Genomic DNA, 72,089 nt, shown 5'->3' with positions numbered 1-72,089 from the left:
ATTTGGATTGTGAAATCTTTGTGTTTCACCTTTGGATAAAGAGGAATTGTCTCAGGTTAGCAACTGAGAGATTTCTAAGACTGAAAAACACTCTAGACGTGTTGGGACCCTGTCAGAGGAATGAGGGAGTCAGAGCAGTAACTTAGTCTAAGTATTTCTTTAATCTCGTTTCTCATGTAGATTTCCATTTTAGGTCTGGAAGCCTGGATGAGAAGGTAAAGGATGTGAGCCAGGATAAAATAGGGAGCTCCCCTTACTAGAACTTTAGAGGAGGCTTTCTGAGTTAAGTCTGTTCAGAGACCAAATTTGCTAAAAAGTCAATCATTATGAGTAACTGATCTATGAGGATCAGAGAATAGAGTTGCCAATGTGATTCAATGGAAAAACGATAGTTTTTTTGTTTGTTTGTTTGTTTGTTTTGTGGCTGTGCTGTGGGTCATTGCGGGATAGATCCCTGACCAGGAACCCGTGCCCACTGCAGTGGAAGCGCAGAGTCTTAACCAATGGACCACCAGGGAAGTCCCAGAAAAGGGATAGTCTTTTTAACAAATAGTGCTGAAACAATTTGACTATGGTAAAAAGAAGCAAACAATTGTTATCACAACTACCACCACCACCATATCAACAAAAGAAAAAACAGCTCTATCCCTAGCTTGCACTATATATAAAAATTAACTAGAAATGGACTAAATGCAAGACAGAGTGGACAACACCAATGTGCATACACATTCATATACACCCCTGCATGCATATACTCACACACACACAAGCTTACATATGAAAGTAGTAACTTACAGTTTTGTTGTTAGCCAGAGAGATTAAGTTTTGAGTAGAGGAATGGGATGTTATGTTGTATCTTAGAAATTTTACCTGGCTGTTATATTATTAGTAGACTAATGGGTAAAAAGGGAAATAGAGAGAGGAAGGGAAGATTATTGTAATAATCCATGTAAGACTTGATGATGGTAGCATCAAAGAGAGTAAAAAAATGGTCGGATTCTGCATATATTTTGAAGCAGAGCTTTTAGGATTTCTTGATTGATTGACTATGCCTGGTGGAAGAAAGGAAGGATTGAAAGATAAATTCCAGAGAAAATGGAAAAAGTTGACATCAACTGGGTGGAGAAAATTGGGGAAATACTAGGTTTTAAGATCAATAGTTGTTTTTTTGTTTATTTATTTATTTTTCGGTACGCGGGCCTCTCACTGCTGTAGCCTCTCCCGTTGTGGAGCACAGGCTCCCAATAGTTGTTTTTCACATGTTAGATTCTAAATGCCTATTAGAAAGCCAAGTGGAGATATTTATTTATTTTTTAACTTTATTGAGAAATAATTGACAAATTGTATGTATTTAAAGTGTACAATATGATGATTTGATATACATATACATTGTAGAATGATTACCAAGATCAAGATAATTAACACATCCATCACCACACACAGGCAACATAGTTAACTAGTGTGTGTGTGCGCATGTGTGTGCATGTTTTGAGACTGCCTAAGATCTACTCTCAGCAACTTTCAATTATAAAATACCATGTTATTAACTATGGTCAACATGCTGTATATTAGATCTTTCGAATGTTTTTTTTTGCAGGAGGGCACACCAGGCTGCTTGCGGGATCTAGTTCCCTGATAAGGGATTGAACACGGGCCCAAGAGGTGAAAGAGCTGAGTCCTAACAACTGGACCACCAGGGAATTCCCTAGAACTTCTTTTTTTTAAACATCTTTATTGGAGTATAATTGCTTAGCAATGGTGTGTTAGTTTCTGCTTCATAACAAATTGAATCAGCTATACATATACATATATCCCCATATCTCTTCCCTCTTGAGTCTCCCTCCCTCCCACCCTCCTTATCCCACCCCTCTAGGTAGTCACAAAGCACCGAGCTGATCTCCCTGTGCTATGTGGCTGCTTCCCACTAGCTATCTATTTTACACTTGGTAGTGTATATATGTCTATGCCACTCTCTCACTTCATCCAATCTTACCCTTCCCACTCCCCGTGTCCTCAAGTCCATTCTCTAGGTCTGCGTCTTTATTCCTGTCCTGCCCCTAGGTTGTTCAGAACCATTTTTCTCTTGTTTTTAGATTCCATATATATGTGTTAGCATACAGTATTTGTTTTTCTCTTTCTGACTTACTTCACTCTATATGACAGACTCTAGGTCCATCCACCTCACTACAAATAACTCAATTTCGTTTCCTTTTATGGCTGAGTCATATTCCATTGTATATATGTGCCACATGTTCTTTATCCATTCATCTGTCGATGGACACTTAGGTTGCTTCCATATCCTGGCTATTGTAAACAGAGCTGCAATGAACATTGTGGTACATGACTGTTTTTGAGTTACGGTTTTCTCAGGGTATATGCCAAGAAGTGGGATTGCTGGGTCCTATGGTAGTTCTATTTTTAGTTTTTGAGGAACCTCTATACTGTTCTCCATAGTGGCTGTATCAATTTACATTCCCACCAACAGTAGAAGAGGGTTCCCGTTTCTCCACACCCTCTCCAGCATTTATTGTTTGTAGATTTTTTGATGATGACTATTCTGACTGGTGTGAGGTGATACCTCATTGCAGTTTTGGTTTGCATTATTCTAATGATTAGTGATGTTGAACGTCCTTTCATGTGTTTGTTGGCAATATTTTCTTTGGAGAAATGTCTATTTAGGTCTTCTGACCGTTTTTGGATTGGGTTGTGTTTTTTTGATATTGAGCTTCATGAGCTGCTTGTATATTTTGGAGATTAATCCTTTGTCAGTTGCTTCATTTGCAAATATTTTCTCCCATTCTGAGGGGTGTCTTTTTGTCTTGTTTATGGTTTCCATTGCTGTGCAAAAGCTTTTAAGTTTCATTAGATCCCATTTGTTAATTTTTGTTTTTGTTTCCATTTCTTTAGGAGATGGGTCAAAAAGGATCGTGATGTGATTCATGTCATACAGTGCTCTGCCTATGTTTTCCTCTAAGAGTTTTATAGTGTCTGGACTTACATTTAGGTTTTTAATCCATTTTGAGTTTATTTTTGTATATGGTATTAGGGAGTGTTCTAATTTCATCTTTTACATGTAGCTGTCCAGTTTTCTCAGCACCACTTATTTAAGAGGCTGTCTTTCCTCCATTGTATACTCTTGCCTCCTTTATCAAAGATAAAGTGACCATTTGTGTGTGGGTTTATCTCTGGGCTTCCTATCCTGTTCCATTGATCTATATTTCTGTTTTTGTACCAGTACCATACTGCCTTGATTACTGTAGATTTGTAATATAGTCTGAAGTCTTGGAGCCTGATTCCTCCAGCTCCGTTTTTCTCTCTCAGGATTGCTTTGGCTATTCAGGGTCTTTTGTGTTTCCATACAAATTGTGAAATTTTTTGCTCTAGTTCTGTGAAAAATGCCATTGGTACTTTGATAGGCATTACATTGAATCTATAGATTGCTTTGGGTAGTAGAGTCATTTTCACAATGTTGATTCTTCCAATCCAAGAACATGGTATATCTCTCCATCTGTTTGTATCATGTTTAATTTCTTTCATCAGTGTCTTATAGTTTTCTGCAGACAGGTCTTTTGTCTCCATAGGTAGGTATACTCCTAGGTATTTTGTTCTATTTGTTGCATTGGTAAATGGGACTGTTTCCTTAATTTCTCTTTCAGATTTTTCATCATTGGTGTATAGGAATGCAAGAGATTTCTGTGCATTAATTCTCTATCCTGCTACTTTACCAAATTCATTGATTAGCTCTAGTAGTTTTCTGGTAGCATCTTTAGGATTCTCTATGTATACTATCATGTCATGTGCAAACAGTTACAGTTTTACTTCTTCTTTTCTGATTTGGATTCCTTTTATTTCTTTTTCTTCTCTGATTCCTGTGGCTAATACTTCCAAAACTAGGTTGAATAATAGTGGTGAAAGTGGGCAACCTTGTCTTGTTCCTGATCTTAGAGGAAATGGTTTCAGTTGTTCACCATTGAGAATGATGTTGGCTATGGGTTTGTCATATATGACATTTATTATGTTGAGGTAAGTTCTCTCTATGCCTACATTCTGGAGGATTTTCATCATAAATCGGTGTTGAATTTTGTTGAAAGCTTTTTCTGCATCCGTTGACATGGTCATATGGTTTTTCACCTTCAATTTTTTAATATTGTGCATCACATCGATTGGTTTGTATGTATTGAAGAATCCTTGCATTCCTGGGATAAACCCTACTTGATCATGGTGTATGATCTTTTCAATGTGCTGTTGGATTCTGTTTGCTAGTATTTTGTTGAGGATTTTTGCATCAATGTTGATCAGCGATATTAGACTGTAGTTTTCTTTTGTTGTCACATCTTTGTCTGGTTTTGGTATCAGGGTGATGGTGGCCTCGTAGAATATGTTTGGGAATGTTCCTCCCTCTGCTATACTTTGTAAGAGTTTGAGAAGGATAGGTGTTAGCTCTTCTCTAAATGTTTGATAGAATTCACCTGTGAAGCCATCTGGTCCTAGGATTTTCTTCGTTGGCAGATTTTTAATCACAGTTTCAATTTCAGTGCTTGTGATTGTTCTGTTTATGTTTTCTATTTCTTCCAGGTTCAGTCTTGGAATATTGTGCTTTTCTAAGACTTTGTCCATTTATTCCAGGTTGTCCATTTTATTGGCATATAGTTGCTTGTAGTAATTTCTCATGAGCCTTTGTATTTCTGCAGTGTCAGTTGTTACTTCTCCCTTTTCATTTCTAATTCTATGGATTTGAGTCTTCTCCCTTTTTTTCTTGAGAAGTCTGGCTAATGGTTCATCAATTTTGTTTATCTTCTCAAAGAACCAGCTTTTAGTTTTATTGATCTTTGCTATTGTTTCCTTCATTTCTTTTTCATTTATTTCTGATCTGATTTTTATGATTTCTTTCCTTCTGCTAACTTTGGGGTTTTTTTGTTCTTCTTTCTTTAATTGCTTTAGGTGCAAGGTTAGGTTGTTTATTCAAGATGTTTCCTGTTTCTTAAAGTAGGATTGTATTGCTATAAACTTCCCTCTTAGAACTGCTTTTGCTGCATCCCATAGGTTTTGGGTCGTCGTGTCTCCATTATCATTTGTTTCTAGGTATTTTTTGATTTCCTCCTTGATTTCCTCAGTAACCTCTTGGCTATTAAGTTGTGTATTGTTTAGCCTCCATGTATTTGTATTTTTTACAGATATTTTCCTGTAATTGATATCTAGTCTCATAGCATTGTGGTCAGAAAAGATACTTGATATGATTTCAATTTTCTTAAATTTACCAAGGCTTGATTTGTGAGCCAAGATATGATCTATCCTGGAGAATGTTTCATGAGCACTTGAGAAGAATGTGTATTGTGTTGTTTTTGGATGGAATGTCCTATAAATATCAATTAAGTCCATCTTATTTAATGTATCATTTAAAGTTTATGTTTCCTTATTTATTTTCATTTTGGATGATCTGTCCATTGGTAAAAGTGGGGTGTTAAAGTGCCCTATTGTGATTATGTTACTGTTGATTTCCCCTTTAATGGCTGTTAGCATTTGCCTTATATATTGAGGTGCTCCTATGTTGGGTGCATAAATATTTTCAATTGTTGTATCTTCTCCTTGGATTGATCCCTTGATCATTATGTAGTATCCTTCTTTGTCTCTTGTAGTAGTCTTTATTTTATAAAGTCTATTTTGTCTGATATGAGAATTGCTACTCCAGCTTTCTTTTGATTTACATTTGCATGGAATATCTTTTTCCATCCTCTCACTTTCAGTCTGTATGTGTCCCTAGGTCTGAAGTGGGTGTCTTGTAGACAGCATATAGATGGGTCTTGTTTTTGCATGCATTCAGCAGTCTAGGTCCTTTGGTTGGAGCATTTAATCCATTTACATTTAAGGTAGTTATTGATATGTATGTTCCTATTACCATTTTCTTAATTGTTTTGAGTTTGTTATTGTAGGTCTTTTCCTTCTCTTGTGTTTCCTGCCTAGAGGAGTTCCTTTAGCATTTGTGGTAAAGCTGGTTTGGTGGTGCTGAATTCTCTTAGCTTTTGCTTGTCTGTAAAGCTTTTAATTTCTCCATCAAATCTGAATGAGATCCTTGCTGCATAGAGTAATCTTGGTTGTAGAATTTTCCTGTTCATCTCTTTAAATATGTCCTGCCACTCCCTTCTGGCTTGCGGAGTTTCTGCTGAAAGATCAGATGTTAACCTTATGGGTATTCCCTTGTATGTTATTTGTTGTTTTTCCCTTGCTGCTTTTGATATTTTTTCCTTGTATTTAATTTTTGATAGTTTGATTAGTTTGTGTCTTGGCATGTTTCTCCTTGCTTTTATCCTGTATGGGACTTTCTGTGCTTCCTGGACTTGATTGACTCTCTCCTTTCCCATATTAGGGAAGTTTTCAACTATAATCTCTTCAGATATTTTCTCAGTCCCTTTCTTTTTCTCTTCTTCTCTGGGACTCCTATAATTCAAGTGTTGGTGTGTTTAATGTTGTCCCAGAGGTCTCTGAGACTGTCCTCAATTCTTTTCATTCTTTTGTCTTTATTCTGCTCTGCAGTAGTTATTTCCACTACTTTATCTTCCAGCTCACTTATCCCTTCTGCTGCCTCTGTTATTCAGCTATTGATTCCTTCTAGGGAATTTTTAATTTCATTTATTCTGTTGTTCATCACTGTTTGTTTGCTCTTTAGTTCTTCTAGGTCCTTGTTAAACGTTTCTTGTATTTTCTCCATCTATTTCCAAAATTTTGGATCATCCTTATTATCATCACTGAATTCTTTTTCAGGGTGACTGCCTATTTCCTCTTCATCTCTTTGTTCTGGTGGGTTTTTACCTTGCTCCTTCATCTGCTGTGTTTCTCTGTCTTTTCATTTTGCTTAACTTACTGTGTTTGGGGTCTCCTTTTCACAGGCTGCAGGTTCGTAGTTCCCATTGTTTTTGTTGTCTGCCCACAGTGGCTAAGGTTGGTTCAATGGGTTGTGTAGGCTTCCTGGTGGAGGGGACTAGTGCCTGTGTTCTGGTGGATGAGGCTGGATCTTGTCTTTCTGGTGGGCAGGACCATGTCTGGTGGTGTGTTTTGGGCTGTCTGTTACATTATGATTTTAGGCAGCCTCTCTGCTAATGGGTGGGGTTGTGTTCCTGTCTTGCTAGTTGTTTGGCATAGGGTTTCCAGCACTGTAGCTTGCTGGTCGTTGAGTGGAGCTGGGTCTTAGGGTTGACATGGAGATCTCTAGGAGAGCTTTTGCTGTTTGATATTACGTGGAACCTGGAGGACTCTGGTGTCCAATGTCCTGAACTCAGCTCCCCCGCTTCAGAGGCAAAGGCCTGACACCCGGCTGCAGCACGAAGACCCTGTCCACCACACAGCTCAGAAGAAAAGGGAGAAAGAAAGAAAGAAAGAAAGAAAGAAAGAAAGAAAGAAAGAAAGAAAGAAAGAAAGAAAGAAAGAAAGAAAGAAAGAAAGAAAGAAAGAAAGGAAGGAAGGAAGGAAGGAAGGGAGGAAGGAAGAAAAGTTATTAAAATAAAAATTAAAAGAGTTATTAAAAAATAAAAAAGTAATTAAGAAAAACTAAAGAAGGAGAGAAGAAAGCAGCCAAACCAAAAACTAAATCCACCAATGATAACAAGCACTAAAAACTATACTTAAAAAAAAAAAAAACACAGGGCTTCCCTGGTGGCGCAGTGGTTGAGAGTCCTCCTGCCGATGCAGGGGACACGGGTTCGTGCCCTGGTCTGGGAAGGTCCTACATGCCGCGAAGCACTAGGCCCGTGATCCATGGCCATTGAGTCTGCACTTCCGGAGCCTGTGCTCTGCAACGGGAGAGGCCACAACAGTGAGAGGCCCGTGCACCGCAAAAAAAAAAAAAAAAAAAAAAACAAACAAAGAAAAAATGGACAGACATAACCCTAGGACAAATGGTAAAAGCAAAGATATACAGACAAAATCACACAAAGAAGCATACACATACAAACTCACAAAAAGAGATAAACAAAAAAATATATGTATATCTATATATATAAAAAAAGGAAGAGAGCCACCAAATCAATAAACAAATCTACCAATGATTATAAACTCTAAATCCTAAACTAAGATAAACATAAAACCAGAAACAAATTAGATGCAGAAAGCAAACCCCAAGTGTACAGTTGCTCCCCATCTGGGGATGATTCATTGTCTATTCATGTATTCCAGAGAGCCAGGGTACATCAAGTTGATTGTGGGGATTTAATCCGCTGCTTCTGAGGCTGCTGGAAGAAATTTCCCTTTCTCTTTGTTTGCACAGCTCCTGGGGTTCAGCTTTGGATTCAGCCCGCCTCTGGGTGTAGGTCGCCTGAGGGCGTCTTTTCTTCGGACAGGATGGGGTTAAAGTAACAGCTAATTAGGGAGCTCTGGCTCACTCAGGCCAGGGGGAGGGAGGGGTACAGGATGCGGGACTGATCCTGCAGCGGCAGAGGCCGGTGTGACGTTGCAACAGCCTGAGGCGTGAAGAGTGTCCTCCTGGGGAAGTTGTCCCTGGATCCCGGGACCCTGGCAGTGGCGAGCTGCACAGGTTCCCGGGAGGGGAGGTGTGGAGAGTCACCTGTGCTCGCACACAGGCTTCTTGGTGGCGGCAGCAGCAGCCTTGGCGTCTCATGCCCGTCTCTGGGGTCCGCGCTGATAGCCGCGGCTCATGGACGTCTCTGGACCTTGTTTAGGCGGTGCTCTGAATCTCCTCTCCTCACGCACCCTGAAACAATGGTCTCTTGCCTCTTAGGCAGTTGCAGACTTTTTCCCGGACTCTCTCCTTGCTAGCTATGGCGTACTAGGCCCCTTCAGGCTGTGTTCACGTAGCCAACCCCAGTCCTTTCACTGGGATCCGACCTCCGAAGCCCGAGCCTCAGCTCCCAGCCCCCGCCCGCCCCGGCGGGTGAGCAGACAAGCCTCTCAGGCTGGTGAGAGCTGGTCGTCACCGATCCACTGTGCGGGAATCTCTCCGCTTTTCCCTCTGCACCCCTATTGCTGTGCTCTCCTCTGTGGCTCCGAAGCTCCCACCCCCCCGTCCCCACCAGTGAAGGGGCTTCCTAGTGTGTGGAAACTTTTCCTCCTTCACAGCTCCCTCCCAGAGGTTCAGGTCCTGTCCCTATTCTTTTGTCTCTGTGTTTTCTTTTTTCTTTTGTGCTACCCAGGTACATGGGGAGTTTCTTGCCTTTTAGGAAGTCTGAGGTCTTCTGTCAGCGTTCAGTAGGTGTTCTGTAGGAGTTGTTCCCCATGTAGATATATTTCTGATGTATTTGTGGGGAGGAAGGTGATCTCCATGTCTTACTCCTCTGCCATCTTGAAGATCTCTAGAACTTATTTTTATAACTCAGAATTTCTGCATGAAGTTATTTAATAGCAATTAGATATATAAAAGTCTGGAATTTAGAAGAGAGGTTCAGACTGAAGATGTAAATTTTTGATTCAGGTAAATGGTGTTTAAAGCCATGGAACTAAATAGAATCATCTTGAAGACAGGGTCAAAGACTAAGCACTGGGGCAATTAAACTTTTACAGGTCAAGAAGATGAATAGGAACTAACAAAGGAAATTGAGAAGGAATAGCTAATCAGAGGGAAGGATAGCAAATGGTGGAGTTTTGGAGATCAATGGGAGTGTTACGAAGAAAGAGCAACCAGCTGGATCAAATTATGCCAGGAAGTCAAGTAAGAGGAGAAAGGAGAATTGACTATTGGGTTTAGCATCATGGTCGTTGCCAATAACCTTAACAAAAGTAAGTTTGGTGGAGTGAAAGTGACAGCTTCATTAGACTTTGAGATTGGAGAGGGAAAGTAGAAACAGTGAGTAGAGACACATCAGGCAATTTTGCTGTAAAGAACATATAAATGGAATGGTAGTTGGAAATGAATGTGGGATCAAGAGGCTTTTGCTTTGTTTTTAAGTAGAAACTATTACAGCATGCTTGCAGGCTGATAGAGTGATTCATTAAGAAAGTGTTGGGGAGTGGGAAATTTCCCCGTCTACCTCTCCTGAATTCTTGTGGCAGGACTAATAATAAAACTGACACAAGACAGATTAACAGGAGAAAAAGAACCAAATGTTAATTCATGCAAATGGAAGTCTCATAGAAATAGGACCTAAGAAGTGGCCACAGCTTTTATACCTTTTAGACAAAGAAACAATAAACTGGTGAAAAATTGACAGGACAAAGAAACTTAGGTTTGGAGTACTCAGTTAGTGAAGAATCTAAACAGAATTTAGGCTTAGGCTAGTAAATTTAAGAAGTAAAAGGTTTATACTGGCTTCTTGGCCTGAATTTCCTATCTCTGGTGAGAAGGGTATCCTAATACCTCCAGATGCAGGGAGAGTGCCTTTTGCATGAGTGACTTATTTCCTGCTTTTGAGGATACAGAAAAGAGTGTCAGAGTGTCACTCTTCCATTGGCCATTTCTTAAGTAACTTAATTCAAAATAAGCAATATGCTACTGAGGCACATTTTAGGGTGGTCTACCCTGGGCCCCAACAGAAGTAAAAATTGAGAGGCAGGATTGAACAGGGACAACTTTAGAACAATGTCTGAGTAGGAAAGAAGGAATTTCTTTTCCTGTACAATCAATCTGTGCAGGAATTGGCCTTAGATAGGAACAGGGAAAACATTTTTTTATCTGAAGGGAAAGCATAGTATATGGAGCAGGGAAGTTGGTACCTTTAGGAGTGGAGCACATAGACATTCTCTTTATGATTGCCTCTACATTCTCAGTAAAATCAGAAGCTAAGCCATCCTCTGAGACTAAGGAGTGATAAGGAGTTATGGGAAGTTGGAGGTGAAATAATCATCTGGGAGAGTAAAAGAATGTTTATAAATGTAGGAGGATTGCTGGGCAGTTCTAAGGTACCATCTGAACGAGGTGCTGACAGATTTAAAGTGAGAGAGTCAGCAGGATGTGTGTGTGTGCATGTGTACGCATTGGTGTGTTTCCAGTCACATTCTGTTGTTCAGATGCAGTCATTGAGAAAGTGATGATTTGGATTTGTTCAAGGTTTGTGTTTTGCCCTGGAAAGTTCAATTCAGGGAGAGAGGAGCAAGGACCTTGGGAGTTTTGGCAGTGGAGTAATAATGACCTTGGGCTTTGAAATCTAAGCTGAGTAAGGATCAAAGTGAGGATATGTAAGGAAGCAAGAGATGGATAAATCAATGAATTGGAGGTTCTAGGCCATTTGAGGAATTGTTGGATTAAATTAATTAACCAGTAGTAGTGGCAGTAGTAGTGGTCAAAGAGGAGAGAAATTGAAATGGAGTTCATGAGTTATTAGTAATGACATAATGTAGTATATAACTCAGGAAGTCTATGTAAAAGTAGATTGAGAGACAAGATTATGGGAGGAGAGGACGTAAAGAAATTATGAGCCCATAATATTGGAAACATCATCTGTATATGTCCCAGCTATCTATTTTTGTGTAACACATCTCCTCAAAACTTAGATAAAACAATGTATTATTATTTTTTATTTTGGCTGTGTTGGGTCTTCATTGCTGAGCATGGGCTTTCTCTAGTTGCAGCGAGCGGGGGCTACTCTTTGCTGTGGTGTGCGGGCTTCTCATCTGTGGTGGCTTTTATTGTGGAGCAGGGGCTCTAGGCACACCAGCTTCAGTAGTTGTGGCACACGGGCTCAGTAGTTGTGGCACACGGGCTTAGTTGCTCCACAGCATGTGGGATCTTCCTGGACCAGGGCTCGAACCTGTGGTGGATTCTTAACCACTGTGCCAGCAGGGAAGTCCCAACAAAGTATTATCTCTCACAGTACTGTGGTTAGTTCCAGGTAATAGCTGGGATTACAGTCTTCTAAACACTCAACTGTGTGGAAATCCAAGATGGCTCATTCACATGGCTGACAGTTGACACTGGCTGCTTGCCAGGAGCTCAGCTAGGCTGTTGACCAGAGTGCCAACATATGGTCTCTCCATGTAACTTGGACTTCTTACGTCACATGTGTTGTGTTCCAAAGGCAAGTGTCCCAAGAGTGAGTGTTCCAGGAGGCAGGAAGCAGAAACTACAAAGCCAGTGAAGGGTTACACCCAAACTGGCACAGTGTTATTTCTACCATATTGTGTTAGTAGAAGCAATCTCAGGGCCCACACAAATTCAAGGGGGTGTGGGGAATAGATTCTAACTCTTGAAAGTGGTGGCAAGGTAACATTGCAGAAGAACATGTCGAATGGAAGATATTGTTGTAGCCATCTTTGGAAAATAAAATTTGCCATAGCGTGGATACTGAAATCAATAAGAATAATAATAGGACTAGTGTTGGAGGAAGAGAGAGTGAGCCAGGTGTTAAAATGCTGATTAGGAAGAACAAAGAGCTATTTTGTTGTAGATATCTGCAACAAAGAGAAATAGAAGATAATGAGTTTGTTGGTATGAGCTTTAGCAAACTTGGGGTTTGAGGAAAAAGGAAGGGATAATGGTATAAAATTGGCAAGGAGGAACAAGTAGGATATCTACCTCACTCTCAGGTCAAGTGATAAAAGAGGAAAGAACTATCTACCCTTAAAGAAGGCTACAGGAAAGAGGTATTCTCAAGGGACAGCCAATCTCAGAGAAAGAAGGTAAAGATTATGTTCAGACAAGAACGTGTATACAATGGATTTTGCTAGTGATGAATGAAGAATTCCAGAAGATGGGGAATTCCCTGGAGGCCCAGTGGTTAGGATTCCACACTTCCACTGCACGGGTTCAATCCTTGGTCAGGGAACTGGAAATTGTGGAAGGGTGTGTGGGGTTGGAGAAGGGTGGGAGACAGAGTTAGGTTAGGGTGTATACAGAGTCACGAGGGAATGAGAGTCAGGAGATGATAAATAACCTAAGAATCTTGAGATTCATTGGTGAGCAAGGAAAACAAAATTACTGAGCATGATGGAATTAAGGCATGATGGTCTCTCTAAGACAAGTTGTTACATTAAAGTTGCAAGAATTGGGGACAGTATCCTTGGAGCAAAGAGAGCATTGTAAGACTTCTTCAGTTAAAGACCACTTTGGCCCCAGGAGTATGGGGATCTCTATAAGAAATAAAATGACTTTTAATATGTCCATGGGTAAATATTATATAGCTTCTTTTCTCTTTTGTTTTTGACAAGAGTATTGAAGTATAAATGACGTTAATAAACTACAGTTCTAAAGTGTACAATTTAATAAGGGTTGTGATAGTGTGACCATCACCAAAGTCAAGATAATGAACATATCCACAACCCCAGATATTTACTCAGGTCCCTTTATAATCTCTCTCTCTAGTCCTCCCTCCCTTCATTCTTCAGGCGGTCACTAATCTGCTTTCTGTCATTCCAGATTAATTTTAAATTACAAGAATTTTATGTAAATGAAGTAATACACTATGCACTCTTATTTTGTGTGTCCTTTCACACAGCATAATTATTTTGAGATTCATCCATGTTGTTAGGTGTATCAGTAGTCCACACTATGTTTATATATTCACACGTTGATAGTTATGTGGGTGGTTTCCAGATTATAGTGATTACAAATATATCTGTTATGAACATTCATGTACAAGTCTGTATGGACATATGCTCTCATTTATTTTTGGTCAATACCCAGGAATGTATAGGCTGAATCATATGGTAGATGTTTGTTTAACATTTTAAGAATCTGCCAAACTGTTTTCCAAAGTGAGTATACTATTTACATTCCCACTAGTAAAGTATGAGTGTTCTAGATGCTCAGTATTGTTATTATTCTCTCTGATGATGTCTGCTTTTTATTGGGGGGTGTGATTATGACATTTACAGTTAATGTTTTTCTTGACGTAGTTAAAATGTATTCTCTTGCTAATTGTTTTCTCTTTGTCCCATATGTTATTTGTATCCCTTTTCTTCATTTTCTCTCTTCTTTTGGATTAAGTTTATTACAACATTTTATCTCCCTTTTCTGGTTTATTAGCTGTTTTGTAACTTTATTCCTTGCTTTACTATTCATGGTGTAAACCTTTAACTTATGACAGTTTTTGTTCTAATGATGTTATATGATACAACTTTACTTATAGCATTATAGCCTTACAATTGAATATTTTCATTTCTCCCCTCCCAGCCTCTGGACTATTGTCAACTATTTATTTCTACATATGTGATAAACCCACAATTCTTTATTGTTACTTTGGATTTAACCAGATGATTGTTTAAATACATTTAAATAACAGGAAAAAAAATCTTATTTATTTACCCAAACAGTTACAATTTCTAGTGGTCTTTATTATGTTGTGTAGATCCTTATTTCCATTTGGTACTATTTTCTTTCCACCTAAGGAATATTTAACATTTCTTTAACATTTCTTGTAGTGTGCATCTGCTGTTAATGAATTATTTTAACTTTTGTATGTCTGAAAAACTCTTTTTTCTCCACTTTTGTTTTTGAAAGACATTTTTACTGGGTATAGAATTCTAAGCAACAGGTTTTTTTCTTTGAGTACTTAAAGACGTTGTTCACTTGTATTCTCATGCATTTTTTCCAACAAGAAATATTCTTCCATCTTTATATTTCTCCCTCTGTGCATATATAATCTTTTTGCTCTAGCTGCTTTTACATTTTTCTGGGTTCTAGGTTCCATTAAATTTCTTGGATCTATGGATCTATAGTTTTCATCAGATTTGAAAATGTTCTACCATTTTTTCATTTTATATTTTTTTCTGTTCCTTAAGAACCCCTGCTTTCATTCAAAGTCACCAATTACACATATAATAGGACACTTTTGCTTTAATTTTTCGTACTTTTTACTCTCTTTTTCATTTTGTACAGTATGTCTTCCCATCCCTTAATCTTCTCTTCTGCAATGCTTAGGCTGTCATTAATTCCATCCAGTTTATTTTTCATCTCAAACATTATAGTTTTCATCCCTAGACTTTTGATTATTTAAAAGAAGCTTCCATGTTTCTATACTTAACATACTCAATCTTACCTGTAGCTCTTTGAACACATAAAATGTCATTATAACTGTTTTTTTGTTTGTTTTGTTGTTTTTTATTTTTTTGCGGTATGCATGCCTCTCACTGTTGTGGCCTTTCCCGTTGCGGAGCACAGGCTCTGGACGTGCAGGCTCAGCGGCCATGGCTCATGGGCCCAGCCGCTCCGCGGCACGTGGGATCTTCCTAGACCGGGGCACGAACCCGTGTCCCCTGCATCGGCAGGTGGACTCTCAACCACTGTGCCACCAGGGAAGCCCTATAACTGTTTTAATGTCCTAAACTATAGATTCTATCATCTGGGCTGGTTTCGATTAATTTTTTTTTTCTTTTTAGTTACGGGTCATGTTTTTCTGCCTTTTGCATTCTTGATAATTTTGATCAGGTACATTTGTGAATTTTGCCTTGGTGGATGCTTAAAATTCTTATAAATATTCTTTAGCCTTGTTCTGGGATGCAGGTTCTTAGAAACAATTTTAGCCTTTGGGTCTTGCTTTTAAGCTGTGTTGACAGGACCAGTGAAGTGTTTATTTTAGAGCTATTTTTTTGAACTACCAAGGCAAAGTCCTTTTGTGTATTCTACTTGATACCTCACTAATTATGAGGTTTTTCTAGTCTATAAATTGGAGACAGGCACTATTTTATTTCTGTGTGAACTATATAGGTACTATTTTCTCTACTCCTTTTGGATGGTTCTTTCCTGAACCTTTGGTAGTTCATTATCTCCACTCCCACACACACATATATACACAATGACCAGTACTCAGCCAAAGACTCAAGGGGAACCCTCAGCTGAACTCCAGAGTTCATTATGAAATGATAACTGTGATAAGTCTAGTAATCATCTGTTCTCATACAAAGTTACTACAATATTATTGATTGTATTCCTTAATCATTTGACACTTAAAGAGTGGAAATGAGAACAATCAGGTACAGATACTGCATTTCTGAAGTTAAGTGGGCACAGTTTGAATGCTAATAAGGTAGGTTAGAAGCTTGGGTTATCCCAGAAGTAGCTGATAAGCATACCTTATTGGATGGTGTCATTCAGATATAATAATTCTGTGTTCCAAAAGACTTTCCCTAATGAACAAAAAAGAGGCTGTGTCTAGAACATTAGTAACTAACTGTCTAAATTTCTTAAGAGGTCATTACAGATTTTATAAAACCATACTTATTTTAGTTTAAGTTAACTAGAAAAACAAAATGTATAATCCATAACACTTTTTTTTTTTTCTTTGCGGTACGCGAACCTCTCACTGTTGTGGCCTTTCCCATTGCAGAGCACAGGCTCTGGACGCACAGGCTCAACGGCCATGGCTCACGGGCCCAGCCACTCCGCGGCATGTGGGATCCTCCCAGACCGGGGCACGAACCTGTGTCCCCTGCATCGGCAGGTGGACTCTCAACCACTGCGCCACCAGGGAAGCCCAATCCATAACTCTTTAAATGAAGAACGTGTGGGCCAGGAAGTCAAACTAATTGCAAGCTATTCTGAGTCCCAGAAGGGCAATCCCTGCTCTAGAAATTGATGCAGGAGTACTAAGAAGTACTGATTGTTCTAAGAACCAATCCTTACTTAGTTACATGGATGGGCTATACGTTGTTCTTTTTCTTTTTAATTAATTTATTTATTTATTTATTTTTGGCTGTGTTGGGTCTTCATTGCCACACACGGGCTTTCTCTAGTTGCAGCAAGCGGGGGCTACTCTTTTTTGCAGTGTGCGGGCTTCGTACTGCGGTGGCTTCTCTTGTTGAGGAGGAAGGGCTCTAGGTACACGGGCTCAGTAGTTGTGGCTCGTGGGCGCTACAGTGCAGGCTCAGTAGTTGTGGTGCATGGGCTTAGTTGCTCCACGGCATGTGGGATTTTCCCAGACCAGGGTTCGAACCAATGTCCCCTGCGTTGGCAGGCAGATTCTTAAGCACTGAGCCACCAGGGAAGTCCCTTTCTTTTTTAAGTCTTTACTGAATTTTGTTACAATATTGCTTCTGTTTTATGTTTTGGTTTTTTGGCTGTGAGGCATGTGGGATCTTAGCTCCCTGACCAGGGATCAAATCCACATTCCCTGCATTGGAAGGTGAAGTCTTAACCACTGGACTACCAGGGAAGACCCTGTATGTTGTTCTTTCTCATTATCAAGACAATTCAAAGAAAAGGTCTAAAAATGCACCCTCTCATCCCAAATAATTCATTTTATTGCACAAATGCCACTGACTTTGTAGCTAATGGTCAGACCTCAGAAATAGAAACACTATTCCAGAAAATGGTGAAAGATATTTTTATATTAATCTAACATTTTACTTGTGAAAAAGTATCTGGCAGGCAAGGAAAGTTCTGTGTATTTTTTTAGGAAAAATTCTGTATCATTTTTCTCTATAATTTAAAGGATCTCTAAGACTTTGTACACATGTAAATATAAAAAAATAAAATATAATATGCACTGTAATTTTTAGAAGCTATATTTTTTACTAAACATAGGATTACTCAGTAAAAATTTGCTTAATGAATCTACCCTAAGAATAAATTTCTTTTTGGAGGGGTTTAAATGATACAAAGTAATGACTTAGTATTGTAATAAAATTTAATAAATTTTATTAAAAGCAGATTCCATTTCTTCACATAGTTAAGTAAGTTTTGTGTTTTGTTAAGCCCATTTTATTGTATTACTTCATAAGAGTAAGTTTGCTCAGTGAGACTGTCACTGATAAAGACATGTACAAAGTTAGCACCAAACAGCTATAAATGCAGATAGCCACAACGACCTTTCCAATATGTACAAACTCCCTTTACACATACACACATATATTTACAGCTAATAAATAACATTTAAAGCGAAAGCATTGCTGATATATATAGTGAAGTCTGTAGAAGCCAGAGTTCCCAGGGGCATACACTGATTTGATTCATATTTTCTAAAGTTGATGCACCCTTGCTCAAAACCCAAATCCAGAGAATTAATGAATTAACAATAAAGGGTGATGCCAACAACATGTCGCACAACATTTTATTTTTAGAGAGAATTCATTCCAAGCTGGCTGATGTCAATCACAACATTCATCCTATTTTGTACAGGCAAAACCATATTTCTCAGATGAAGGGCTTAAGTTTTGGCACCACTGGAACAATTTCTACTCCAATATGTTCCAATACATCTCTTGATCATTTACCTTCCAAGCCACGCTGAGGAATAATCATACATGTGGGGCTTCATATGTGAATATGTGTTCAGACACCCACACACATTCACAGTTTGGATTCCCAGCAATAGCCTCTGAGATATTTGACTTCTTTATCATTTTATAATAATATATAGAAAAGCATTCTGAAAATATGAGATCTAGTTTATAAATAATTGTTCACTCACTCTTGACTAGTTGTTAAAAACAACAACACTCTCATGATATTCCATGTGATTATAACAATGGAGGATCCTTTTAACTGCCCACGATGGTTTTAAGCACTGCCTATGAATATATCCTGTAACTCTTCTATTTCTTTACTTAGTAAAAACAATCCTTGTCTAAAATTTGTAAGAGTTTGCATGATGCAAAATTTGACCTTGAACACATATTTTCTTATCAAAATTAGGGAAGAAAGAGACATGCTCAAAGTCTGACTGAAGCATGGCTGAAATAAGCCTAAAATTAAATAGTAACCATCATATATTACAGGACTTCAAATCAATGAATATAATTTTGAAAATCTGATAATAAAATTATTGTTTCATTTTCTTTCTCTGTAGTTAAAATTATGTGTAAGCTGATGATAACAGGCTCATTTTAAACGCCTATCCAGGGAAATTTGTTAAAATATAATCTTGAGACAAAGCAAGAAAAGGAAGGGGAAAGACTAAGCCATAAACAGTAAAGCCTATTAAGATTTAATTGATCTCAATATTATATGTCCTTTAATTTGTAACTTTTTTATGATGCAACCAACCGCAAGGAGTATTTAAAGCTTTAGTGCTTTATCAACTCTATTCTTCTTTCCTCTCTCCAAGTCACTAGTTCCTGGTTAACTCCTGGGCTACACCCCAATGGCAAGAGGATCATTCCAAGAAAGTAGGTATTTTGACTGAGAAGTAAATGGGTCCGACTCATGCCACAAAAAATCACTTTCTATATTTAGACTTGGAGAAAACTTTGAAAAGGTTATCAGTCTAGAAAATGCAGAATTCCAATTAAAATGCGAGGTTCTAATCAATTTTAGGCTATGGCTAAACTTACTATATGAAGAGGTCTGATTATTTTACCATGAGTCCAAACAATTCTTATTTCTTTCTCAAAGGACAGAAGGCAGTGCTTTTCATATCTGCTATTTTTTAATGTTGAAAGATGTGCTATTTGGCCACTCTACTTCTCAAATTGAATTAGCCAGTTTTCAGTATTTGAGACTGTCTCCTAAAATAACTAACAAGGCTATAGAGCTGGGATTAATACTAGGAAAGTCCACCTTTAACCACCCAAAGCACTGGGCATCTTTTGTAAAAGTTACTTCATTCTTCATAGAATTCATAGGCTGTTCTTTCTTCTGTAGATTTCCCCAGTTTCTGAGAGAAAACAGAGGAAGAACGGCAATTTATTACCTGCTTAGTGTTTTATAACCCTTCCCCCCTCCCCCAATACCTTCATGGTGAAAAAGTAGTCACCTGGAAATTCAGAACAAAGGTTGTGAGAATAAACTGAATCAGAGGAAGTGGCAGGCTCATAGCAATAAAAGACACTCTAATATATACTTAGCCATGTCCTGATAAGCAGTATCATTTTCAGAAGACTGAACCAAATGATTTCAAAATTTAGGAAGATTGCTTACTTCTAAAACTTGTTAAATAAAATACCTATTTTTTCTTTTCTTGAGCATTCTAACGAGTTATATCAGCAAGTGAGAGAAAGAGAAGCTTTTATTTGATTGATTAGTCACAGAGGCGACAAACTGCAGAGGGTTATTAGTCTGATTCATAATTACCTCCTAGATAAAGATCAGATGTAAAACAAAAAAAAGCTCTCTAAATATATGTTGTTCCAGTAGTCTTATAATCAGATGAGGAATGTATCATAACTATCTCAGATAAAGTCTTATAACTTATATAAATAATATGACCAATATGACCAGAAATACTTTATAAACAGCTGGAGTTATTTCCTAATTTTTCGAGTTTTGTTTTTAAATTCATATTATATGTTTAGAGTTGTGGATGATTTGGAGAGAATGTATGCAGAGGTGTGTTTGTGTATGTTTATAGGTAACGTAAAAGCAATGTATAAAACTTCATATAGGAGTTCCTTTCAAAGAGTTAAAGCAAGTGTGAAATTGCCTCAGATTTCTGATGAGGAAAAACAAAGCAATGAAGCTCTTAGTAGAAGTCTCCACTTCGATAAATATTCAGTTATTCTCCCTGGCTCAATACCAGTAGCTACTCTCTATTTCAAGTTTATCTTGAGTGCTCTTACATTAATGTTTTCAATCCAGATGGCTTCATCTTGTCACTCAAAGTACGTATGTCATAATGCCATTATGTAAAAAAATATAAATATTACATGTGCATAGAGAAAGTCTGAAAGGATATAAATTAAAATGCTAGTTGGGGGTTGTCCCTGGGTGATAGTTACAATGATTTTATTATCTTTTTGCCTGTTTTCTCTAATCTATTCAAAATCCATAATTATCCATGGATAAACTATCTTATAAAATGGAAATTAAAAATAATAGAGATATTCCACATTAGGGTCTTTAATATACTTTTTTTGATTAGAAAATTCTTATTCTGTACTTTCGTCTATAAATGTAACTGGGAGAAGACAAACCGAAAGCAATTGGCTTTTCTATTTCCAGATGATGTTGTGACCAACTTTTCCCATTGTTTCTTATGTCACTGGCTTCTATGATATGATATGATATGATCTAAGCTTTCCCCCTTTATACCTATAAGCCATCAGCACTTGGCTTCTGGCAGTGGAATGAGTGGAGGAATGAAAGTGGCACACTTTGGGAATTCAGGAGGGGATGGGGAAGGTCACATGTTCAGTCTCTACTTAGTACTGACACTCTGGAATGATTCAGCTGACAGCTGCCGTGTGGATTAGCCTTAAAGGTCAAGTAGAAAAGAGCCAGGCAGTTGTTTTGAGATGGAAAAGAGAACCATCTCCTAAACTCTAAGTCCACTAGCTTTCCGTCTTTGGGGGTTTTGAGATGGATGCTTGGTGGCTGCCCCTTTGGCTCTCTGTCCTGGAATCTGCTGGCACTTGGAGAATCAAGGAGGACTCGGGCTGCAGCTAATGTTCTGCTCCCCTGGGTACATCCTGGGAGGAGCTGCACCCACAGCCGCAATCACGGCTACTAACTTGTGTTGTATCCACTGCACATAGGGTCTGTAAATGGGGCAGTACAGGAAAAAGCAGAAGTGGAGATTTTGTGGTAGTTCAAGATGTAAAATAAAATCTAAAAAGTGCACCTGGGGTGAAGGTCAGAGCTGGCAGAAAGAACAGAAAGAAAAAGAAAATAGAGGAAGTACTGCCAAAAGCAAATGCACTGGTCTAATGTGTATGCAGGAGGCCTGAGAAAGGCCACCCGAAGGCTCTGATCACAAGACTCAGTCCAAGCCTTTAGTGCAGGGCTGAAGGGTAATGCATGAAGCAGCATCCCTCAGAGAGCAAGTTCAAGATACCCAGACAGCCTTAGCCCAAGATGCTCACCAGCCAGACTTTCTATTCAGAGACTTGTCATGGCATTTCACAAATATCACAGGTGACTTTCCTTTCTGCAGATGAGACATCTTCTCCCTGGAACAGAAGATCACCCTGTGGAAGAAAATGGACGTGAGCACACCATATTGGAACAATAAAAATGTTCAAAAATAAATGGTTCAGTCAGGGCTGTTTCAATCCTACATAATCGTTCTGATTGTTTTGATATTTCCAATAATTACCTGTTTATACTCAGGCCATTCAGGTCAGCAACACATCTGAATCAGAGGGTTATCTGAGGGCTTAACCCACTGTCCAGCAGTAAAGCTAGGTCATCAGTACAGACAGGCACACAGACAGCACAGACAGCCTGGAACAGGCTTAAAATCACAATATTTTCACCAAAAAATGATACAAGATCAATTTTACCACTTCTTAGTGTCTGCATTAGGGAATTCACAAACTAGCCTTCAACTGGCCCTGCTGGAAAAACAAATACTCTGTATAGCCTCTCCATTCACAACCTCTTTTCCCCCCTTTTGGTTATAAGAGAAAATGACAAAAGAGAAATACATTATCAACACTTATTTATTTATTCATTGGTCATGCCTCGTGGCTTAGGGGATCTTAGTTCCCCAGCCAGGGATTGAACCCAGGCCCTCCACAGTGAAAGCACTGAGTCCTAACCACTGGACCACCAGAGAATTCCTTATCAATCCTAATTTAAAGAGTCATTTTATTTACAACAATAGTATACTAGTTTGCAAAATCCCTGTACATTTAGTATAAAATTTTAAATCTTATGGGGCTCTCTATGCAATTCATTTTATCTATGTGAAGTGGGGTTGGGAAGAGAGGATGAGATTATCTTGGAATCTTGTCCTTCTTGAAGAGGTTAGTTTTAATCTTTGAATGTCCAAGTGGCATCTCTGAGGTTCTCTGCATAACTAACTGTTTTGTGCTTGCAAGAATCAGTGCTAAATGAGAAGCTGAGATTCTTGACTTCTAATCTCAACTCTCACTCAATGACTGTGGCAATTCAGAGTTTAGGTTTTCTTTCCATAAAATGCAGAGATACCATTACTTCCCTAGTATGACAATAAAATAACACACCTAAAAAATGATAGGTGTAATTATCTAGGTAATGTAGTTTTAAAGACAAAGCTTACTAAAGTTTCACCTGAACACTGGAGGCTCCATAAATACTATTTCTAGGTAATAACATTAGAGTGAATGAAAATGAATGGAGACGGGCGGAGTCGAGAGGGGCGGAGTCAAGATGGCGTACTAGGAGGACGCGGAATTCGCGTCTCCTCACAACTAGGGCACCTACCAGGCACCGGTGGGGGACCACGGACACGTAAGGGGACTGGAGGAGCCCCCAGTGACCAGGTAGAAGCACAGAGAATGGGGGGAGTGAAGGGGGATGAGAAGTGGAGGCGGGATGGGACTGGCGCCCCTGAGGGGCGGCTGGGGGAGGGGAAGGGATCCCACGCTGGAAGGGGTAAATTGGGGAACCACTGGGGGGCAGAGGATCAAAAGGAAGCGTGGCCAGGTTTCCTCTGCCCACTTGGACCCCGAGGAACCTGCTGAGATCCTGGGCCTGATCCTCTACCCACCGAGGCCCCCTCCAGCCATGCTGGCCCTGAGGGAGTGGGAGGGTGAGAAGGGGTAGCAAAAACAAAGGCCAGACCTCCGGCACCCCTGAGGGGCGGCTGGCGGAGGGGAGAAGTTCCTACACCATAGGACCCACCCACGGTTGGGGGTCCAGTGGGGTGGGGGAGACCCTGGGGGAGACGGTGGTCGTGGGACATGAAGGAATGGAAGGGAACGCAGCCAGTGCTTTCCCTGTCCACTTAGAAAATGGGAAGCCTGTTGGGCTTGCGGGCCTAATCCTCTGCCCTTGGAGCCTCCCTCCTGCCGCGCAGAACCTGAGCCCCACCCCTACACCCCCAACCAGGGCCTCACCTCTACACTCTGAGGGCCCCTCCAATGTGCTCAGCCTAAACCCCACTCACACACGCTCACTCAGGGCCTTACCTCCAAACTCCAGAACCCCACACTCCAGAGGCCCTCCTTCCAACGTGCTGCCTCTCCCCTTCTGTGCACTTCCTAGGCAGAGGCCCCGCCCCACGCTTGAACGTCACCCCGCCTAGGTCCCTCCCCACGCTCAAGCGTCAGTCCCCCACCAGCCTAGGTACGGCCCTACCCAAAACCCCGCCCCTGCCTAAGTTCCACCCCCTGCCTAAATTCCACCCCCATAGCCAAGGATTTTTTTTTTCTGTGTGGTTTTATTTTACCTTGTTGCAGTTGTTTCAATTATAGTTTTATTTTTTCCTAATATGTTTTTTATCTTTCTAATTTTATTTTTTTTATCCTTTGATATGGTACTGCTCCTTCCTTTCTTTCTGATTTCTTTTTTTGTTTTTAACCATGCCACAAAGCTTGTGAGATCTTGATTCCCAGGCTGGAGGTCAGGCCCGAGCTCCTATGGTGGGAGCTCCGAGTCCAAACCGCTGGACTAACAAAGAACCCCAGACCCCAGGAAATATTGATTGGAATGAGGCCTCCCAGATGTCCTCATCTCAGCAACAAGACCTGGCTCTATCCAACTGCCTGCAAACTCAAGTGCTGGATGTCTCAGGCCAAACAACCAGTAAGACAGGAATACAGCACCACCCATCAAAAAGAGAAAAAAAAAAAAAAAGAAATGACAAAAACATATGTTACAGACAAAGGAGCAAGGTAAAAACCTATAAGACCAAATAAATGAAGATGAAATAGGCAATCTACCTGAAAAAGAATTCAGAGTAATGATAGTAAAGATGATCCAAAATCTTGGAAACAGAATGGAAAAAATACAAGAAACATTTAACAAGGATCTAGAAGAACTAAAGAGCAAAGAGTGATGAACCACACAATTACTGAAACTAAAAATACTCTAGAAGGAATCAATAGCAGAATAACTAAGGCAGAAGAACGGATAAGTGAGCTGGAAGATAAAATGGTGGAAATAACTGCCACAGAGCAGAATAAAGAAAAAACAATGAAAAGAATTGAGGACAGTCTCAGAGACCTCTGGGGCAACATTAAATGCACCAACATTTGAATTATAGAGGTCCCAGAAGAAGAAGAGAAAAAGAAAGGGGCTGAGAAAATATTTGAAGAGATTATACTTGAAAACTTCCTTAACATGGGAAAGGAAATAGTCAATCAAGTCCAGGAAGCACAGAGAGTACCATACAGAATAAACCCAAAGAGAAACACACTGAGACACATATTAATGAAACCATCAAAAATTAAATACAAAGAAAAAATATTAAAAGCAGCAAGGGTTTGTGTTAACATACAAGGCAATCCATATAAGGATAACAACTGATTTTTCAGCAGAAACTCTGCAAGCCAGAAGGGAGTGGCAGGACATATATAAAGTGATGAAAGGGAAAAACCTACAACCAAGATTACTCTATCCAGCAAATATATCATTCAGATTTGACGGAGAAATTAAAACTTTTACAGACAAGCACAAGTTAAGAGAATTCAGCACCACCAAACTAGCTATACGACAAATGCTAAAGGAACTTCTCTAGGCAGGAAACAGAAGAGAAGGAAAAGACCTACAAAAACAAACCCAAAACAATTAAGAAAATGGTAATAGGAACATACATATCGATAATTACCTTACATGTAAATGGATTAAATGTTACAACTAAAAGGCAAAGATTGGCTGACTGGATACAAAAACAAACCCGTATACATGCTGTTTACAAGACACCCACTTCAGACCTAGGGACACATACAGACTGAAAGTGAAAGGATGGAAAAAGATATTCCATGCAAATGGAGATCAAAAGAAAGCTGGAGTAGCAATTCTCATATCAGACAAAATAGACTTTATAACAAACACTATTACAAGAGACAAAGAAGTACACTACATAATGATCAAGGGATTAATCCAAGAAGAAGATATAACAATTATAAACATTTATGCACCCAACATAGGAGCACCTTAATACATAAAGCAAATGCTAAAAACCATGAAAGGAGAAATCGACAGTAACACGATAATAGTAGGAGATTTTAACACCCCACTTTCACCAATGGGCAGATCATCCAAAATGAAAATAAATAAGGAAACACAAGATTTAAATGACACATTAAGCAAGATATTCTTAATTGATATATATAGGACATTCCATCCAAAAACAACAGAATACACTTTCTTCTCAAGTGCTCATGGAACATTCTGCAAGATAGACCACATTTTGGGTCAAAAATCAAGCTTTGGTAAATTTAAGAAAATTGAAACCATATCAGGTATCTTTTCTGACCACAACGCTATGAGACTAGATATCAATTACAGGAAAAAAACTAAAAATTACAAACACGTGGAGGCTAAACAATATGCTACTAAATAACCAAGAGATCACTGAAGAAATCAAAGAGGAAATTAAAAAATACCTAGAAACAAATGACAATGAAAACAAGACGACCCAAAACCAATGGGATGCAGCAAAAGCAGTTCTAAGAGGGAAGTTTATAGCAATACAATCCTACCTCAAGAGACAAGAAACATCTCAAACAAGCAACCTAACCTTACACCTAAAGCAATTAGAGAAAGAAAAACAAAAAAAAAAACCCAACGTTAGCAGAAGGAAAGAAATCATAAAGATCAGATCAGAAATACATGAAAAAGAAATGAAGGAAACACTAGCAAAGATCAATAAAACTAAAAGCCAGTTCTTTGAGAAGATAAACAAAATTGTTAAACCATTAGCCAGACCTATGAAGAAAAAAAGGGAGAAGACTCAAACCAACAGAATTAGAAAGGAAAAGGGAGAAGTAACAACTGACACCGCAGAAATACAAAGGATCATGAGAGATTACTACAAGCAATGATATGCCAATAAAATGGACAACCAGAAAGAAATTGAAAATTTCTTAGAAAAGCACAACCTACCGAGATTGAACCAGGAAGAAATAGAAAATATAAACAGACCAATCACAAGCACTGAAATTGAAACTGTGATTAAAAATCTACCAACAATCAAAACCCCAGGACCAGATGGCTTCACAGGTGAATTCTATCAAACATTTAGAGAAGACCTAACACCTATCCTTCTCAAATTCTTCCAAAATATAGCTGAGGGAGGAAGACTCCCAAACTCATCCTATGAGGCCACCATCGCCCTGATACCAAAACCACACAAAGATGTCACAAAAAAAGAAAACTACAGGCCTATATCTCTGATCAACATAGATGCAAAAATCCTCAACAAAATACTAACAAACAAAATCCAATAGCACATTAAAAGGATCAAACACCATGACCAGCTGGGATTTTTCCCAGGAATGCAAGGATTCTTCAATACATGCATATCAATCAATGTGATACACCATATTAACAAACTGAAGAATAAAAACCATATGATCAACTCAATAGATGCAGAAAAAGCTTCTGACAAAATTCAACACTCATTTATGATAAAAACCCTCCAGAAAGTAGGCTTAGAGGGAACTTATCTCAACATAGTAAAGGCCATATATGACAAACCACAGCCAACATCGTTCTCAATGGTGAAAAAATGAAACCATCTCCTCTAAGATCAGGAACAAGACAAAGTTGCCCACTCTCACCACTATTATTCAACCTAGTTTTGGAAGTTTTAGCCACAGCAATCAGAGAAGAAAAAGAAATAAAAGGAATCTAAATCAGAAAAGAAGACGTGAAACTGTCACTGTTTGCAGATGACATGATACTATACATAGAGAATTCTAAAGATGCTACCAGAGTACTACTAGAGCTAATCAATGAATTTGGTAGAGTAGCAGTATACAAAATTAATGCACAGAAATCTCTTGCATTCCTATACACTAATGATGAAAAATCTGAAAGAGAAATTAAGGAAACACTCCCATTTACCATTGCAACAAAAAGAATAAAATACCTAGGAATAAACCTGCCTAAGGAGACAAAAGACCTGTCTGCAGAAAACTATAAGACACTGATGAAAGAAATTAAAGATGATACAAACAGATGGAGAGATATACCATGTTCTCGGATTGGAAGAATCAACATTATGAAAATGACTATACTACCCAAAGCAATCTACAGATTCAATGCAATGCCTATCAAATTGCCAATGGCATTTTTCACAGAACTAGAACAAGAAATTTTACAATTTGTATGGAAACACAAAAGACCCTGGATAGCCAAAGCTATCTTGAGAAAGAAAAATGGAGCTGGAGGAATCAGGCTCCCTGACTTCAGACAATGCTACAAAGCTATAGTAATCAAGACAGTATGATACTGGCACAAAAACAGAAATATAGATCAATGGAACAGGATAGAAAGCCCAGAGATAAACCTGTGCACAAATGGTCACCTTATCTTTGATAAAGGAGGCAAGAGTATACAATGGAGGAAAGACTACCTCTTCAATAAGTGGTGCTGGGAAAACTGGACAGCTACATGGAAAAGAATGAAATTAGAACATTCCCTAACACCATACACAAAAATAAACTCAAAATGGATTAGAGACCTACATGTAAGGCTACACACTATAGAACTCTTAGAGGAAAACATAGGCAGAACACTCCATGACATAAATCACAGCAAGATCCTTTTTGACCCACCTCCTAGAGAAATGGAAATAAAAACAAAAATAAACAATTGGGACCTAATGAAACTTCAAAGCTTTTGCACAGCAAAGGAAACCATAAACAAGACCAAAAGACAACCCTCAGAATGGGAGATATTTGCAAACAAAGCAACTGACAAAGGATTAATCTCCAAAATGTATAAGGAGCTCATGCAGCTCAATATCAAAAAAACACACAACCCAAGCCAAAAGTGGGCAGGGGACCTAAATAGACATTTCTCCAAAGAAGTTATACAGATTGCCAACAAACACATGAAAAGATGCTCAACATCACTAATCATTAGAGAAATGCAAATCAAAACTACAGTGAGGTTCACCTCACACCAGTCAGAATGGCCATCATCAAAAAGTCTATAAACAGTAAATGCTGGAGAGGGTGTGGAGAAAAGGGAACCCTCTTGCACAGTTGGTGAGAATGTAAGTTGATACAGCCATTATGGAGAGCAGTACGGAGTTTCCTTAAAAAACTAAAACTAGAAGTATTATATGACCCAGCAGTCCCAGTACTGGGCATATACCCTGAGAAAACCATAATTCAAAAAGAGTCATGTACCACAATGTTCATTGCTGCACTATTTACAATAGCCAGGGCATGAAAGCAATCTAAGTGTCCATTGACAGATGAATGGATAAAGAAGATGTGGTACATATGTATATTGGAATATTACTCAGCCATAAACGGAAACGAAATTGAGTTATTTGTAGTGAAGTGAATGGACCTAGAGTCTGTCATACAGAGTGAAGTATGTCAGAAAGAGAAAAACAAATACCATATGCTAGCACATATATATGGAATCTAAAAAAAAAGAAAAAAAATTGTTCTGAAGAACCTAGGGGCAGGATAGGAATAAATACACAGACGTAGAGAATGGACTTGAGGACATGCGCAGGGGGAACGGTAAGTTGGGAGAAAGTGAGAGAATAACATTAACATATATACACTACCAAATGTAAAATAGCTAGTGGGAAGCAGCCGCATAGCACAGGGAGATCAGCATAGCACAGGGAGATCAGCTTGGTGCTTTGCGACCACCTAGAGGGGTAGGATAAGGAAGGTGGGAGGGAGACACAAGAGGGAGGGGATATGGGGATATAGTATGCATATAGCTGATTCCCTTAGTTATACAGAAGAAACTAACACAACACTGTAAAGCAATTATACTCCAATAAAGATATTAAAGGAAAAAAGAAGAAAAAAACATGTGAGCTACCTTTGTAGGCTAGAGATTAAGGCAAAATAACCATTTAAAAAAAAATGAATGGAGAAAAATAAATTTAATTACTTTTTTTGAGTCTCTCCTGCCTTTACTCTGATCTTCTCAATAGCAAAGCCAGGGCTGCTCCACCAGTTGGACCAGCTGAAGTATGAATCGCTGATCCATTTGAGTTTCAACATTAGCAATTCTCCAATATCCACCTCAGTGTAAATTAGAAAGGAGTATGTTTTATTTGTGGAAACTTCAGGCCTGAATAAAAAATCAACATATTTGGTTAGTTCTGGAAAGCAGGTTTTTTTTTTTCCTTTTACTTCCTCCTAAGATATAAATAGCTTTACTGTTCGGGGAATATTTTTCAAATGCAAAAAATGTCCAACAAAATATGCAAGATGCATGTCAATGGCATTTAGTGTATTTTAAATGATATCTACACTAATGTGTACCTTTAATGTATTCCAACTTTTATCCTAACAATATGAACTATGTAATATAATTCTTAAGAGAAAAAAGTTCATAAGTCCACCATTTAGAGATATTATTTTCATTTTCATATATTCCCTTTCAATTTGTATTGATATGTGAACGTGTCCTTTGTTACAGTCATAGTGTACATAATACAATTCTCTTTTCTTTCTTTGTTCACTTCATATTTTATCTTTCACTTTTTGCCATGTTTTACCTAGTTTTCTGTAATCACAGTTTATAGAGGCTAGATTGATTTTCTTGATTTGTTAAACCACAATTCACTTAGCCATTGCCTCAGTTTTGGACACTTGCTTTGCTTCTAATTTATGCTACTATATGTACCACTGCAATGAACATCTTTTGCCATATAGCTTTTAAAAAATTTTTCTGTTAAATATGTGTTTTTCTAGGTGTCCTATGCCTCTTCTGTTCCTCAGACCAATGATTAGAACAGGAAGCAGTACCATGATAAACCCACATGCTGGAGGTCATGTTCCGTGGCTACTCACAGGGTGAAAGGGATGTTCTCACTCTCGGCCACAGTGCCATACAGAGAGATCTCGAAGGCCTGGTTGTTGTGTGTATCACTCTCAGTCCCAGAAAAATGTATCTTTACTTGGTAATGGAAGACTGTAGAGAGAAAAGCAGAACAACCTCTGATCAGTCTTTATGGAACACTACAGCCCAAATAAGCAGGCAATTCTGAACGACAGACAGTATCTTACTAATGATCAACAGGAAGTGCTCATACATGACTATAATTATGTGTGGCTTGGAAAGATTTCTTCATGTCTGTACAGTGCTCACTACTAGAAAATTCAGAATTTGAATTCTACTCCCTTGCATTAAAGTGTGATTGTAGTGGATAGGAAGAATCCAGGTGTATCTGAATTGCTAAAGCCAACCCAGAAAGTAGTCAACTTTGATGGGGTACTAGGAAGATCAAACCAAGAGGCCAAAATTCCCATGAAGCTTTCACTACGAACTCCACCTTTCCTTGGCTGTTTTGTCCCTTAGCATCTGGAACAAGCATATTTGGTATTTTTTACTGTCACTGTATGTGACCATGTTTCTTCATGTTTCTTGGGTATGTCTGACCTCCCTACGCTGTATGTAGGCTCCTTCAGTTCAGAGGGTCACACGTACCTTCTATTCTCCACTGTCTAGCACACAGTCAGTAAATAATAGGCCCACAATAACATTATTTCATTAAGTCACCAGTGAGGCTGTAAAGACAGCCAGTTCCTAAAGTGTTCTGTATTAGAGAGAGCCTCCAGAAGCAGGTACTTAAACTTCCACACCTCCTCCTGCTCTCCCCATCTCAACTAAAAACCCTGAGTAGATGGGATGCGGGAGACGTTAAGGGATAGGAAAGGCAGCAGGCTTGCAACACAGCTGTAAAGGATGAAGAGAAAGAGTTTGGGTTAAATGGAGCCCTTGCAGGCATCGCCACAGACCAGAGCAAGGGAAGTCTGACTGCCGAAGTGTCCCCGGAGAACACTGAGGCAGGATGCTGGGGATGAGTGAGCCCTGCCCAATTCTTCAGAAGATTATGGTCTCCTCTATACCTGACACACACGTCCCTACTCTGAAAAGTCAAGGAAACTAAGGATTCCCTCATTGCTTAAAATGTTTCCTTGAATTATAGATGCTCCAAACCTCTGGACCACCAAATGCACCTCTAGATTCTAACAAACCACCTTAAAAATGGGTGCCTCTATCAGATATATTTTACCCTGGGAAACTGTTCTTCAACGCCATCTCTTCCCTCATACTTCCTCCTGGACTCCACATAAACTAGCCTTTCTGATATTAGTCCCTCTCTCTAGATTTATCTGATTATCTCCTCTTCCTGTCTCCCTTCAATTCCTGCAGGTCTTGCTCTGAACAAGCTGCCAAGTTTGAAATTCAACTGTGAACAAATTCATGACAAAATGGGAATATCTTAGAAAGTTTGGTATAGACTTCCCTCCCAGGAATAGTTATATTTTCAAATACAGGTGGTTCTTGCCTTCACTGAAAGCAGACTTCAGGAGTTTGCAAACTTTTTCTATAAAGGGCCAGATAGTAAATAATTTAGGCTTTGTGGGACCAAATAGTCTCTGTCCCAACTACTCAGCTCTGCTGTGGAGGCATGAAAGCAGCCTTAGTCAGTACAGAAATGAATTAGTGTGGCTATATTCTAATAAAACTTTATTTACAAAAGCAGGTGGTGGGTTGGATTTGGCCCATGGGCCATAGTTTGCTGACCCTGGATGAATGGTTTCAGATTAACTTGGAGCCTGGTGCTAATGCAGTGGTCCATGCTAATGGTCACAAGTACAAAGGATGGTGGCAAGCAGGGCTGCTGCATAGAGCAGTGCAGTTGTGCCCTGGGTCTTACTGGCAATGGGAATTAGGAGCTTCAGTAAAATGGATTAGTACAACTCCTTCTCTACCAACAGAAACACAAGTGAGGGATCGGGGTTTAGCAACATCGTTTTATCATCTCTGTTGCAATGGACAGAATCAGTACATGTGATGCAACAAGCATGATAAGAAAAATAGGATCAAATCAATTTTCCTATTTACAACAGTCTCCAGCCTACCTTTGTAGGGCATCTGAGAACGAGTCTTCAGGTACATTTTGCTGCTTCTTTTGGCTCTGACTTTATTGACCTCATAGCCCAAGTTGTTGCAACGGTTCTTTCTGCAACTCAGGCAGAGCCCTTTTTCAAAGGCTTCCCTGGAATTGCACCGGTAGGCCTTACTTGGATTTTCTTCATTCAACAGAGAGTCAATGAAGAGATGAATGGAACGCTCGTGGGAGCACTTCACTAGCTGGTCCACATCTGGGACAAAAGAGACACAAAGAACATTTCAACTCTGTGACAGTCCACAATGAGTGTTTCGTCTTGCATGTCTAAAATAGTTGAGGTGTGGTGTTAGAATAAAATGACCCCCTTGATTGTAGGTCCTATTTAAGGAGGTACTCTTGGCGGCAGCTTCTCACCTACCCCCAAGAGTGCCAAAGTTGCAAATTTATAGGGAACTTTTGATGTTTTTGCTGTCTCCATTTGTGAGTATGTTTATGAAGCTATAATAAGAGACATCCAAGATAGAAGTTGATTTCCCCCAGTTTATCACAACTTTCTCTTATATTGAAAGCATATAATACTTCTAAATGCTTCTAGAAACATAACTCTAGAAACCACATCATAAAGGGCAGGCATAATTGTTAAATTAATAGTATTTTATCATAGATATTGATACTATGTATAATTGAGGGGTGTGTCACTGCTAATGATTTTTACATTAAATGAATTATAGAAATAATCAGCAATGTCATAAACGTGCAGCTATTACCATAAGCTTTATAACAATTGAAGTTAGTAACATTATGCTGTAAATTCTATAATATATGCCCCAAACACCTGAGCATATTGACTACAGGTAGGTCCCATTGTCCACAAGGTATGCAAAGGTCCCTTAAAACAAATCATAAAATTAACACAGCTAACATGATTATTAAAGTAAATATTAAAAATTAATATTAAATTGTATTTTCTTCTTAAAAATTTGGAATATTTATTCTTAGGGAATGGCGATTTTTTTCTGATTTGTACATCTCTTTAAAAGGCTGACAAAAGAAATTGGACTAATTAACATGTCCTTTACTTTTAGTAAAATTCAAAATAACTCTACTTGTTTTGCAGCTGTATTCAAAGTTTAGCATGTGGCCAGATAACACTTTCAAAGGCAGTGCAGTTCTCTTATCTAAATCTCACCATTTTTTTTTTCCTGTTATTACTGCAAGTGCAGTAGTTTACAATATAAGTGTAGTTTACAATATAAGATGAAATGTCTCTCTGACCACAGGAAGTACTGAGCCTCTGAGGTGGTCATGCTAAATGTGACAGACTTCTTCAAAAACATATCTTTGCTAAATGTGTGTATTCAAACTAGGTACTTGTGGAGAATGGGTAGGACACTTGGTCAGTAAGAGTTAAGGTGAAAACTTACATTTAATTAACTTCTAAATTATATTTACCTCCAAGGCCTCTCTCTGCAATCACACGGATAGCTTCTGCAATGTTACATCCTGGTTGGAAAGTGCCTCCGTTAGGATAAATGTCAACATGCCCTACTGGTTTCTGAATTCCAATACTTCGGCCAGGTGACCCTCTGGTGAAGGTGTGTAAGACATCTACAAAATCCGCATCATCTGGAGAAAGGCGACCTGGGGCTTCTGCATACTCAAAGTTGGGTCCAGCTGGATCTAGGCCTTAGTGGGAAAACAAAAAGTCCTCAGAGCTTTTTTAATTCCCATTAGTTTTAGTCTCCTCCAGTATCACCTTATCATTCCATTGTTCATCATTTGAATGTAAATGGCAGCCACATAGATTCTTATTAGCACCTCCTATTCTATAGTGACTGGATTTTTAAATTACTGAGATTCATAAAAGCAGCTTAACTCCTTCTCAAATAAAATTTGAGTTTCTCAAACTAGCCATTAAATAACAATTTTCACTCAGTATGACTTGATTCCCTTTTGTATCAATAAATTATTTCTGAGCCTGGTTAGAAGGCGTTTATATAGTGCTGGGCTCTTTCTTCCTCTCTACATAGGCCAAACAACCAATTGCTATTGGCCCAGATGACAAGACTCCTTTTTCCAAATGGCCTCTGGTGTTGGTCCTTTTTCATTTTTCCCAGTATTGATGTAAGAGGTGACATATGTGTGTGCAATAAACTATCAAAGCACAGAGCAGAGGGAGGAGGGAAATGGGTTTCTCAGAGACACCACTGGGCTCTCTGTGCTTAACTCTGCACCATTTCTCTTCTACTGCCATTAGATGGTAAGCTCATGAGAGCAAGCGTCTGTATTTTATCTTACTCCAGAAAAAGAGCCCTCCCATGAGATAACCAAATGGCCAGGTGTACCCAGAAGACTACCACTCACATATGGTTGTTTGACAAACAGTCTGATTCTCTTTCAGAAAATGACAGGCATCTCAAGTCTTTTGTTATAAGAAAACTGGCATTGCTTTCTTACCGGTAATTCTGTTGACCTTCTTATTGGTCAGACTTCCTGCAATGCCAGCAACATGGGCTCCAAGGCTATATCCCAAGAGATGCACATTGTCCAGAGGATAATTAAATTCATCCTTTGGAAGAAGAAAAGAAAAAGGTATTTGCTATTTTACAGTTCTTTGCAAAATATCACTGCTAAAAGAAATAAAAGTTTAATAGTATTCCCACCAAATAAATAAATAAATAAAATACATTGTTTTGAAAATATAGGCAATACTGAAAATTAATTCTACTTATTTTAATTTCTTGTTACAGATGAGAGGAACATATACTATAGTATTGAGATTTTCTCTTTCCTTAATAACATATTTAAATTAGAAAGTTTTCCCATACATCTGAAATAGAAATGTATGGAAACATGAATTTCCATACATCTGAAAATATATGTATATGTGTATATTTATATTTAGATATTTGTATATATATTGAATAGATACATACATATACAAATATATATTTAACTCATTATTCTCTACTCTAAATACCCTGCATCACTTTATTCTTTAAGGTTAGCCAAGCAATGACTTAAAATCAGAAAATATTACAGGGGAAAGGACCACAGACACGTTGAGTCCAGTCTCCTCATTCAACAGATGAGAAGTCTGAGGTCCAGGAAGGTGATCTGATTTGTCCAAATTCACTCTCCTGGTTAGCAAAAGAGTCAAGAAAAGAACTTTTATCTTTTAATGAGCAGCCAATAAACAGCTTATTTTTTACCTCCAAGCATCTGACTTAAATAATTTGGTCCTGTGAGAGTATTAGCTTCCTTTCAACCCCGAGATACTTTCCAAAGGTAATTTTCAGAGAATGGCCTCAGAGAGCCAGAGGGAGTAAAACTCCTGACTCTCAGCACCTCATATCCTACAGACTTTTCCTGCCATTTTTCCCTAGTTCATCTCCATCACTCCCTTAACCCTCAACAAAAATCTGGATCCTTAATCCACACTAAGGTATAAGTACTATTAATATTTTTGTCAAAGAGATTGATATTCTAACAGGTCAAACCCTGGATAAAATTTCCATGTGCCAGCCAACTGGGAGGGAAGGATTTGGGTGAACATGACATCTCCCCTCTGCCCTGAAATAACAAGCTTTTGTCCCTCCTGCCCACTTAGTTCTTGGTTTCAGCAAATCCATTCACCATGAAAATATCAAAGGACAGGGCAGGGCAGGACTACGCCTTATGGGCTTTATAGCTTTATCATTCTTATCATAATGACGCTTTTAGTCAGAAAATAATGTCCAGGCTTATTCTAAAGATATGAGTTGACCCAGAAAATATCTATATCTAAGTGAAAAAGAGCAACAACCAGTCATTAATTCAGCCGTAGCCAAGAGATCTGTTTTGGACATACAAGGCTCCTTCCCCCAGTCTTACCGCCATCCAGTTGATAAACTTGGCCACATCCTGTCCCACCAGTTTGGTGTACCCCGCAGACACAGGATAATGCTGCTGGGCCCGTGACAGCCAGTCCACCACGATAACGTTGGAGTCCGGTTCCCTCTTGTACAGGGCAGCCACGAGTTTTGGCACCCAACTCTCATACATTCCTGTCACCTGAAGAGGATGATACCAGCATCCTTAAAATATCCACCTACAACTTGTTATAGATATGTCAGCCCAATACACCTACATTAAATGGAAAAAAGAAACAAACCCATGGGAAGTCCATTGGCTCAGACACAAAACTCAAACCACAAGAGTATTCAGAGTCTTCTGCCTGACCCTTCTGAGGCAAATTTGTGTACCCCAAAGAAGGACTGTGTTGAGCTCAGGAATGGCAGACTGAGGTTTCAATTTTAAAAGCATATTTTATAAATTCAGTAAAACTTCAATAATTTATAGTATTAAAAGGAAAAATCAATCTGAATAAGTTAAAAATTTGCAGCAGAATTACAGACAATTTTAAAAGAAATTTAGTTAAAAAAAAAAAGAAATTTAGTTTAAATAATTTCAATTAGGCTAATAAGTTAATTGGGAGATGTGAATGCCCTTTATTCTTATAAAGGGTCATTTACATACAACATTTGATGTGATAATGAAAAAAATAGTTTTAAACATACTAATCTATTCCAACAGAAGATAACTTTGTTTAGCAATCTCTTCATACATAAGAAAATTATTAGTTTCAGTTCAGACTTTTTCACAATTCTCTCAAATTCTTATCACAGTGCAAATTAATGAGGCTTAATAATTGCATTTCCCAAATTATTAGATTGGTCCTGTTTTGGAGATAAGCAGATTGCCAACTGTAATTCTTTGCTTCTTGTGGATAAAAGCCCCCAAATTCAAAGTCAAAAGACTTATGCTATCAAAGAAGAGACATTGGACATCTTTGCAAAGATGCTTACTTTAAAATAATCGAAACACATTGAAAAACTACAGATGATAAAATTCCATGCCTTCCTGCCAGGAGCCTGTACACAGCAACAACCTACTTTAAATCCACAAATCTATCCACTCCTAATATTACCTGAGAGCAGATCATACTGTAGCCACAGTAAAGGTTACTCAACTATGTACTCGACAGGAAAAGATTCTGAAATCCATGTTTAAGGCAGCTTTTAAGGGGAAGCTCGTAAAACCTATATTCTTCTTAGAGTAATGCCAATAGACAAAAATAAGACTCTTGAATTCCCAAACCAAGGGACTTCATTTAAAACTTTGATCTTAGATGGTGGGTTCTTTTAAATCTATGCTTCCATTTTGTTTAGTCTATTTTCTAGGCTAAAACATTAAAACATGAGCTCTCTCTTCACTCCTGACACTAACTGCACAATTTTTAACCAAATTGTTGTGCTCTGTGGAAGGAAAAAGCAAGCCTGGGACTCAGGAGATCTTGGTTCCAATCCCAGCTCTTCCACTGATTACTTCTATGAACACAGGCACTGTGTTAACCTTACTAGGCTACCTATAAAACAAAGCGGTCAGAATCAGATGACCCGGAAGTTACTCTCCACCTCCAAAATTTCTTCTTGTGACCATTTTGGTTCCCAATCTACCTGCAGTGATCAAATGCCAGCTCTATAATCTATTTCCAGCATGAGGAGAAAACAAAAAAGAAAAAGCACATAGGTGATGTGAGCCCATTAGGAACATGTTTAAGTCTTCTTTGAACATGTCTCAGTGAGGCTGCTTCAAGCCTGAGTACAGCCTGGGTCTTTGGAGGAACCAGCTGGAATGCCCACCCAGCAAAAAAACCCTAAGGAATTGGTCCTGTCTCCCTTTCTCCTCTCTTAGAGGTTGAAGGCTGGCCACACTTTGCAGCTGCCTTTTGAGAGAGGATGATGTCATTTCTTCAGAATGCAATGTTAATCACTCCTCTCAGCCAGGGGTGAGGATATCCAACACCACAATGAGAACCCTGGACTTAAACACAAGCAGGTGGCCAAGCTCCAGGACAGCTGTGTCTGACTGCCTTCTGGCAGGTGTCCTGTGCACACTGCATGCTAAGCATTCTTTCAGGTTTGTCAGAGCTGCAGAACAAAGCTGCAGAACCTCCTCACTTCCCCTAGTCCTACGCCCTTGAGTCGCTGAGCAGCTTACCTCAGACACGGCAGGAAAATCTCATTTGCTCTCAGCCCCTGTTTTAAGTTTTTCTGTACTATCAGTGTTTCTAAATTAGGTAATCTGTCAAAGGGCAAGGAACCCAACATACTCCTACAGTGAATGATACTTTTAGTAACTGCCTAACAACCAATCTAATTCTTTCTTTTTTTAATTTAACATAAGACACTGCTATAAGTAACCCCAACAAAGGGGTGGAAAACAAGGACCCAACTTCTTCAATTCTGAAAAGGTATTATTTCCTAATTTTTTCTTCTGTGCTTCCTTAAATCAGTATCAATTTTTAAAGGCTTTGATTCTCAGGCATACAGCTGAACTTGAAGCTCTCCTTGCCACCTGCCCCAGGTGGTCCCACTGAACCAGCCAGGGAGTTGACTGAAATGGCTGAGATCGGTTATCCAGCACGGCTGGATGAGTTATAGCACATACCGACCAGCTCTGTACGATGAAACTCAGTCCCACAGCCAGTGGCCCAGCCTCTGAGCCCAGGCACTCAAAAAAGTCAGGACATATGATGTGAAGAATATAAGTGGGCTTATTGGGCAGTAGGGCTAATGATAGAAATTGGTGCTATCTACTGATACTAGGTGAGTCGTGTCATCTTAATGTGAGAAGGAAATGTTTTTCAAATATTCTTAAATTATAAAATTCTCTCAGGGATAAGATTGAGATGCCTGAGATATTCAATTTATTTCTGTCATATAAATGTTTATTAAGCTTAAACTTTTTTGAAAAGTATTAACAGCCAAGACTACATACAACTAGAATGTCTCTAAAATCACCAAAGATTATGTTTTCCTATTTAAACCTCTTAAAATATAAAAAGATCTATGTTAGGAATTTGAATATGTAATTTTATCATAAGATATGTAATTTACTGTGTTACCTCTAGTAAATAGATGTATTTTATTAAAATAAACATCCCTGTGAATTCTGTTACTAGTTGCCTTCATCTCTATAAAAGTTATAGCAATTGTCCTACACTGTCAATAACAAAGGCACTTATGTAGGAAAAGAAATCAGGACTGGAAGTATCAATCGTTAGCTAATTCATCTCATTAGAATTTAGTGTCTATTACCTTATTCACAAGCTCTGACACAATGGAAAGATATTATCTCTTTAACCATCAATTTTATATAAGTCCTTTTTAATAAACAGTAAAATATGCTCACTAAGGAATGAAAATATTGAAAACAAGCTAAAGTAGTTAAGTAAGAACTATACCATATAAAGTGACTAATTAGCATATCTATTCACATTCTTATCATGTCGCTGACAGTTCCCTGGCTAGCCCTCTTTAATCTCAAGTAAAGCTCCCAAAAGTTTACAACTGGAGAATGTTGAAAGTGGAGGGGCGTCTAGTCTAATCTCATTGTTTTACAGATTAGTAAACTGAGGCCCAGGGATGAGAGGTATCTGGATCCACATCACAGAGCTGGAGAATGGCAAAGCAGAACCAGAACCAGCACCTCCTCCCTCCACTCCAGCTCTCTCCTCCCCCTTACAGGTTATCTTCCTTAGGAAAGGACTTTGGCGAAGTGCTGGACAAATCAGGATCATGCCAGTTTTCCATTGTCTCCTCTAAATGGTAACCTATATTCTTCTCTGTACTTGAGCAAAGGCCCAGGGGAATGGCTGGTTCAAGGTCACAGCTAGGTACCGTGGTAAAATGAAGGCTGGCACTGTCCAGAGGAAGTACCTGTGAACCTTTGGCTTTAGATTCCTCAGTCCCCACCCCGAGCCAGAATTGTCTTTACTCAAGTTTTAAAGCAAAGCCATCACTGGGTTCCCATCACTGGGCTCCCAACAACTGGGGCAAGATAATCAGAATGCTTGGTTCATGCCACTCAGCTCCTTCCTAAGGAGCCTTTCTTACCGTCCAGCCGTGGAGCACCATAAAGGTTTTGCTGCTGTGGTTAAATTGACAGTTAGCCACAGATTCTGTCACTCCAGGAATGAGGTGGCAAGTGTCCTCAGCTGTGTCTTCGGGGGTCCTGAGAGCAAATTTACTTTCGATGTCTATAAAATCTTTTCCTCCTGTAATTCCTGAAAAGGAAAAATTGGATAAGAGCTTAATTAGACGGTTGTTTTACTTGCTGGACTGATATGTTTTAGATTCACAAGCAAAACACCACCAATGCTATTTTTATTTCTAAAGTTAAAAAAAAAAAACTGAATGTGGATTGAAAGAGAATGACTGATCCTCCAGCGGTGCTCAAAGTTGACAGAGACAGCCTTAAAATAACTGAGTTAAGTAATATTGACCTCTCCTGTGTCTTCCATCCTTTTCTTCAGCTCTTTTTCAGTCAAGGGGTGTGTGTGTGTGGTGTATACAGTTTCAAGTAAGACAACTTCTATTTGGGAATTCCTTAATTAACCTTCTCTCAAAATATGAATTTAAGTGAGTTAGCTGAGGTTATGCTGCCAATAGTGGGAGAGAGAGTAGGGACCAGAACCCAGGTCTCTTGGTTGTAGTTCTTCTAGAGAACACTGGCTCAGGGTGCTTCTGTTGTGTAGTTCCACTTACTTCATATATGATTTCACCCTCTTTAAATCTCTGATTACATCAAAAGATTGTCTTCCTGCAAAATATGATACAATAAGGTTTGTTTGAAGGAAGGTTGTTTCCTTTTCACTAGCATTAATTTTTTTAATTTTAGAAAGAAGAAAAGTTGGAAACATGGGGAAGTTTTTGTATGGAATCATTCCCACCAGCATGGCAAGATGCATCACTTTAAAATGTTTTTAAAAATCCTTTAGCGGGTTGTTCAGAAATATCTGTGCTATGTGTGAGTTATGGTTAATTCTTCCCCCCAGTATTTCTTTTCTCAATTTTGTCTCTACAGTCTTCCACACAAAGTCCTTGCCTAAAGTACTGTAGCAAAGGTGGTTTTGGAAAGAATCCACTTTGGTTCTTCATGGTTAATCCCAAAGTGAGTCAGTCAGGAGAGAAAGAGAACTTTGGCCTATTTTTTGACTCTCTGGACAATACTTCTGAATGTTGATAAATGTTCACAGGGTATTTGTAGGTAGTACATATAATATCACAGTGAACACTTTAAGTAAATTGTATTGCAAATAAAATCAAACTCTTTTATAAAGCAAGCACACCAAAGGGAAGTTATATTAAGAAGTTATCTAATTTCTGGTCAAGTAAAAAAGAAGTCAAAAAACCTATCCATTCACTACCAGAAGGTAGTAACTTATACATTTTAGATTTGGCTATTTAAAAGTTTCAAAAGGTAAATAACTAAGGTTGCTTAGAAATACTTCTAATTTCTTAATCTAAACCTTCTTCCTTTTCACAAAAGTTGAAAATCCATAATTTCAAATAACCTTGCAAAAGTCAGACCAAAAATTAAAATAAGAATGATATAGTACAGTGAAAGTACAGGCATTTGAATCAAACTTATCATACAACTTTCTGAGGACTGACCAGCATTCTCCTTTTTAATTATTTCCCCAAATTCCTTAAACAATAGTGTGGTTGTTTGCAAGTGATTCATTATATGTAACAAGTTGATCTCTGTCTCTCTCTCTCTCTCTCTCTCTCTCTCTCTCTCTCTCTCACACACACACACACACACACACACACACACACACCTCTAGCACCTAAACATACTAAGAAGATTTATTCAAATAAAAGACTGTGATAGACTATTGATATTTAAAGCTTTTTTTTCATTTCCATATAGTAAAATTTCACTTGAAATCCATTCATTAATCAAGAATATTCTCTGCCTCTCAACTCATTTGAAGATGTGGGTTTTCCTTTTCCTTCCTAACCAGAAAGCACTCTGGTGGCCTAATAATTTATCTGATGGTCGAAAAAAATTATAGATTTTTAATCTGATTCCACTTTCAGATTCTGCCCAAGAAGTTCTTTTACTGTTAGAAAGTGCTTTAGAAAATTGAAAACTAAATTAACTTTACCCTCTATATATTTGCTCTATATCAAATAACTCATGTTTCCTCTCATAACAGTCTTATTTTAACACGTTCGATCAGCAAGCTTTTTAAAGCAGAAATACTCTGAACAATCTGGCAGACAGATCTTGCCCACTACTTATTTGCCAAACTGATATTTAAGATTATTGCCTTGCATAACTCCAGAGGATACCAGTCACTTTTATTCTATTTTTTCCTAGAATTGTGCAACACTGTGGCTCTGGTATTGCTGGTGGTTTTGAAATCACTAAGAATATTCTTTGAAATTATTAGGGCAGGATTCCAGTTTCCCACAACCAACCTTTTCTGTTGGGTACGTCACTTGTAAAGAAAAATGATAGGAAATTCATACATTCTCAAGCAAATTTGTATTTGGAAACTTTTGTTTCACTTTTCGTGGAATTTTTTTTTTTCATTTTAAGTTACAGAAAACATAATGAAGCCTTTGACAAGAAAATAATACCACTCTATATGCCACGTGATGTTTTCAATTCTATGTTTGTTCTTTACATGAAATCATAAATGTTACTGGTGTTTAGTCAGTCTTTCCCTCTCTTTGGCGTTCTGACAGGTATTTCCACGCTACTGGTGTTTCCAACCCCTCAAGGATGTCTTGGCATTCTAAAGATGAGTGTGCTTTCCAAACATCCACCAGCCCTCACACAACTGACTTAGGCCAGGAAGAGTTAGGGAGAAGGATGGACCCTGATTTATGGGTCATCAATTCATTATGGGTCATTATGAGTATGTTTAGTTGACCTAATATATACACTGGGATTGCTCCTGGCTGGCAGATGAACTGATTTGACTCAACTGTTGCTAAAAAAATTATTGTTTTTCATACATGGAAATGATATTAGTGACTCTGCCCTTAGCCCTTTAAGGGGAGAAGGACCTTTTACCAGATCCCCTTAGAAATTAAAGCCACCTTAGAATAGTGTGTGTCAGGGGAGAGGTGCATAGGTTTAATCGTTTATAAGGGCCCCTATTCTGAATTTGGCTTCTCATATCAGTAACATCACACCATCAGACCTGTTCTTATCAAACACTAAGGGGAGAGATTTTGGGGCACCAGGAAAGTTACAAGTTAATGCATTTCTTGATATTATCTTTATCCCTAAATTCCTAAATAGATAGCTAAAAATCTATGTGTATAAACAAAGACAAGGAGTTATCTTAATATGGATAATAACTCACAGGAACGAAATTAGGCTGAGAAGTCAAAGCACTTTAAAGGTACATTTATAGAGGGTACATTATAGGAGGAACACTGAGCATCCCAGGAAAGAGACTCTAAAGGCAGTTCAGAGTTATCAGATAAATAAGATTAACATTTATGTGAAGACATGAGATACAAGAGCTCAATTATACTGCAATTCTCTTAGAAGTTTCTACTTCCTTTCTCTTTTTCTTTCCTCTCTCTCTCACACAAAAACACACACTCCTAAAGAACTTCATCAGTAATTCACCTCCTCTCTGAGGCTGATGGTCACAGTCATTGACAGCTTCTGTAGAATGCCAAAAAACAAGTGAAAAAAAACCAATGGGGGTGGGGTGGGGGGGTAATCAGTGCTGTTATCTGACTGAATTAATTGAGGTTTTCAGATATTCCAATGTAAACAATGTGCCTGACTTACCTAACAAGCTGATTTACTTTTCATTTTTATAGAAAAAAAGTGTTTGCTAAAATAGTGGTCGTAAAATGTGCAGCCCAATTTCTCTTCCCAGAATAAAGCAAAAAAGGAGGGCTGAGCTAAAAATACACTGCCTGAAAGAAAGTGAAAATTTCCCATTGTCAGTCTTCCCCAGTGCCTGACTCCCACCTTTCCATACAGCTATTCATCAGTCACTCTCTTGCTGAGCTCTGCTCCCCTTGCAGGTGGTACCTGCTACTTTGCTGTCATCACCCAACATGTTTAACTCAGATGTTAGCCTAGAAATTCACTATGGCCAGTCTAATAGAACTGCAGCTACTGAGCTCTTCAAATTTCCTAATGGGGCCACGCAGAGGCTGTAGTGCCTCCAAGAGCAAAGAGCTGAGGGCAGTGCCTGTGTCCTCATATTTTTCCTAGAAATCGAGAATGAATAAGTAAAGTCAGAGCCCAGAGGGGGTGCTGCTTGCCATTCCCTCACACTCGTACCTTTCTACTCTGAATTTCTTACATTCCTACCTAAATTCATTTGGAGGATAAAGGAGGCAGAAATCTGCTGTGTTGGGAGAGGCACAATATAAAGGGGAGGGGGGGAGGGGAGCAGTAGAGTGAGAGTGGGAGGGAAGGATGAGAAGGATTAATTTCAAGTCCACTTCAAAATGATTCCTCCCTTACAAAGCATTTACAGCCACGAAAAGCATGTGTTGATGAAAATCCAATCTAATTCATTAATCACTTGTATCCATTTACATCAAAGAGTAAAGAATTAGAGGGGTCTAAGAGAACGCTTTTTAGAATTTTTTATTTGAGTATAATTGCTTTACACTGTTGTGTTAGTTTCTGCTGTACAGCAAAGTCAATCAGTTATATGTATACATATACCCCCTTTTTTATTTTATTTTTTATTTATTTTTTTTTCATATACCCCCTTTTTTAGATTTCTCTTCCATCTAGGTCGCCACAGAGCATTGAGCAGACTTCCTTGTGCTACACAGTAGGTTCTCATCGGTTATCTATTTTATACATAGTAGTGTATATATGTCAATCCCAATCTCCCAATTCATCCCATCCCCACTTCCTCCCTTGGTATCCATAAGTTTGTTCTCTACATCTGGAGGGGTCTAAGAGAATTTTGAGTCTGGTCCAAACTCCTCATTTTAGAGTTGAGGAAGCAAAACCCAGAGAGGTGACCACTGACTAGCCCAGGAATTTAGGGTCCTGAATCTCTCAGGGAGTCTAGAAAAAACTCAATCTGTGGATGACACTTATTTGTGTGTGTTTTTTAGTCTAAGTAACATTACTCTGTAGTGTACTTTCTGAAATAAGAATTTGGAGTTTGTTCCAACCTTTTTCTTGGACCGTGTAAAACACTATCCAGCGCCACATGCTACTTCATGAGATGTTTAAGACTTTCTAATTGAACAACTTAGTGCTGAAATAAAACAAGCGTTTGGCAGCAACCAAAGTCAGAGACAAACTCGACTATAACGTGAACCACTGCAGACCGCGCCGCCTGAAAGCACAACCGAAGGACACCGCCCTAACTGCAAGTCCACCAAGGAAGAGAAAAGAAAACGTTGCCTCCTTGCATGACTTGCTTCAGTTGCCTTTTCAGTTGCTGCTGTGTGTTAACTGAACCAAGGTTCAAGTTACACAGGCTGCCTCTACTGTGGCAGGTCTCGGGCTGGGCGCTCACCTTCCCTGCAATAAAGAAATGCACATCCGGCCTCGAAGCCTCAACCCTGGTGAGAGGTAACTGGGGTTCAGCCAGTGGCCTCCCGGCGGCGCCCAAGAAACCCAAAGTGCTCGCGACCGCACCGCGGGGCAGGGCGCCCGGAGCCGAGCTCAGCTCGCAGGACGGTAAGGGTAGCCAAGTGCAAACCTGGCAACCCCCAAGTCAGCGGCCACAGACTGCTGGTCGTTCTGCCACGTTTTTCAGGAGGGTCAACCCTTCGCTAGGTTTGCTGGCCGCTAAGAAAAGCCGAGCGTACAAGAGTCGAAGTTAAACAGCTTCCCCGGCGCCCCAACTCTTGCAGGACGCTGCGTCCCCAGGACTCCGCGTCCCGCGTCCTCTCCTCCCACCTCCACGTGCAGAGCAAGAATGTCCTGTACTCCTAAGTGGCGGCCAACACCTCCCCCCGCGACCCGCGGCCACGGGCCAGCTTCTCCAGGAGAAGGGGCCACTTTCTAACCGCGCTCTCAATGACGGGGACTGAGCCGCGGCCAAGGCCAAGCCAGGGTCACCTTGGCTCCCTTGCCTTTCATTCCAGGCCCCCCCCTCACCCCGAGCGAAAAGGTTGCTGCAGGTCACCGCCATCTGAGCCCTTCCTCCCGCACCCCTGGTCCCGCCCCTCACACTCTCCCCCAGCTCCCTTCCCTGCTGAGCCCAGGCGGCCGGGAACTCAGCCTCAGCCAGAGTGGAGGGGACAGCGCGGGAACGCGGGAAAGAGAGAAAGGAGAAGTGGGAGCCGCCCCAGAGAGATCGGAGGAAAAATTCCCTCCGTGGCCCTCCCAGATCCCACCCCGGTGACCCTTTCTGGGGCAAGCGCTCGGGCTAGGAGAGTCCCCGGCGCGCATCGCAACCCCTTCCTACTTCCTCCTTCCCATCTTCACAACGTGTGCAAGTGGCCGCTGAGCAGATTCTGCAAGTGGAGGGGAGTGTGCGCGCAAAACTTACTGTCAGCGGTGGCCACCCCTCCGCGGGAGACGGTCAGACTCTGAAGCCACACGCTCAGAGCCACCAGAAGCAGGGCTTTGCTCTCCATCTCGGGGCGCGTCCCTCTGTGGGAGTTACAGGGCACCCGGCTGGAGCGGGGACAGACGGATGGACCGGCTGAGTCTGAGGCGGGAGCAGGCTGGAGCAGCAGTCTGGCGCAGGGCAAGTCACCCTTTAAAGAGGAGGCAGGACAGCTAGAAGTGGCAGGTTTCCTCGGAGGAGGAGGAGGAAGAGGAGGAGGAGAAATTGAGTCTGACACTGTTTCCACTCCACGGCTGCTTATGTGATTGGAAATATGCAAATAAACCTCATCACCTATTGGCTATAAAATCATAAGCTGGGGGGAGGGTCCTAAATTCACTTCCAAATAGTTGAGCAAATTGTAATGAGGATCAACCCTGCCAGCAAGAAGAGGGGGAAAGGGCAGAAAGGAAATTTTACTTTCTCTATGAGGCCTATTTGCTTTTCCTAAGGGGTCTGGCTCTCCTGGGTGCCTGGCACAAGCACCAAACACAGGTTTATGTGAAATAATCTGGAATCACCAGTTTTCCAAGGAAAGGAAGTTAAGTTGTTAAACTACCTTTGGTCAACACTGAAACCCACTCCTCTTTTGATGGATCCTGTTTGTAACTTGCAGTGTTTTTTGTTTGTTTGTTTGTTTTGTTTTTGGTTTATCCCCCCACCCCCCAAATTCTCCTGGACAATGTCAATCTAAGGACCCATGAACACACGTTGTTCTGCAGCTTGAACTTGCTCAATCTGGTATTTTAACATTGGCAAAATGGCAAGTGGCTGTGGAAAGTCCTCTGGCTCTAACTAGTTTCTAATTTCTGCCTCACGAAAATTATACCCAGTCCTCAAAATCATCAAGGAATGCAACGATTACATTTTATCCTCAGAGGCAGAATATTGAGGCCACATAGTCTAAAACTATATTGTTATGCTAAATGAAAGAAGTCAGTCACAAAAGACACATATCCTATGATTCCATTGATATAAAATATCCACCAGTAGGCAAATCTTAGAGAGTAGATTAGTGGTTGCCTAGTGCAGGGGAATAGGGGAGGGAGGAGAATGGAGATGTTTTCGGGGAGATGGTGATGAAAATGTCTAAAATTACATTATGGTGATGGTTATACAACTGGGTAGATAAATGAAGAAAATTGACTTGTACACTTTATTTATTTATTTTTTGCGGTGTGCGGGCCTCTCACTGCTGTGGCCTCTCCCTTTGCGGAGCACAGGCTCCGGACGCGCAGGCTCAGCGGCCATGGCTCACGGGCCCAGCTGCTCCGCGGCATGTGGGATCTTTCCGGGGCACGAACCCATATCCCCTGCATCAGCAGGCGGACTCCCAACCACTGCGCCACCAGGGAAGCCCGACTTGGACATTTTAAATGGGCAAACTTTATGGTATGTAAATTATATCTTAATAAAGCTATTAAAAAGATGTATTGAGGTATGCAAGTAAAATACTAAGAATAATAAAATCACTTTGGATATTGCATTTTTTTGCCAAAATGCTGAGAATACTTTCAAATATCTTTTTAAATGTAAAGAATTAGAATTAGCCAGGAGGGATAATTAACTCTATACTCTCCAGTTTACATCTGAGTAATGGGCTAATAAACCAAAACCTCCAATTCACTGTCTATATTGGATTATTTCTCTGAATACCTTTAATGCTTCCTTCTACTCATCCCTCCTTCCTTCCCTCTCCCTCTGCCTCTCCTCCCTCACAGACACACACACAATCTACATTTGTTTGTTAGAAAGATGAAAGGCCGTACAATTTAAATTAGGCTCATATTTTCAGTTTTTCTCAAAAACAAAATACCTGATAATGCCCAAATAATTCAGTTTGCTATTCTACAGAATAGAGTTCTATCTTTAAGCTACTGTGTTAAACGTCACAGCACAATTTGTCCTGTATTGCAAATATTAAACAATACAGCGCGCACATGCAGTCTACACTACAGTACATGTAAAGGAATGTTGAAATGTGCCAAGAATTAAACCCTCAGAAGGTTTCAGAAGTAGCAGAACAGACCAAGCAGCAGATGAATAATTATGATGTGGCAGTCCTCCAAAAATTCTATAGTAAATTCTAATTTTAAAAAATGACACAAGATGAGTACATTTGCATTGCCTGTGCTCAAGGTGTAAATAACATATAAACAAAAGTGCAAAAATGTCTACTATCTTATATAGAATACACTAGCAGTCTATTTTCACACATAAATATCATTTGTTAAGAGAACCAAACCAATCTGCACAGCTGTGCCTTTCAGTGAACTGCAAGAAGATTTTACGTAATTGCTAAAGGGAAGTGTGATGCTTATATGTTTAAAATGATTTTCCGGGTTAACAGACACAAAATCAGAGCAGTCAAGAGTTAGAGTAATTTTTATTTTAAATATGAAACAGATTTTGCAGTGGTCTGTACTGTTACACTGCATGTCCATCAGAGTTGTAGAGATTTCCAGGAAGAATTCACTTATAGCAGCTCAGCGTGGTAGAAAAGCAGACAGATTGGCTCCAATCCCGGGGACAAGCAGTGGGCAGGTGGGTGTGGCGGCAAGGCACTCTCTTGATTGGCTGCTCTCAGAGCATCAGATGCCTGTGTTCTCTTGCAGAGGCTCACATGATCTCCAAGTACAGACTTGCATGTGCGTTAGAGAAGTGCCTCGCCCAAACTTCAGCAAGGTTATTTGATCACGGATAGTGTGAGCCTTGACTTTTTCCATGATTGACACTTCCCTTGTAACAGACTTAAAAAGCTTCAGGTTAAAAGATACTAAGCTTTGTATAAACGTTTAACAAACAAGTACTCTTATGGTAGGACATTTGCCCCTGTTATAAGCTTAAAACTGTAAGTAAAAAGTTAAATGGGCATACCTGAAGAAACGACCAGAAACTCCAGAATTCCTCATGTAAGGAAGTTTCTTCCTTCCTTCCTTCCTTCCTTTCTTTCTTTCTTGTCTATCTTTTGTCATCTGCTATTTGCACAGGCTGGGCGCTTTCCATCCCTTTTTGCATTTAATCATTTCAAAACTTAATGATATTCCCACTGTACAGATGAGGGACTATGAAACTCAAGGAAGATTAAACAAAGGTAACCACAAATCATATGTTTTTTTTTTTTTTTGGAGATCCAAAGGAAGAACAAAAAATGTATTTTATGTGTGATATTTTAATGTTGTTGTAATTGCAAACCAGAAAAGGCTGGGAAGCAGATATTTTTTCTACATGCATAGTTTAGTGCAGATTTTATTTTGTGGCTGTTTTGCTAAATTAGTATGATGAAATGTCTAAGTGGGCTCTAAAAGAGCATCTGTACTGAAGTGAATATGGTCTCTATCAAAAAAATTATATTTAATGTAGAAAAAAGCATGGCTAATACAAATAAAATTTATAAATACAAAATCATAATTATAAAAAATTTAAATCTATTGACCTTAATAAAAGCAAAAACCAAGATGTTTACTAAATATTGCCACAGAAGTCTTTTCTGCTGCTACCCACCTATATCCCAGCATTAAAACGAGGGAGGAGCCCAATCTGAATCTGAACAGAGATGATATGACAGTGAGGGTGAGGATGAGGTTGAGGTTGTAGCTCTGGAATCTGGGGACTGAGGCAGTTGATAAGTGAAGATGTTGGTCTTGCAGACCTCTTCTTTTACTCATTACCCAGCAAAGCTATGTTGAAGAAATTCCAAGTAGCAGTTCAAGGGGAGATTAAACTCAGACAGAATATAGTTCTTCACTGGTAAAGTTAGGTGTTACGTTCTAAAAAAGTTAAAGTACAAATAAATGTTATATTTTGCCAATTTGCTACTGTCTCCTTCCTCCACCAGGTTTAAATAAAGGGAGCAGGTTACTTTCTTTGCTTTGGCGGCAAAGAAATTGTGGGGTAGGGGGAGAACTGCTTCAGATGACAAAAGTATGGTGTTAAATAAGCCAGATACATTTTAAGGATTTTAGTTTTCTTGAGTTGGAGGTATTCATCTCCTCCCCTCTTCCAAACACACAAGAAAACAAACCAAAAAAATGAAGAGAAATAAAAAAATCATGTGATAATATCAACATTAAAAGATTTGTCTAGGGACTTCCCTTGTGGCTCAGTGGTTAAGAATCGGCCTGCCAATGCAGCGGACACGGGTTCGAGCCCTGGTGCAGGAAGATTCCACATGCTACAGAGCAACTAAGCCTGTGCCCCACAACTACTGAGCCTGTGCTCTAGATCCCACAAGCCACAACTAGTGAGCCCGTGTGCTACAACTACTGAAGCTTGATCGCCTAGAGCCCATGCTCCACAACAAGAGAAGCCACTGCAATGAGAAGCCTACGCACCGCGATGCAGAGTAGCCCCTGCTCGCTGCAACTAGAGAAAGCCCACGCGTAGCAATGAAGACCCAATGCAGCCAAAAATAAATAAATAAATATAAATTTATTTAAAAAATAAATAAATAAATAAAAATTTATTTTAAAAATAAATAAATAAAATAAGTTTTGTCTAAATAAAGTTAATAAGAGAAATAAAAGATACGTAAGATAAATAAAAGATTGAATAAGAAAGAAAATAAAGATTACGTGAATTGTACATAAGGTGAAGGAAGGTATTGCTCTTTTCACCTCTGTGGTCCTTCCCACAGCATCAATTTTTTTAAAAAGAGAGACAAAATGAAAAAGAAAAAGACAATACCTTGCAATGACATGTCCTAGAATAAGGCTTTACAGTGAGGGGGGCACATCAGAACATGACAGAGAGACAAATTCTGTCACAGAGGAACTACAACAGGTCAGGGGAGTGCAGAGAAGGATATAGGCCTTTCCTAGAAGACAGCTCATGAAAACTAAAAAGAATGTCACATACATAACCCACAGATTTATAATCCATATTTGTTTATAAGTAGTTTTTTTTTCCCTTCTCTGAAAAAACAAAAAAATCTTAAAAACTTAAGTCCATGTAGGAAATCAAAGGAGACTTTCTATGAGACTTGAATATGGAAGACCACAAATGTTTTATGCAGAGGGCTTCACATTTACCTTCAGACAAAGCATCAAAGCCCTAGATGGAAATGAGCTGAGCTTGACTTAGCGTAGACATGTTTGAAGTGCCCCCTGCTGACTTCCTGGTGATACTGTAACGTGTCAGAAAAGCCATTTTAAGAGGTTTGACTTGGAATTGACTTGAGTTAACGTTAAGCTCTTATATTGTTATTTGGGGTTTTCTTGTTTCTTTTGTTAAATTATATGTAAGGTGCAGGAAGTTATTGCTCTTTTCACCTCTGTGGTACTTCCCACAGCGTCAAACTGTGCAGTGAAGTTAGGAAGCTCTTAGTCAATAGTTGTTGGGTGAATTAATAACACTGAGTAAAAGATTATCTAGTGCTAAATAGGGGAGAAAGCAGGATATTTTTTTATTTCGAATTTTCACTAGATTTAGTAATTAGGAAACTTGACTGTGCACGTGCACACACACACACATGCACACACACACACACACACACACACACACACACATCCTCCTTGCTATAATCTAGTTAGGCCAAATTATCTGGGTTAGAGAAATGGAGGATAACTTCATTTGACTGGAACTTTTTGCTGGCCTCATATATTTCTCTTCTTCCTTTTAATTAACTCTTTAGTTAAAAATGTAATATACTCTTGATCAAAGTAAAACCACAAAAGACAAAATTTCAAGCACTACGAAAGTGTGTGCAGTCAAACAAAAGTCTTTCTCTGACCTCAGACTTCCAAGCCTCTACTCTCTCTCCAGGAGCAACTAGTTTCCTTTTATGTGTAACTTTCTAGAAAAGACTATGTATTTGCCTGCATAAATGTGTTTGTAAACGTGTGTACATGTATGTGTATATTCATCCACACATGCACAACTTGCTTTTTTGCAGTAATGTCAACACACTGTAAGCACTATTCTACAATTTATTCTTTCACCTAATAATGTGACTTAGAGATGAAGGCCCCCCTTTTTTTTTTCTTTTTATGGCTGTGTAAGTTGTACATCATTTATTAAACCAGACATCTATTAATAGTTATTTACGTCTTTTGGTAATATAAACCAGGTTGTAATGAACAAAGACAAATTCTTTGAAAATATTGAGTCAAAAAGTATGGCTATTTATTATTTTAATAAGTAAAGATACTTGTTCTCTAATGAAATTGCACAAATTTACATTCCTACCTACAGTGTAGGAGAGTTGGGTGATTGGGGACATTCTGGCCATTGCTGTGCATTATTGAGCTATTTAATCTCTACCAACCACAAAGTGGAAAATGGTGTCTTGTTTTAATTGTCATTTAAAATAATAATCGGGAATTCCCTGGCAGTCCAGTGATTAAGATTGCACTTCCACTGCAGGGGGCATGGGTTCCATCCCAGATCCCACAAGCCATGCTGCACGCCCAAAAATAAAAAATAAAATAAAAAAATAATAATATCAGCTAACTCTCATATAGCACTTGCTGTGTATAATAGTTAATATCATATATTACAAATATATTACAGTAGCTTTTTTAAGATATGTCACATATATAATACATCCATTTAAGCTGTACAATTATATTGTGTTTAGTATGTTCAGAGTTGTGTAAACATAATCAATTTTAGAACATTTTAATCATGCTCAAAGAAGCTCTGTGCCCATTAGGTGTCACTCCCCTCCCCACTCTCACCCAGAGCCAGCCCTAGATTACTTTCTGTCTCCATACATTTACCTATTCTAAACATCTCATGTATATGGAATCATATAATATGTGGTTTTTGTGACCAGCTTTCTTCACTTAACATAATATTTTCAAGGTAAAGCCATGTTGAAGTATGAGTCAATACTTCATTCCTTTTTATTGCCAAATAATATTCCATTATATGAATGTAACCCAGTTTATCCATATATCAGTTGATGTATATTTGGGTTTTTCTCACTTTTTGTTTCTATGAATAAAGCTGCTATGAACATTTGTGTACAAGTTTTTGTGTGAACAATATGTTTTTAATTCTCTTAGATATACCTGGAAGTGTAGGATTGCTGGGTCATATGGTAACTAACTCTGTGTTTCAGTCTCTGAGGAACTGCCAGACTATTAAGTATCTCTTTCTTCATAGAGTTTCCAGATTTCTCTCTGAGGGTTTGTTGCCACTTCCTTGTGTTGCAAAATAGTGCTCATTTCTTGATTATTACATATTGTATATATTTATATATATATAATAGGATATTATTTACAGTCTGTCTATTGCATGAGATTGTGGTCTTGCATAGTTGGGGATGAAATCTTATTCATACCCTCTGTCTCCTTAATACCAAGCATAGAACTGGGTACCAGAGTAGGTACGCAAACATTCATGTAAACAAATGATTGAATAGAAGAAGAAAGGAAAAGTTTAAAAGGTGAAAATTGGCATATACTACAATGTGTTTACATTTATCTCAAAACGTATTTTCTATTTTCCTTGGCAAAACAGTTAAATAAAAAAGCCAGCATTAAAGGGATCAGTTGAAACCTTAAGTCTTAAAGAAGTTTATGTATGAATTGAATATGGTGGTGTGGGATATTCACAAATAAAAGGTAAAGGTAAATACAGGAAATCAGAATGAAATCAAGAGGATCCAGATCTCAGCTTGCGTTGTCATAACCATTTGTGGTTACACGGTCATGGTTTCTTACTATTATTATATGACTTAGATATGTCATAGAAACATATAATTTTTTTTTTTTTTTTTGCAGTACGCAGACCTCTCACTGTTGGCCCCTCCCGTTGCGGAGCACAGGCTCCGGATGCACAGGCCCAGCGGCCTTGGCTCACGGGCCCAGCCGCTCCGCGGCATGTGGGATCTTCCCGGACCGGGGCACGAACCCGAGTCACCTGCATTGGCAGGCAGACTCTCAACCACTGCGCCACCAGGGAAGCCCCAGAAACATATAATTTTATAGGTGATTTTTTTCTCCTACTTGAATGGATATTTTAGTGTAAAACTAATGGCCATTTTCATGAATATTTTGTCATCAATGATAAAGTTAGAGTACTATTTTATCAAAAAATATTTGTATGCTGTCCAATACCTTTCATTCAAGGTATTTAAATAGGCTAATAATAGTATAAAGTGTCACATATGAACAGTCTTCACAGTTGTAAAGGCTGAGGCATTATACTCAGAATTGAGAATTTGCCTGGATCTAGCCTGATTCTCAAAGAACCACCTGGGAAAACCAGCACACAAACTGATCTTCAGGATTATTTCTAAAAATACTCTGCTCTCTGCCTTCACACATCAATTACTATATTTCCTATCCCTACAGAGAAATTTGATTGAGCCTTGTGTAAATTTCTACACAGCCACCTCAAGCCTACTGCACATACCCTACCCTAGAGGCATTCTTTGGACCATTTCAGGCTATAGAAAGTCAGCCCAGTTGACTTATTACCTAAGAGCAATGCAATAAATCTGCCAAGACCTTGAGTCTACATTATTAACAGCTTTCTCTAGAGGTCTTGAAACAAATGTCTGCTTGACTGGTCAGGAAAAAATAAGCAGTCTCATCCGTTCAGTCTTGCCTGAATAAGGAAGGCTTTTCTACCTCAAACTTCAGCTCCGGCAGCCTCTCCAGGGAAAGTGAACCTCATTAGAATTTGATCCTAATCAAGATTAGAAGATTGAGAATAGGTGGCAAGATCCACACGGAAAGGGGAGGCGACCACAAAAGTTGGAGTTCTGGGCCTATTCCTGGTTGCTAGGACCCTGGCCCCAGGGATCTCATTGACATCATCCGTCTCATAGAGATGGAATACTCTGTTCACTTAAGCACTATAGATCCTTATCCGTAAAGTGCTAAAGCTGGCTTCTATCAGCTCACTAAAGCTGATGATCTTTAGAAATTTTGCAAGCAGATTGATGACATGTGTAGCTTGAAATAAGCCACTGAGGTAGTATTTACACAATGAAAATTGGCAAACAGTACAAACTAAGGCTTTTTCCTCAAGAGAGTTGGCTGTTAAATAGTTACCAGTATACCATTTATCCCTACCCTATAACAAACTACATATAAATCAGTGGTTCTCACCCAGGAGTGATTTTTGCCCACAGGTGACGTTTGGCAATGTCTGGAGACATTTTTGATTGTCGTAAGTGGGAGGAGGGGAGAGTTGCTACTGTCACCTAGTGGGTAGAAGCCAGCAATGCTGCTAAACATCTTAATAGAACCCTACATAACAGAGAATTTTCCAGCCCCAAATGTCAATAGTTTTGAGGTTGAGAAACCTTGGTGTAAACCTTGAGGAAGTAAACCTTCCTGATAGCCAATATTCATTAAGACTAAAATGGATTTCTAGTAGCAGAACTGACCAGAATATCCCTATAAGTACTCTCTTTCCCCATTAAAATGCTCACGTGATCACCTTACAACCATTGCTAATGCTCACGTATTAACAATTAATGTTACAAGCACTTGACACCTGAACTGTTGTTGCCTCTATCTACTCATATTAGAGTCCTACCCACCTTCCAATGATTGCTTTTTCTACCTATTCCAGTGACATTCTGCTACATTCAACCAACCCCTACCCACCTATCCAACTACCTTCTTTTAAAAAAACTGCTTTATTGAGATATTATTCACATGTCATACAATTCACCCATTTAAAATGTACAATTGGCTTTTAGTATACGCACAGGGTTCTGCAACCATCACCGCAATCAGTTCTAGAACATTTTCATTACCTCAAAAACAAACCCTAAACCTATAACCAGTCGACCCCAATTTCCCCTAAGCTTCCCAGCCCTAGGCAGCCACTAATTTACTTTCTGTTTGTATAGATTTGCTGTTCTGAATATTTAATAAAAATAGAATTATATAATATCCGTGGTCTTTTGTAATCATGGTGAATCATATGTCAGTATTTCATTCCTTTTAATGGCAAATAATATTCCAATGTGTGGATGTGCCACATTTTATTTATCAGTCGATGGACATTTGGGTTGTTCTCACTTTTGGGCTATTTTGGATAATTCTGCTATGAACATTCGTGGATACAGATTTTTGTGTGGATATGTTTTTACCTAGGAGTAGAATAACTGAGTCCTATGGTCACCCTATGTTTAATCATTTGAGGAACTTCCAGGCTGTTTTCCAAGCTAGCTGCACAATTTTATATTCCAATCAATAATGTATGAGGATTCCAATTTCTCCACATACTCACAAACACTTTTTTTTTTTTTTTTTTTTTTGCGGTACGCGGGCCTCTCACTGTTGTGGCCTCTCCCGTTGCGGAGCACAGGCTCCGGACGCGCAGGCTCAGCGGCCATGGCTCACGGGCCCAGCCGCTCCGCGGCACGTGGGATCTTCCCGGACCAGGGCACGAACCTGCGTCCCCTTCATTGCCAGGCGGACTCGCAACCACTGCGCCACCAGGGAAGCCCCCACAAACACTTTTTATTATCTCTCTTTCTGATTACAGGCATCCTATTTGGTGCAAAGTGATATCCCATTGTGCTTTTGATTTACATTTACCTAATAGCTGATGATATTGAGCATCCTTTTGTGTGTGTGTATGGGCCATTTGTATATCTTCTTTGGAGAAATGTGTATTTAGATCTATTATCCATTTTTTAGTTGGGTTGTTTGTCTTTTATTATTGAGTTGTAAAAGATTTTTCTGTATTCTTTTACACACTTTTTTCCCAGCTCTGTGGATTGTCTCCTCAGATTCTTGATGGTGTTTTTTGATGCACAAAGCTTTTTTAAAAAATTTTGTTGAGGTCCAATTTATGTATATTTTCTTTTATAATGTGTGCTTTCGGTAGCATATCTAAGACACCATTGCCTACTTCAAGGTCATGAAGCTTTACCCCTGTATCCTTTTAAGAGTTTTATAGTTTGTGTTTACATTTTTTTAAAATTTTTTTCTTAATATTATTTTTTTTTTTTTTCCATTTTGGCTGCGCAGCATGACATGCAGGATCTTAGTTCCTCGACGAGCGATCAAATCTATGTCCCCTCAGTGGAAGCGCTGAGTCTTAACCACTGGACCACCAGGGAAGTCCCAGAGCTTACACTTAGATCTGTAATCCATTTTGAATTTACTTTTAAGTATGCTGTGATAAACAGGGGTCCAAGTTTATTCTTCTGCCCATGGATATCCAGTGTCCCAGCACCATTTGTTGAAAAGACTGGACTTTTCCCAACCTTGTCAAAAATCAATTGACCTTAAGTGTGAAGATTTATTTCTGGATTATTGATTCTATTCCATCAATTATATCTCTATCCTTGTGCCTGTACCACATTGTCTTGATTACTATAATTTTGTAGTAAGTTTGAGATCAGGAAATGTGGGTTCTCTTTGTTCTTTTAACATTAGTTAAAAGAACATTCCAGTTCTTTTAACATTGGTTTGGTTATTCTGGATCCATTGAATCTCCACGTTATTGATTTCTAATTTCATCCCATTGTGGTCAGAGTACATATTTTGTATACTTTATATCCTTTTAAATTTACTGAGGCTTGTTTTATGGTCCGGCATATGGGCTACCTTGTAGTATCGTCCATGTGCACTTAAGAAGAATGAATATTCTTATAATCATTGGGTGAAATGTTCAGTAGATGTCTGCATCATATATATTTTTAATTTTCTACATATTATGATATTTGACATCTGAGAAAACCTTTCTGGCTGGGAAGAGACTGCCCCTCCTTGGGCTAGCCAATTCTTAGAAATAGCAATGGACACCAAAGGGAGAATGTTTTTGATAATGCAGACCAACCAATCCAAATTCATACCTCCTTGATCTGGCCTGTCCACCCCAGGACAATATTCCTTAATTGCTATAGATTTTTAATCTTTTTCCAGAGCCCGTGTAAGTTTATTTTAGCAAAGTTTTGATTATATATTGATGATTCCATGGGAGAGCAAAGAATTAGAGCTTCCTAGTCTGCCATTTTGCTGATGTCACTCCTCACCAATGAGTTTTAACCACCATAATCAAGGTATAGAATATTTCCATCACACTAGAAAGTTTCCTCATTCCTCCTTCCCAGCCCAGGGAATAAATGTTCACGTTTATATCACTATAGCTAAATTTTGCCTGTTGTAGAATTGTATATAAAGGAAATCAAACAGTATGCATTCTTTCATGCCTCTTTCAATCAACCTAATATTTTTGAGATTTATGCATGCTGTTTTGTAAATTAGTAATGTGTTCCTTGTTATTGCTGAGTAATATTTCATTGTATAAATATGAGTCCGTTTGTTTATCTAATCACCTGTTGCTAGACATTTGGATTGTTTCCAGTTTTTTTTATTACACATAAAGTTTTTATGAATATTCTTGTATAAGTCTTTTTGTGTATGTATATTTTAATTTCTCTTGGGTAAATGCCTAGAAGTAGAAGAGCTAGATCATAGGGAAGTTGTATGTTTATAAGAAAGTGCCAAACTGGTTTTGAATATGGTTGCACCGTTTTGCACTCCCAGCAGGTAGTTATGAGAATTCCAGTTCTTCTATATCCTCATCTACACTTGATATTGTCAGTCTTTTCAGCTTTAGATGATCAAGTGTCCATGGTGATACCACATAGTTGTAGTATTTTGTACTTTTTGGTGATTTATGATTTTTTTAAAACATCTTTATGGAGTATAATTGCTTTACAATGATGTCTTAGTTTCTGCTATATAACAAGGTGAATCCGCTATACATATACATATATCCCCATATCTCCTCCTTCTTGTGTCTCCCTCCCTCCCACCCTCCCTATCCCACCCCTCTAGGTGGTCACAAAGTACCGAGCTGATATCCCCGTGCTATGTGGCTGCTTCCCACTAGCTATCTACTTTACATTTGGTAGTGTATATATGTCCATGCCACTCTCTCACTTCGTCCCAGCTTACCCTTGCCCCTCCCCCTGTCCTCAAGTCCATTCTCTATGTCTGCAACTTTATTCCTGTCCAGCCCCTAGGTTCTTCAGAACCTTTTTTTTTTTTTTTTTAGATTCCATATATATGTGTTAGCACACGGTATTTGTTTTTCTCTTTCTGACTTACTTCACTCTGTATGACAGACTCCAGGTCCATCTGCCTCACTACAAGTAACTCAGTTTTGTTCCGTTTTATGGTTCAGTTATAGTTTATTGTATATATGTGCCACATCTTCTTTATCTATTCAACTGTCGATGGACACTTAGATTGCTTCTATGTCCAGTCTATTGTAAACAGAGCTGCAGTGAACATTGTGGTACATGACTCTTTTTGAATTACAGTTTTCTCAGGGCATATGCCCAGTAGCGGGATTGCTGGCTTGTATGGTAGTTCCATTTTTAGTTTCTTAAGAAACCTCCATACTGTTCTCCATAGTGGCTGTATCAACTTACATTCCAACCAACAGTGCAAGAGGGTTCCCTTTTCTTCACACGCTTTCCAGCATTTATTGTTTGTAGATTTTTTGATGATGGCCATTCTGACTTGTGTGAGGTGATACCTCGTTGTAGTTCTGATTTGCATTTCTCTAATGATTAGTGATGTTGAGCATCCTTTCATGTGTTTGTTGGCCAACTGTATATCTTCTTTGGAGAAATGTCTATTTAGGTCTTCAGCCCATTTTTGGATTGGGTTGTGTGTTTTTTTGATAATGAGCTGCATTAGCTGCTTGTATATTTTGGAGAATAATCCTTTGTCAGTCGCTTCATTTGAAAATATTTTCTCCTATTCTGAGGGTTGTCTTTTGGTCTTGTTTATGGTTTCCTTTGTTGTGCAAAAGCTTTTAAGTTTCATTAGGTCCCATTTATTTATTTTTGTTTTTATTTCCATTTCTCTAGAAGGTGGGTGCAAAAGGATCTTGCTGTGATTTATGTCATGGAGTGTTCTGCCTATGTTTTCCTCTAAGAGTTTTATAGTGTGTGGCCTTACCTGTAGGTCATTAATCCATTTTGAGTTTATTTTGTGTATGGTGTTAGGGAGTGTTCTAATTTCATTCTTTTCCATGTAGCTGTCCAGTTTTCCCAGCACCACTTATTGAAGAGGCTGTCTTTTCTCCACTGTATATTCTTGCCTCCTTTATCAAAGATAAGGTGACCATAGGTGCATGGGTTTATCTCTGGGCTTTCTATCCTGTTCCATTGATCTATATTTCTGTTTTTGTGCCAGTACAATAATGTCTTGATTACTGTAGCTTTGCAATCTATTCTGAAGTCGGGGAACTTGATTCCTCCAGCTCCGTTTTTCTTTCTCAAGATTGCTTTGGCTATTTGAGGTCTTTTGTGTTTCCATACAAATTGTGAAATTTTTTGTTCTAGTTCTGTGAAAAATGCCTGTGGTAGTTTGATAGGGATTGCATTGAATCTGTAGATTGCTTTGGGTAGTAGAGTCATTTTCACAATGTTGATTCTTCCAATCCAAGAACATGGTATATCTCTCCATCTTTTTGTATCATCTTTAATTTCTTTCATCCATGTCTTATAGTTTTCTGCATACAGGTCTTTTGTCTCCTTAGGTAGGTTTATTCCAAGATATTTTATTCTTTTTGTTGCAATGGTAAATGGGAGTGTTTCCTTAATTTCTCTTTCAGATATTCCATCATTAGTGTATAGGAATGCAAGAGATTTCTGTGCATTAATTTTGTATCCTGCTACTCTACCGAATTCATTGCTTAGCTCTAGTAGTTTTCTGGTAGCATCTTTAGGATTCTCTGGTGATTTATGATTTTGAACATGTTTTTCACATGCTTGTTGATGATAGGTATATCTTTTGCTCATGTATTTTGCCTCTTTTAAAATCATATTGTTGATATTATTATTGACTTCTGGATAAGTATTTTCAGATTTACTTACTACAAATATTTCTTCTCATTCTGTGGTGTGTGTTTTTATTTTCATAACAGTCTTTTTTGAAGAGCAGATGTTTTCATTTCAATGAAGTTCAATTTATTTTTTTTTCTTTGTAATTGTTTCTTCTTGAGGAACTCTTTTGCCAGTTAGAAGTTTACAAAGATATTCTACTATGTATTGTCCTATAAGTTTTACAGTTTTTGCTTTTTTATTAAGGTTTATGATCTCTAATTTTTATGAGGTAAGGGTCAAGTTTTAGTGTTCCCATATGCATATTACATTATTTAGCATCATGTATCCTGTCATTATTTAATTACCTTGGCATCTTTGTTGCAAATCAACTGACCATATATGTCTGGATTCTCCATATATTTCTTAAATGTATTTATCTAGACTTAAGCCAGGACTACATTGTCTTTATTGTAACTTTACAGTAAGCCTTGAAATCATGACATTTAAGATTTGTTTTTTTGTTTTGTTTTGTTTTTAGGTAATGCTTTTGACTTTTCCTGCTGAGTCTACCTGAAACCATATTTCAAGAGCAATTGACTATAAAGACATTGATAATAACAAAGGAAAAGATAAAGCTAACTTTTTTTAATTGAAAAAGATGTCCATTATTTTGGGAGCTGGTCAAGTTCTTGGAAGACTTACAAATATGCACTCAGGGGCAGCCATGACTCCTTCAACTTGTGTCTCTTCTTTGTTCTTCCTGGCTCTTTATCAATCTTTCACCTACCCCCAATTTGCGATTATCTCCAGTTAAGAAACCATGCATTTCTATATGTTACATTCCCCATTCCCAGCTCTGGACTTAGAAATGACCCAAAGGGACTTCCCTGGCAGTCCAGTGGTTAAGACTCTGAGCTTCCACTGCAGGGGACATGGGTTCAATCTCTGGTCAGGGAACTGAGATCCTGCATGCCCCACGGCATGGACAAAAAACCCCAGAAATGATCCAAAAGTTTTTCTTGATCCTCTGCATATAGCCAGTGAGAAAATGTGACTCTTTAGAGATTGGAATATACACAGTACAATGAGAGAACAGTGCCAGAAAATTAAATTATATGTGCAAGTCTATGGGTGTGTCTGCATGGATCACCACACTAGCTGTGTAGACTGTAAATGGCATCTGTGAGCATATTCTTGAAATGCTTTTCAAACATCCTCTAAATTTCAATAAAAGAAACTTAATGAACTCCAAACACGAATTTTACGTATTTTTTAAAATTCTGCTTCATTGTTTTATTTCTTTGAATTTTAGTGTTAAAAGGACCTTAAAAAACCAATATTCTCTTCCACTTTATGAATGAGGAAACCAAGCCACCAAGCAGTTGCCACAGAACTTATTCATGTCAGAGCTAAGACTCAAAGCCTCAATGCTTTGCTAATTATTTTTTAATAACAGCAAAAAGTCTTTTTTTACTCTTCTTACAAGACATGATATGTTTAATTTAAAAAATAAATGTATTTCTGAATTTTCTTATTCCAAGCCCCATTTTTTTCTAGATATCTTTTTTCTTCAACATTTTTCTCTATCTCCTAACATACTTAGTAGTTTCAGCCTTTTAATTCTTCTGATTTGCCCCCCTGCATTTAAGCTTTTAATCTGTATTCCCTCTGTTCCTCTCTCTCTCTGTCTCATCAATTTCTATAACCCAGTTGTGTCTTTTTTCCTTCTTCAACAATTTCTTATGTCTCATTCCTATTTTCTCTTTATTTTATTTTATTTTTTTTATCCTTATTTTAAATCTTATCTCCATAACCTCTACGTTTCCCCTAGAATCCCCTTTTATCTTGTCTCTATCTGTATTTTTCCTTCTTCAATTCTGTTTCTGTCATACCATTTTTAACCACACTCCCCCACCCCCACTTTTTGTTTTACTTTTGGATTTTTAAAATATTTTTTAACTGAGATATAATTGACATATACCTTTATATTACTTTCAGTGTACAGTATAAGGATTCAATATTTGTATGTATTGTGGAATGATCACCACAATAATTCTAGTTAACGTCCATCACTACATATACATTATTTTCTTGTGATAAGAACTTTTAAGATTTACTCTCTTAGCAATGTTCAAATATTATAAACTATTATTTACTATAATCATCATGCTGTACATTACATCCTCATGATTATTTATTTTATAACTAGAATTTTTTGCCTTTTGTTCCCTGATAAACTGAGTTTAAAACATTTTTTTAATTAAAGTATAGTTGATTTACAATATTGTGTTAATTTGATGTGTACAACCAAGTGATTCAATTATATGTATATATTTTTCACATTCTTTTTCATTATAGATTAGTACAAGATACTGAATAGAGTTCCCTGTGCTATACAGTAAATCCTGTTGTTTGTCTATTTTGTATATCGTGGTGTGTATCTGTTAATTCCATACTCAATTTATCCCTCCCCCAAATTCCACTTTGGTAACCATAAGTTTGTTTTCTATGTCTGTGAGTCTATTTTTGTTTTGTAAATAAGTACATTTATATCACTTTTTAGATTCCACATATAAGTGATATCACATGATATTTGTCTTTCTCTGTATGACTCACCTCACTTAGTATGATATTCTCTAGGTCCATCTATGTTGCTGCAAATAACAATATTTCATTATTTTTCATGGCTGAGTAATATTCCATTGTATATTTATATACCACATCTTTTTAATCTATTCATCCATTGATGGACATTTAGGTTGTTTCCATGTCTTAGCTACCGTAAATAATGCTGTAATGCACATATGGGTACATATATCTTTTTGAGTTAGTGTTCTGATTTCCACCCAGAAGTGGAATTGCTGGAATGTACAGTTCTATTTTTAATTTGTTCATACTGCTTTCCATAATAGTTGTACTAATTAACACTCTCACAACAGTGTACAAGCTTTCTTTTACTCCACATTCACAAATAACAACACGTTATTTCTTGTCTTTTTGATAATAGCCATCCTAACAGGTGTGAGTTGGTTTCTCATTGTGGTTTTGATTTCCATTTCCTGAATGATTAGTGATGTTGAGCACCTTTTCTTGTACCTGTTGACTATCAGTATGTCTTGTTTGGAAAAAAATGTTTATTCATATCCTCTGCCCATTTTTAAAATCAGATTGACTTTGCTATTGATTTAAATGAGTTCTTTATATATTTGGATATTAACCTCTTATCAGGTTTACAATTTGCGAATATTTTCTCCCATTTGGTAGGCTGCCCTTTTATTTTGTTGATGATTTATTTGCTGTGCAGAAGCTTTTTAGTTTGATGTAGTCCTACTTATCTATTTTTGCTTTTGTTGCCTTTTGTTTTTCTTTTATGAAATTGTTTTTGTTACTGTAGATCCTTTGCTTTTCCTTATAAATTCTTGAATTACCTTGTCAATTTCTACAAAAGAACATATTGGGATTTTTACTTGTATGATATTGAATATATTCATTAGCTTGGGAAAACTTACATCTTAATAATATCAAATCTTTGAATCCATGAACATGATATATCTGTATTCATTTAGTTTTTTTTTTTTTATTTTCTGTCTGTGTAGTAAGTGTGGCAATTTTAAACATTTAAACATATATTTCTAGGAATTTTATGTTCTGAAGCTATTGTAAATGGTATTTAAAATGTTCATTTTCCAATTGTTTCTCACGGTGTAGAAGCTAATAAATTTATTTATTTATTTATTTTTGTATATTACTCTGGTATCTTGTAATCTTGCTAAATTTTTTGGAGATTGCCTATGGTTTTCCATGTAAAGGTAACTGTACGTTTTGCTTTTAAATTTGCATACATTTTATTTCTACTGATTTTCTTATCTCATTGGCTAGGCTGTCTAGTAAAATGTGGAATATAAACGTTCAATACAGAACTAACATCTTTGCATTTCCAGTCTTTGGAGAAAAGCTTTCAATATTTCACCATTAAGTATAATTTTAGCTGTGATTTTTCACAGATGCCTTTATCACATTGAAAAACTTCCTTTCTATTCCTAGTATGTTAATATTTTATAAACTAGATGTTAAATTTTGTCAAATGCTTTTTCTACCCTTACTGAAATAATCAAAAAATAATCAAAAAACTGCTTTGTGGGAATGAACTTCACTTAATAATGATGTAATATTTTTTTTATGTTGTTGCATTTGGGCTGTAATATTTTTAAAAGTGTTTTTTGCAGTTATATTTATGACCAGTATTGTTCTGTAATTTTATTTCTTTGTAAAGTTCTTTTCAGATTTTGCTATCAAGGTACTCTTTTCTTATATTGATAGAATGAATTGTGAAGTGTTCCATTTTCTGTTTTTTTGTTTGCTTGTTTTGGCTGTGCCACGGCATATGGGATCTTAGTTTCCCGACCAGGGATGGAACTGCGCCCCCTGCAGTGGAAGTGCAGAGTCTTGACCACTGGGCTGCCAGGGAAGTCCCAGAGTGTTCCATTTTCTATATTCTAAGGGAATTTGTATAAGATTAGTATAATTTCTCTCCTAAATAGGAATTAACTTTCTTTAGTAGACATGAAGCTACTAAGATTTTCTGTTTTATCTTGTGTTCATTTTGGTAAGTGTGATTATCCAGTTTTCTCAACACCATTTTTCAAAGCAAATTTCATTTGTTTTCTGATTATTGTTTTAACAAATTTTTATATTATTCTAGAAACAAACTTTACAGATATGTGTTTGCAAATGTTTTCTTCCAGTATATGATTTTTCATTTACTTAACCATGTCTTTCTAAGAGTACAAGGTTTTTTTTTGGTTTGGTGGGTTTTTTGCCTGCATTTTGTCTTCATTGCTGAGCACAGGCTTTCTCTAGTTGCAGCAAAAGGGGGCTACTCTTTGTTGCTATGTGCGGACTTCTCATTGCAGTGTCTTCTCTTGTTGCAGAGCATGGGCTCTAGGCACATGAGCTTCAGTAGTTGTGCCTCGTGGGCTGTAGAGCACAGGCTCAGTAGTTGTGGCGTATGGGCCTAGTTTCTCTGCAGCATGTGGGATCTTCCCAGACCATGGGTCAAACCAGTGTCCCCTGCATTGGCAGGTGGACTCTTAACCACTGTGCCACCAGGGAAGTCCCAGAGTACAAGTTTTTAAATTTAGTAAAGCCCATTTATGTTTTCTTTTTAAGTTTTATTGATCATTCTTTTCAGTGTTTTTCATTAGTTTTCATAGGTCTGAATTTTCAACTGTTAATATTTCTCTTTAATCTGAATAACTGCTTTTTGCGATGTTTTGTAGTGTATTTCTGCTGGCAACAAATTGTCTCTGTTCTTGTTTATCTTAAAAGATCTTTATTTTGCCTTTATTTTATTTTATCTTACTTTTTTTTGTAGTACGTGGGCCTCTCACTGTTGTGGCCTCTCCCATTGCAGAGCACAGGCTCCGGACGCACAGGCTCAGGGACTATGGCTTATGGGTCTAGCTGCTCTGTGGTATGTGGGATCTTCCCGGACCAGGGCATGAACCCGTGTCCCCTGCATTGGCAGGCGGACTCTCAACCACTGAGCCACCAGGGAAGCCCTACCTTTATTTTAAAGGATATTTTTGTTGGACTCTAAGTTGATGATTTCCTTCCAAAATTTTCAAGATATTATTCCTCTTCCCCTCTCTTCACCTCCACTCTTTCTGATGAGAAACAAGCTGTCATTATTACACTGTTCTTGTGCATGTAACATATCTTTTTTCTTTATCTTTAGTTTTCAGCAGTTTGAATATGATGTTCCAAGGTACAATTTCTTTGTTAGTATTTATTCTTATTGGGGTTTGTTGGAATTTCTGCATATGTGAGTTGCTCTATTAATCAAATTTAGAAAATTTTTGACTAATATTCAAGTACTTTTTTCTGTTCGTTTCCATTCATGTTTCCTCTTTGACTCTATTTATACTTACTTTAGACTACTTGATACTATACCCTGAGATATTTCAAATATTTTATTTATCTTTTTATTTTTTGGCTTCATGGCATGTGGGATCTTAGTTCCCTGACCAGGGGATGAACCCTCGCTCCCTGTGTTGGAAGCATGGAGCCTTAACCACTGGACCACCAAGGAAGTCCTCAAATATTTTAAATCACTTTTCTCCCTGTGCTTTATTTTGGATGATTTTGACTAATTCGTTTTCAAGTTCACTTATCCTTTCTTCTTTATATAAGATCTTTTATTAATCTCATCTAATCAGTTCTTTTATATGAGACTGGACTTTTCAGATCTAAAATTTTCATTTAGTTCTTTATTACAGTTATCCTGTCTCCCTGATACTCTTTATTCTTTTCTCATATATCCATCTTTCTCTGTAGATTTTTAAACATGTTTTTCATAGTTGCTTGAAAGTCTTCATCTGCTTATTCCAACATCTGGATTATCTGTGGATCCGTTTTTACATAGCTCTTTTATGCCTACCAGCTATCATCTCTCGGTTGTTTGGAATCTTGGCTCATGCATGTGCAATTCAGAAGTCAGCAAAGGATTCTGAAAGAGATTTATATATTTTATTTATTACATTTCATAAAAAATTTTCTGTGAAATACATATATTTTTTGAAATTAAGTTTTTCTTAACTTCTAGTGAAAATAAAACTCCACAGGATAAAATTTTATTTTGAATTGAGGTATAATTATAATTATAGAGTTAAGCAAATATATTACAAATGTTAATAAACAACAAAATATAGAAATAAAATTTCATTGGAAAAGCAGTTTCTAGTGCATGGATTGGTGTTTTAAAATTTAATCTACATATGTATGAGTTAGTTATTGCTAGAGTGATTCAGAGCTCACCTTCAATTTTACTTTTATTTTTATTTTATATGTGTAAGCATTGGGAATCCTTTTTCATGTAAATAAATTGGTAGAAATGGAGAAAAATTTGTAATAATAATGTTATTCTGTTCTTAGAATTATTCTGTAGTTACATGCAAACATTATATACTGATCTACCATTAGAAATAATTTTGAAGAAACATTTGCTTACAACTGAATTTTGTCCTCCTACATTTTTTTTTTTAGAAAACAAAGAACTGGAATGATATTTTATGCAGAGTAGAGTCATTTGTTTTCTCAACAACAGATACCAATATTTTGAATTGTCCCATTGTTCAGTGTTCCTCTCCCTCCCTCCCCTGCAAGATTTTATGTCCCAGGGAAAAGTTCTCAATAAATGGTACCTTTTATTAGCAATATCTCTTGGTCCCAGATACCCCTCAAGGCACTGACTAAACCCCTAGTGTGACAATTTCCTTTTGTTATCTTCAGCATGCTAAATATTAATTCACAGTTTCTATTGGACAATAGACTACAGACTTAGATAACTGTTACCTTCTTCATGTAACATTCCTTCACATTTACAGCCCTCAATAAAACTCTTCAAGCATGGCAAACTATTTAATATGACGTTAGGGTAGACTACATACTATTCTATACCATATCATTTCTGTGTATTAATCATGTGGCAAAAATCAGATTTTATCCTTTCTGAAGACAACAATTCTGATTTATAATTCTATTTACTTCACATCTACCTCACAGATTAACATTTAAATAGATTTTCAATAATGTGTGGGAGAAAAAATATTTCCTCCACTCTTCTAGGATCTTCTGGCTGGTCTAAGAACTAAATTGATATGAGACAGAGTAACAGGAAAAAATAAAATTTAATCATGTACATACGAAGTCGCTATAACTATGTGAGGCTTGATATAGACAAAGGACTGTTAAAAGTATTCAGACATGTGTTAAAGAATGGTAAGATATACTTTATTCAGAGGGACTGTCATGATAGTGTGAATGAAAAATGTTGTCTGCCATATCAGTAAACAAAGGATGTTGCGACCATCAAGCCACTGCAGCCACCCTTGACAGTGAGCCCTGAGGGAACTAAGGATGGAGACAAAGGGCCTGTCCACTGCCAATCCATCAGCCACTACAGCCGCCCCCAACAGTGCACCCTGAGGGAATTGAGAATGGGAAAAAAACAGGATACTGGCCTTAGATAGCTAAGCTGTATATCAAAGGAATGATTTCAATGAGCCCAGACTCTTGCATCTTCCCATACATAGAAAAGTGCTAAATTTCTTAAGATATCTTGTTTTCTTTAATTAACAGTAATCTTTTGATGTTCTGACTACCTGGTCTTTGTTGCAAAAACCCCTATATATCCTGGCTCCTCCCTTACTTCTTTGGAGCAGTCCCTCAGAGTTATCTGAGAAGCTGCCTCTGGGCTTAAGGTCCTCCACTGAATAAAACATAGCTCTCAACTTTTAGGTTGTGCACTTTTTTTAAAGTTGACAATGGATATAGGGACTACTGTTATGGAGTTTTGCATTAGGAGACAGAGATTGGGTTCAACTCAGAATATGACAAGGAACAGTAGGAATTTATAGCCAAGAAGCAGAGTGCAAGTCAGTGGATGGAAAATTACTAAGAGGAAACATAAACTGACCTAATGAGATCTTTGCTGAACGTAGGTCAGGGTAATCAAACATTACCTGAAGGATGGTAAGAGTGAAGAACCTGATTGTATATTGAGGGTGATCAGTTATTGAGGGTGATCAGATATTGAGGGTGGGGGATCCTGGATGGACTGACTTAGCAGGGTTCTTACTAAAATTGTGCTGTAGAGAACATGACCAATTGATAGAGACAGAGTAGAATAATCAGATACCTCAGAAATCCCATTAGGGAATTGTAGATAGAGAGGGAACTTTAGGGGGCTTTGGGAGACCACAGTAAGTTAATAATCACTTAAGAAAGTAGGTTTCTTAACCACAAAAGCAAACAGGCTTGCTTAGTAACAAAACCATGCAGCAGAAGCATGAGACATGCCTCAAAACAATCCAACAATGGTGGCATGAGACCCACATCCTGCCCAGTGAGCTCAGTAAGTTAATGACCCCTAAGACATGCTCTCTGCACACATAAAAAACAATGATTTATGGAAAGGTGAATTTTCAAAGTGAAAGACCTTCATTGCACTGAGACCTGAAATAATTTTTCCATAGTGCCATGACAGTCCTGGCTTGACTAAGTAAGGACAAGAAAACTCCCCTGTCCAACCTGGAGGACGAGCTGATGATGGAAGCGTGATGTCTACTCAAGAATGAGGAGGAAGTTGTTCTTTCCCCCTCCCCACTTTTCCTTTGATTATAAGCCTGTAGCTAAGTTCTTGGGGCATGGCATCTTCTCACCTGCCTGCTTGTAAGCCTCCCAAGCATCCTATTCTAATAAATCACTTCTTATCTATCACTTTGCCTCTCACTGAATTCTTTCTGCACTGAGACATAAAGGACCAGAGCTCCTCAGAGCCCTCCAAGATGCCACCTAGTGGTTTCACAATGATGCTAAAAAAGAGCTCAGAGGAACCTGGCTAGAGTTTGGTCAAGGAGACAATATTCATCAGGGTCTTTCTTGTGTGAAATAAAAGCCAAGAGAACTTTGGGTGCCTAGGGAGCTAGTGTGACAGACTAGAATCTCAAACTCAAGACCTCTTCTCCAAATGAGACATTTCATAAGAACTGGAGGGGTCAAGGAGGCTGGGGAGCTTGGGAAGCAAGCAGTATCTTCTGAAGTCTCATGGTGCTTAGGAGACAAAGTCTTACTACAGAAAAACTTTCAACAGAACCCAAGAGGTCCTCACCTCAAGATATTTGCCATATTTTGAATTTTTTGAGCTGAAAGACAAGAAAAGTAAACACAAAATCCCTGATGGACAAAAATTAGGGAACTGAGGTTGTGAAAGATCTATCAGGTTCTCAATCAAAGGTGGAGGGGTGCCATGCTCTGGGAGAAGACTGAGGTGGAAAGACAAGGTGAAAACCTCCATGATCTACTAGTATTTTGAAGACAATTTCTTGTCTTGTTCCAGTACTAGAGAGAAGGGTCTTGCATTACCCATGTGGCTACTCTCCCCCACGTGGCATCTGCTAGATTTTGAAGCTGCCTGGGTAGGATTTTAAACAATTAAGCTTAAATCTCCAAAGGACAGAACAAGAATCACCTTCATTCTTCTGCAGAGACAGATGTATGCCAGACTCTTAATTAAGAACTTGAAAGAACAATGTCTAAGAAGCATGCACAAAGTAGTGGACACTGCATCTAACTAAAAATGTACCCTGTACCAACTCAACTCAATTCTTTATTAGGATCCATTTAACAGAGGAAAGGTAAACCCTCTCAGTGATGCTTAACGTTATCTTCAGTTTCTATGGCTGTCTTGTAAACATGTCCTGTACATAAAAACAATTTATGAGGATTCCAATGGCCGCAAAATGTGACCAACAAGGAAGAAATAAAAATGTGCAATATAAGTACAGACTCAAAGATGATCCAGATGTTGGTGTTAGCAGATAATGACTTTAACTTCCTT

At 38.3% G+C, this 72,089-nt stretch overlaps 1 protein-coding gene across 1 annotated transcript; it reads right to left on the bottom strand.

Annotated features, from left to right (window-relative positions):
* Nucleotides 1-17,487: 17,487 nt before the first annotated feature.
* Nucleotides 17,488-47,172, bottom strand: LPL (lipoprotein lipase). Its single transcript, XM_067745055.1, has 10 exons — nucleotides 46,867-47,172; nucleotides 40,466-40,635; nucleotides 36,399-36,578; nucleotides 34,983-35,094; nucleotides 33,978-34,211; nucleotides 32,536-32,778; nucleotides 30,457-30,577; nucleotides 29,549-29,731; nucleotides 21,613-21,717; nucleotides 17,488-19,469 (listed from the first exon to the last, which is right to left on the bottom strand). Coding segments are annotated over exons 1-10 (1,437 nt in total). The 5' UTR covers nucleotides 46,955-47,172; the 3' UTR covers nucleotides 17,488-19,468.
* Between the last annotated feature and the right edge of the window lie 24,917 nt (nucleotides 47,173-72,089).

Source organism: Pseudorca crassidens, chromosome 7 (genome assembly GCF_039906515.1).
Source record: "Pseudorca crassidens isolate mPseCra1 chromosome 7, mPseCra1.hap1, whole genome shotgun sequence".
NCBI classification, from domain to species: domain Eukaryota; kingdom Metazoa; phylum Chordata; class Mammalia; order Artiodactyla; family Delphinidae; genus Pseudorca; species Pseudorca crassidens.
Note: the sequence above shows the minus strand (reverse complement) of the source record. Positions and strands in the feature narration are given on the sequence as shown.

Bases quoted from the DNA above. Each gene is read 5' to 3' on its own strand.
- LPL (XM_067745055.1), bottom strand. From the start codon at position 46,954: ATGGAGAGCAAAGCCCTGCTTCTGGTGGCTCTGAGCGTGTGGCTTCAG. The intron at 30,578-32,535 runs GTAGGCTGGAGA...TTCTCTCTACAG, and splicing joins TTCTCAGATGCCCTACAAAG to TCTTCCATTACCAAGTAAAG. The intron at 21,718-29,548 runs GTAATTAAATTT...TTTCTTCCACAG, and splicing joins GCAGGAGAGACTCAAAAAAA to GGTGATCTTCTGTTCCAGGG.